Raw genomic sequence first — 72,089 nt, 5'->3', positions numbered from 1 at the left:
AGCTTCTCAGTACATGTTTTCTGAACAAAGCTGAGCTGAGCAGAGCAGACTGGCTGATAATTTATGAAGTCTAGATTATGCCGCCAGCAAAACTGCAAAAGGCAACATTTCCTCTAGCCCCGTGCTCCATGACCATTTCAGGACACAGCTGAACACTCATCTTATTTCTGTACAGTCGCCTGTGTGCCGACACAGCTTGCATTTTTCCTTTTCTTTTGGCTTTCTTCCTGTAAGAATTACACAATCTCCTGTCCTCCTCTTACCTCCTCCTCCTCCTCCTGCACTATACCTCCAGCTATGAAAAGCTATGAATAAAGAAAGACAGCTGGCACTTCAGGATCCTGTTACTGATTCAATACGTGCATACCTTTCCATGAGTCCTGCCGAGTTGCATTTTCTTGACAATGGCAATGCCAAATCAGCCTTGATTCTTTCCCATACAGAAAAATACAGACCTCAGAGGCCTGAAAGGGCTTGTGAGGCTCCATCAGACTTGCTCCATCCTATGGGAACACAGTGGGTCACACATAGACAAACCTGCCTTTGAGAAGCCTCTACCATCGGCTCTCTGTTTGTGATCCCAGGCCAGATACTGCATTTCTTTGCAGCTCTGTTTCTTCATTTCTAAAACAAGATTAATACTCTACATTACACAGCGTTTCGGGGAGGATGAATAAGATAATATTATGCAGACTCTGTCACCTAATGGTAAAAAATGGGTAGAAATAATATTGTTTTTTATTTTGGTCTCCCCCCCGCCCCAAATTCATATGTTGAAGTTCTCACCCCCAGTTCCTTGGAATGTGACCTTATTTGGAGCTAGAATCTTTACAGAGGTAATCAAATTAAAATGAGGTCATTAAGGTGGGCCCTGATCCAACATAACTGATGTCCTTACATAAAGGGGAAACTTAGCCATAGAGCCAGGCGCACAGTGAGAACGCTGTGTGAAGATGCACGGAGAGATCAGATTGGGGCGAGGAGGCTACAAGCCAAGGAACGCCAGATGTGGCCCACAATCCCCCAGGGGCTGGAGGAGCGGCTAGGAACAGGGTCTCCCTATACCTCCAGAAGGAATCGGCCCTATAAACCCTTGATCTTGGACTTCTGGCCTCTAGAACTGCAAGATGACAATGTCTGTTGCTGAAGCCTTCCAGTTTGTGGTAGTTTATATTTGAAGATGTTCAAAGATGGAGATGTTAAACAAAAACCTAAAGCACCAGGACAGGTCCAGGAGTTACAGCCAGGCCGGCAGCGCCTTTCCACTAGAGCCCTTGGTTCAGCCAGTGGCTAAAGTGTCAGCTGCCACAGTCTCTACCCACGCCCCCACATGCCACCTCCTGCCGCAGAGTCCCTTCCTCTTCACATCATCTCCCTGTCCCAAAGGGCCTTGAGCACACCCTCCTCTCCTACCTGGCACTTCAGGGAGAAAGGACAGATGGCTCCTAAGGGAATTCTACTTTAATTGGTCTGGAGTGGGGCTCAGTCATCACTGCTTTAAGAGCTCTTTGGATGACCCTCATGTGCAGCTGGTGAGGATGTCTACATTAGACCACACGGCCCTACAGCAAGGCCATTGCTGCCTTCCTTGTGGGTGTCCACCATGCACCATCCATTGGGTGCTCCTGTGCGTGGGGAACAAGTGAATGGAGTCCCGGGTAACAGATGAAAACCAACGCACCTCCCCTGAGCATATGGCGCCTGCCTAGCAGTCGGGAGCTCAGACCCTTACAAAAGCCGCTCAGCTGCCTGCCTCCATCTTCCCACCTCCCTCCATGCTCTGTGCTGCCTCACGGCCTCCTTCCTGCCTGGAATCCCAAATCACCTAGGCTTCCCACCATGGAGGGCTGAGTCACTACACGGAGGGGTAGTTTCCATCCAGTTGTATTTTTTTAATTAATTTTATAGGTCAGTCACATTCTCATTAAGAGGGGACAACCCTCTGATATGGCCAGGGTTCTTTCTGAAATAATAATACCAAACAATAATAAAGCAATAGAGTAAAAATAAATGAATAAAGAGAACCTCCTTGTTGAAAACAATTGAGTATCTTTCCATTGCCTGTTTCAAGTAATCCACCTCCCTTTGTGAACCATCGTACCCTGCTGCTGTCCTCAGCTGGTAATCATCCTAATTTTTTTTCTTCTGTGCTGCAATAAACTGAGATATGTTGACCTACTTAATTTTCCTTCACCCACAACAGGCTTTCTCCTGCATAGGGGCTGTTGCTCCTGCTGTTCCTTCTGCCTAACTACCTGGGACTCTGCTTTCAACACTTAATTCATGAATATCCTTCTCTGATCCCACTTCTTAAAATCCTCCATCCAGAACTGACCCCCAAGGCAGGGCCCAGTGTCAGGGCTTCCTTCAGTCTCTTGGTTTGCTTTCACATGGCTTTGTCTGTGATGATGAATGTCTATGGTCCCTCTCCCCAATCCTCAAGAATCTTGAGAACTGTGGCTAGGTCCTCCTCATACCTGTATCATCCAGCACCTGGCACACAGAATGTGCTCAGCCTTATACGTGAAATGTTTGTCCAGTGAATGAGTAAATAATATTAATTGATGTTTACTAGCGCTTCCCAGTTTACAAAGTATTGCCAATGACAAAGAGTACGAGTGAAAGAGAAAGAAAGATTATGCAGATTTCCGAGCTGTTCCATGCAGGGCTCTGTCCAGTCCTGACTCCATTTTAAATGAGTTACTGCTCTTTGAGGGCCTGCAATGGAAATACGGCTGTGAGGAGAGTGTGCTGGTTTTGCATTTCGACAAAACAGGGCAGGTTGACACGTCATGGTGCACAGGAGCCAGCTTCATCCCACTGCAATTTGATTGATACCGTGACTTTGGTTAGTCTTCACATCAAGCAGGAACCTTGAATGCTGGCATTTACAAGGGAAGGTCAGCAGAGTTCACAGATGTGCCTACGGCCATGCAGAGAGGCGGGTTGTGATGCTTCCACCAGTGAGTATGGACACCCTCCCAAAGAGGCCATATCCTGAAAGCAAAGGTGGCTCCCTTCCTATTTATTCATGCCCCGATCTCTGAGGGAGTTTTAATCTCCATTTTGAGTTCTAAACCTTTTGCCAAGAATTCTGGTGACGTCATTCGGCAATGGTGAGGCCCACACAGAAGGAGAACTGGCTTGCAGGCAGCCCTGAACAGGACCTCTTACCTTGGGCCCTAGACGGGCTGCTGGATCCATCATGAGTAGATGCATGATGAGTCCTGTCAACTGTTCACTCTGCTTCAGCTCCTTAAAAACACCCAGCATGGCCCTGTACACCAAAGAGTATCTGAGACAGGTCTCAATCAATTCAGAAGTTTATTTTGCCAAGGTAAACGACATAACCAGGAGACAGGTCTGTTCCTTTCTCCAAGGATGATTTTGAAGGCTCCAATATTTAAAGGGGAAAAGAGGGCTGGAGGGGAAACAGGGAGGGTATTGTAACATTACTGAATCCACATGTTACAAGTGAAAAGGAGCAGGGAGGAGAATCATCAGTCATGTATTTGTCTCAGGTTCAGTAAATCAGCACTTTACATAAGATAAGGTGAACATAGAGTAGCAACCTGTGGAGATATTTAACCTTTTATGTGTAGCTACCTGGCATGGTATGACTCTGGAGTTATGTAACTTGCCATCTCTAGTCTGTCTGTGGCCCTCTTGCTTTTGTCCTGCATTCTTTCCAGATTCCACATCCCCCCTTTAGTTCCAATCCTTGGTCAGCTTCTGTGGATCAACCACTTGATTTCAGATTAGCAATCTCAGGTTTTACCTTCAGTAGCCATTACACCACCTCCTACAGCAACCCTGCCGCTACCTCTGCCTGTAACACACCCACAGGCGCATCTGCGGGTCTCTGCCTCATGGCTTCATAGCTGAAATCACAGGTAAGAGGCTGCTGAAGCCTCCTTAAACCCTAGGTCTTCTCTAGTTTATTCCAGCCCAACCAGGTCTCTGTCTGGCAGGGAGATGGCTCTGACTCCAAGGCGTTATCTGCCCACCAGGTAGCATTAAGCCCAGGCTCACCGCCTAGTTCCAGTCATTCCTCTGTGGTAAATTGCCAGGGGAAGGAGATTTAGAGGTTTCCAACCTAACATCTGAATTCTAAAGATAGGAATATAAAACCCAGGGGGAAATTCACCCGAAAGTCATGAGGGAATGTGTGTCAAAGACAACATCCTTTGTTGAATAACCCATTTGTTCATTGAGTACCTACCATATACCCAGAAGGTCAGGTCAGTGTAGAAAAGTGGTTGATAGAATGGACTTTGGATTTAGATAGTCCTGAATGCAAATACCTATTTACATCTCATGCTCTATTAAGTCACTGCAGCAAGCTATGTAATCTGAGACTTAGCTTCCTTTCCATACAATGTGGATAGTAGTACTTACTTCAGAGGGTTGCCTTGACGGCAAAAAGAGGTCCTACATTAAATCCGCATCATGTAGCTAAGCTCAATAAATGTCAGCTACATTTTTTGCAATTACCCAGCTCCAAGCACAGGGTTCTTCCCCCAGCATTATGAAGCAACAGAGTGCAGAGTAATGTCTGTCAAGATATTTGGACTACAGAATCCAGGTTTTTATCTTGACTCTCTCAGCTTCAAACACAGGTATGTCCCAAATGAACTGCAAATTGGATATTATGTAATAGCAATTAACACAGGACAAATTTATTTTAAAGCAACAACAACAACATAAAGCTGGGCCACACAATTCAACTTAGTCCTAGAGAACCAGCGATTCCATTACAGGGAAAAGCCACACAGCAGACTGGGACTAATTGCATTCCACCGGTGCCAGGACAATAGATAAAAATAGATGGTTAAAATGCTCCTATTTGCCTCAGTAATAGCTACATGCGTTTTGAAATACTCACTAAACTATTAAGATGCTTCATAGATAGCCTAGAACTGATTGTCTCACTGTATCTTCAGACAATCTACCACGTTAATTTAACCTACCAAAAAAGCAGCTGATGCAAATGTAAGAGAAAGAAACAGTTCTTTCAATCCTAAAATTAATTTGGAATAACGAAAGATCCCAAATAGCCAAGGCAATGCTGAGAAAAAAGAACAAAGCTGAAGACATCATTATTTGACTTCAAAATGTATTACAAAGCTCTAGTAACCAAAACAGCATGGTAGTGGCATAAAAATGGACACACAGAACAATGGAACAGAAAGCGAGCCTACAGCCAACAGATTTTTGACAAAGATGCTCAATAAATGGTACTGGGAAAATTAGATAACCACATGAAAAAGAATGAAATTAGATCCCTACCTCTCACCATATAAAAAATCAACTCAAAATGGATTAAAGACTTAAATGTAAAACCCAAAACTATAAAACTAGTAGAAGAAAACATTGGGGAAACATTTTATTACATTAGACTGGGCAAAGATTTTTTAAAATAAGAACTCAAAAGCACAAGCAACAAAAGCACTAATAGAAATATAGGATTAAATCAAACTCAAAAGCTTTTGCACAGCAAAAAACAATTAGCAAAGTGAACAGATAATCTATAGAATGGTAAAAATACTTGCAACCTATACATCTGACAAAAAGGTAGTATCCAGATTATATTATATTAGGAACTTAAACAACTCAACAACAACAACAAGAACCCAATTAAATATGGGCAAAAGACCTTAATAGACATTTCTCAAAAGTGAACATACAAATGGCCAACAGGTACTTGAAAACATATTCAGTATTACTAATCATCAGGGAAATGCAAATCAAAACCACAATGAGATACAACCTCACCTCAATTAGAATGGTTATTATCAAAATGACAAAAGAAAAATACAGTGAGAAAAATGAAGAAAAGTGAATACTTAAATATTTTTGGTGGGATTGTAAATTAATACAACCAGTATGGGAAACAGTATGAAGATTACCTCAAAAATTAAAAATAGAACTACCATACAATCTAGCACTCCCACTACAGGGTATATATCTAAAGAAAATGAAATCAGTATGTCAAAGAGATATCTGTGCTTCCCTGTTTATTGCAGTATTATTTACATTATCCCAGATATAGAAACAACCCCAGCATCTAACAATGAATGAATGGATAAAAATGCGTACATACATACAATGGAATACTAGTCAGCTGTAAAAAAGATGAAATCTTGTCATTTTCAAGAACACGGATGGACCTGGAGAACATTATATTAGGTGAAGTAAAACAGATACAAAGACAGTACTGTATGATTTCACTCATTTATAGAATCTAAAAATAAAAATAAAACGTTAGTATGATAGAAGCAGAGAACAGTGGTACCGGCATCTGGGGAATGGACTGGGAAATAGGGACAGGTTGGTCAACAGGTATAAAGTTACAATTAGGTAGGAGAAATAAGTTCTGGTGTTGTATAGGGTGATGATAGTAACAGTAAGGTATGGTATAACACAGAAGAGAGGCTTTTTGGTTTTGCCAGACTGGCCCCTCACCATCCATGAATATGCATGAGCTCTGTGAACTCTGCATTAAAGAGGCTCTGCCTCTTACCAGCCAAATGACTTTGGGTGAGTCTTTTAATCTCAATGTCCTCGTATTTGAAGTGGAGAAAATAATACCCACTTTATTGGGATACTTGAGAGTCAATTATGACAAAACCTACAGCTCACAATACACAGTAGGAGCTTAATAGTGGCTTATTCATCCCAGGCACCATGTGTTTGCCTGTAGTTTGCTCTTCTAGAATGGGTTTCTTTGTACTCTGTCCATTTAAATCCCATCTATCATTCCAGACAAGTTTAAGGCAATAATTCCTCCAGGAAACTTTGCCTACCCTTTCTAGTCCACATAGACCTGGTACTTTTGGTTCATAGCACATTGTTAAGACTGCTCATTTATAATATTGGATTTAAAAACTAGAATCTGATCCCCAAACTATGGCAGTAGCCTGATATTTAGAGTGCTCTCTCAATTCCCTGTTACTCCACAGGCATGCTAGACCAGCCCATTACTGTACTGCTTGTAAATACCAGGATAAGCAGAAGATCAATTTCTTGAGATGATAGACTATGTCTTACTCTTCTAAGTAGCCTTAGAGTCTAGCACTGTTCCAGAATCCTAGCAGATCCCAGATGTATTAGTATCCTAGAGCTGCTATAATAAAGCAACACAACTGGGTGGCTTAAACAAGACATTTATTCTCTCTCAGTTCTGGAGACTAGAAGTCCAAAAGCAAGATGCTAGTAAGGTCACACTTCCTCTAAACCTTCTCAGGGAAGATGTCTCCCTGCCTCTTCCCATTTCTGGTAGGCTCAGGAGTTCCTTGGCTTGTGGCAGCACCACTCCAATCTCTGCCTCTGTTATTACACAGCAATCTCACTGTGTTTGTCTCTGTTCAAACCCTCACCAGAATCACATTTAACACCCATATTTCTATCAAAAGTCTCTTTGAGGAAATCTAGGTTTTTTCTAACACATGGCTCAAAATTCTTCCGATGTCTACTTATTATTCAATTCTGAAGCAAATTCCACATGTATAGGTATTCACTACAGAGCACCCCACTCTTGTTACCAGTATCTGTATCTGTCAGAGGTCTCCAGAGGAACAAAACCAATTGTGTGTGTGGTGTGTGTGTGTCTGTGTGTGTGTGTGTGTGTGCATGCGCACATGTATATAGGGAGAGAAAATGAGAAAGACAGGGAGAGAGATTTATCATTTACCTTAAGGAATTGGCTCGTGCAATTGTGGATATTGGCAACTCTGAATTACGTAGCATAGGCCAGCAGGCTCAACACTCAACAGGATTTTCTCTGCTGCAGTCTGAAGGTAGCATTTCTTCTTTTCCAGAAACCTCAGTTTTAGCTTCTAGGCATTAGGCCTTAAACTGAATGAGGTCCACCCACTTTATCAAGGCAATTTTTGACTTGACTTAAAGTCAGCTGACTGTAGATATCAGTCATATGTACAAAATACCTTCACAGTAACATCTAGACTAGTATTTTACCAAACAACTGAGTGCCATAACCTAGCCAAGTTGACAATTTAACCATTACACAGGGCTAGGAATGGTGGTTAAATTTGACTTTGCCATTCATTAATTCACTTGAATTATTCATAATTCATAATACCTTTTACTTCTTCAACTGTAAAAAGAGAAGTTTGGAGCAGACTCTAGGGTCTCAGCAAGCTCCAAATGCTATAGTTTATACTACGTATGATTCTAGGTTGTCTTGACTTGCTCCTCTTCCTCTGGAGTCCCTCTGCCCTTCAGCAATCTATTTCACGGCCACTCCATCCAAATCTCTATCCTGGAATCCAATTCCTCCTTGAAGCAGAATTCTAAGTTAATATCATTGGTTTCAGAGGCATGGGGTGGGGAGCCTTGATGTGCATTATACCAAACATGCTATTCTCAGTGGAAAGAAAACATATCTAGGAAAGGTATTCAGTTAGTTGAGATGAGAAATAATGTCTGCATGTATGATACATGCAGAATAACAATAAAATGCTTTGTGGGGCATAAGCTGGAAGCAAAAACTGAAGGCCTTCAGAACATAATAGTTCCAACCCCATGAGTCGTTTGAGTTACCTGAGGAACAAATTGGACAGATACAGAATGATGTGGTGTAATGAGCACACACAGATGCCACTTGAATCCTGTACATATGGCAGCATTTTTCCAGACATTTTATTTTCTCTAGCCCCAAAGTCTTCCTGATATTACAAATTCATGCTGTGATTTTTTAGTAGAATGAAATTACACTAGCTCAAAATTATACCAATAATTATATTCTGCTAGATGAGAATGATTACGTGTTCCAAGTTGCTAGCAGGGCCTCTAGCAACAGTCAGGAAATCATTTTCTTAGTGCCAAATAATTAGGTAAAGCATTTTAGCAAAACAGTTAAGAGGAGAGGCTGAGAGGTCATTCACACCTGCGGAATTTTGTCTGTCATCCATTAGCTCTGTGGTCAAGAGTTCAGTTCTCCAAGTTTCACTTTATTTGTAAATTGGAAATAATAACATGCCCATCTCATAGAACTTTGAGGATTAAATGAGAAATATATTTATACATATATTGTAAAGTATATCACAAAAAGATAGTGCATCAGAAAAATCCACAAAATGAAATAGTAAAATTCTTCATTGGGGCTCTCTGAAAATTCCCTATGTAGGAGTTCAAGTTACTGTTCAAAAATATTAACTTTTTTCTCCTATTCTCATCAGTGGACTAACTCTCTACCCCTTGAGTCTAGAATTAGACATGTGCCTCGCTTTGGCCAATGAGATGTTAGATGTAACATAAAATATGACACGGGCTTGAGAAGCAGGTGCAGTTTTGGGCTTGCTCTCTTCTGCTTGCTATTACCTTGAGTAAAACTCACCCAGGCTGGCCTGCTGATCCCAGGAGATGATTAGAGACACACAGATCAGAGCCCATCCATGATGAGTTGACCCCAGGGGACTTGAAATAGCATGTATAAATCCAGCAAAATGAGACCCTCAGTTGACCCACAGAGCCAGGAGAAGGAATGACTGTTGAGTTAGGCCATTGAGTTTTGCAGTGCTTTGTTAAGCAGTGATTTTGTGATATTAACTAACATCTACTCTGTGTATATTGTAATCATGTATCACAGTTTACTCAGTACAGACCTAGTTTAAACCTACTGTTTCGTGTCTCAACTATTTTACGTTGTCCATTATCTGTTTTATTTAGACAGAGTAATAATTATTCGATGCATTGAAATGAATTAAGTTGGATTTGGTAGACCTTCACTTGGCACTTAAAAATTCCTTTATGATCTATCTAGTGAAGTTGGAATGAGTGCAGTCAAGAGACCCCACTTCAACCTATGATTAAATCCGAAAGATGACCAAAAACAACATCTCTTTTCCTGACCCTTTCCTGACACACTGTAACCAACACTTCTCTTTCAAATGAAAGCACGTAGGAGACTTGCAAATAAAATAAAATGTGCTCAAACACTAGCATATAGGGAGAACTAACTCTTCCCAGTCTTGAGTAGTAGTGAGAGAAGTATTTCAGCTGCTGCTGCCAGTCATCTGGTATACTACCCACTGGGCCAGGGCCATAGTGAAGCTTGAAAGTTTCACAAAGTTCCTAGGCCACAAGTTAGATAGCTTGCATAGAAAACAAGTAAAATAGAGGTTAAATGTATACAAAGTATGAAAAAAAAAAGATGCCATTTATTATGTAATGCAAATCTACAGATTTTTTTAAAGATTTTATTTGATAACACTTTTCTTTTGCTATTAATCGTGTTAACATCAAAACCTAAAAAGTATAATTAATGAAAAGTGTAAATTGCTGTTTTTCAAGAAAATGAATCATGACATGGCAAAAAATATTCCTCAATGCTTTATCTTTTACCATGGATGTTGTTGTGATATTACTAACCATAGGGAAACTGAAAGACCAATGGTGCTGAAAAAACATCAGTATCTATTTCAAAATTATTTTAAGGAAGTGCCTGCCAATTATTATTTAATATATGATGTGGCAGAAGGTGAGATTACAGTCATTCTACAGAGCATGACTTTGCAGTTAGATCAAATTATTCTTTAAATTAATTGTACTCACTTTTAAAAGTAAGTATTTTTGAACCTGAACCAAGTGTAAAACTATAATTATTAATATGTCGGTTTTACTAGTAGAATAAATTCATACAGGGTTAAATAATTTCAGTTTTATTTAAAAATCCTAAAAATAGGAAGTCAGATTAATTTCAATAATAAATTTTTGTTTTTCCATTTTATGCAATCAAAGTAAAGCTAATCGCATTTAAAAATGAATTGAAAATTCAATTAAAAGTTCAATATCGGCCAGGCGCGGTGGCTCAAGCCTGTAATCCCAGCACTTTGGGAGGCGGAGACGGGCGGATCATGAGGTCAGGAGATCGAGACCATCCTCGCTAACCTGGTGAAACCCCGTCTCTACTAAAAAATACGAAAAACTAGCCGGGCGAGGTGGCGGGCGCCTGTAGTCCCAGCTACTCGGGAGGCTGAGGCAGGAGAATGGCGTGAACCCCGGAGGCAGAGCTTGCAGTGAGCTGAGATCCGGCCACTGCACTCCAGCCTGGGCGACAGAGCGAGACTCCGTCTCAAAAAAAAAAAAAAAAAAAAAAAAGTTCAATATCAAAGATCAAATTATGTGTTTTTATGATGTAACATAAATACAAAATTAAGAAATCTATGGAACAGTCTGTCCTTGGAATTTCTTGTGAGATAAAACTGACAATAAAATTCAGACAAGCTGAAATAATCTGCCAATCAAAATAAAATCTGTCATTGTCAAAACATACATATATATATATATAGAGAGAGAGAGAGAGACATATAAACATCTTAAGCAACTAAATTACAAAATTTTTGACAAAGCTAATGTTGAATATTTTTATAATCAGTGTGTGTGTATGTGTCTACATTCTTTGTTCTTCTCTGATTAGATTTTAGAAATTTTTGATTTATTCAGAACTACTCTGTAAATCAACCTAAGTGCCCTGCAATGCCATTAAACTTTTTGTAAACAGGTCTCTAAATTTGTTCATATTTTATTCAGAATTGGTTGGGAATCTTTAATCAAGGTATTCAGCAAGTGGAGGGCATCCTTTGCCGAAAAATAAACAATAAAAAACCCTGCAGCTCTTGAAGCTCTTAACAAGTTGTAATTATCAAAACAAAGCTTGCAAATAACAGGATATTCACCTTTGTCCCTGCAAGAGAAAGGGAAGACCTGAATGATGAGAAAAATGTAAGTGATGTACAAATTCTAACAAAAGATTGAAGGAGGAAAGGTGCTATGAATGGAAGCAAAGATAGGAACTGGGACACTATTTGATGTGAAATATGTACACTTTTCAGTATGAAGAAAATTATTAAGAGTATCTTCTGCCAGTAGAATTTGTTCTAATCCTACCAAATACTTCAGCAGCCATAGAGAATGTTTTCACAATTTAAAAAATAGAGTCTATAGAAATTTGTCAGTTGAATGTGTCAAATTTCAAAATTATAACTAATGAAACTTGGAAGAGGATTAGAGATAATTTATTAAAATTAAAGATAAGACCATATTTTTTAAATTTCAGAAAGATACTATGGCATAGTTTTGAAGACACAAATGGCTAAGAAATTGTTCAAAGTAGATACATGTAATCCAAGACTAATTATTCAGGTTAGACTAATTTTTATGGTTCAGATATTCAATATAAGGAAGTGTTGACATTTGCTTTCATATACTCAGACACAGATTTGTTTGAAATGTTTCAAATTTTAAAAAGAATTTTACTTTTGAAAATAGGTTTGAATAGAACTATTTTATAGGTCCACCAATATTATAAAATTAATTTGTCATTCAACAAATACATATTTCTAAAAAAATACATAATGTCAATTCTTTTTATACAAATGTCACTCCCCTCCTCATTTGCCCTTGATCTTCAACTCTTAAAAAGTCCAGTATTTGGGTTAAGAAAGTTCTGAGTAAGTATCTGCCATGGCAACTTGTGACAGTGTAGGGTTTTTATGTGCTTCCTAGGTGCTACTTACATATTGTTAAGTGCTCTTAAAAATCACTATTCACATTTAATTAGAGGAACCTCCTTTAGATTTACTAGCAAAAAATTTCAAAAAGCTAGCTAAAAATGAGTTGCTCTTTTGTGGTCACAAATCAAAAGTAGTTTTAAAAATCTAATTGTAAAGCCATATCATTACCTGTGTGCTAGCTACCAGCTAGCCAGAAAACCGTATCACAAGTCACAACAGTTGTGTCAGGCCTGTTCAAATTCTGTCACCCTGGTCTATGGAAAAGTGACATGTTTCGGGGTCTTTGCTACAGAATGCAGTGATAGAATGTCAGAGCGAAATGGTCACAAAGAGTTTTAGATAATGTTATGATTATTTTCTGGCACAAACACAAGGGATTTCAGTATTTCCTCATTGTTCAAGGTGAATCTGACTAGTCCCCAGCAAGTAAACATGTTACAAAGTCTTTCCCATAAATGGTGAGTCATGTATGGCCAAAGAGAACTTCCCTACTGCATTCTTCTATTAATCATTTGCATCTTTATTGGAGATTCAAGGTTAATACCTTTTAAAAAATACCGCAGATGAGGATGCCGAGGTCAATTTAATGTGGCAATGCATAAGTTATGTGTGTCTTTGGATCCTAAGACATATTTCCTAGTTATAAAACACACATATTCCAAAGGTGTTTTATATTCTATAATCCCAAATATATTGCAACTAAAGAGGGCATTTAAAGATCAAAATCCAGTAACAATTCATTCATGCAACCCTCAAGACTTGACCTTCTAGGTACAATCTCAACAGTTGTGAGCACTGTAATTACAGTTTTCATATGGTTGTGATCCTTTCCATTGGAGAAAACATCTCTACATATGTCACTTCATTGATTTGCTGAGTCACCTGTGAGTAGGACAGACCAATGTCACAATTCTCCTTATATTTATATAGACAAATAAATACAATGAGCTACATTTCAGTTTTTCAAGTTTTAGTCCTGAAAACAACTGAATGGAAAAGTCAAGAGAAACTCACTTCTCTTCTCTACCCAAGGCTGATATGACTGTGAAAAGTTACTAGAATAATGCTGAAAGATTAAATATCTAATTACCCCTGTTACATACTTTCCTTGTGCCAGACACTAGGATCAATATTTTATATGAATTTCCTTATTTTAATGTAGCTAGCAACTCTATGCATAGATATTATTTTCATTTTTGCAAATGAAGAAACTGATTCATTGACTAGGCAAAAATCATAGGCTAAAAAGTTATAAAGTCATTCTTTTAGTTCTGGGCAGTGAACTGCAAACAGTGCTTTTATTTGCTGTGCCATATTGCATTGCATAATCTATAAATATTACCTCAACTTGAAGAGAGAATTTTGAGATATTTATGTAGCTTAACATTTGAGCCCAAAGTTTATCTGGATAGTTAATGTCTAAGAATTATTGAAAAAGATCGAGAATAAAAGGAAGACAAATGTATACACAGTCATGTATACTGTGTTAGTGGCAAGGCAACTGAAAGGTAACTGAAGATTCAAAAAAATTACCCACTCATTATCAATACTTTGTATATGATGAAGTTGATATTTCAAAATGTCAGGGAGGGAATATTCACAAAATGAGGCAGAGATATTAAGTATCCAATTTGGAAAAAAATAATCAGGATGGAGCCATACTTCACACCATCCAAAATTTTACTTTTGAAATTCTGGATGCAATATTGGCATAAATTATTTATTTAATACATATTTATGATACACCACTATTACCTAATGCTACATAAGACGGCACTGACCCATTTCCAAAATGATTCTTAGGTCCAGTTGGTCATTTCGATAAAATATATTCTCCTGAATTACAATTTTTTTTTATTCAGCAAACACTTACAAAGTACTTTCTCTGGGTCATGTACTAGGATTGCAAAGCTAAAAGGCATAGTCTCTGTCCTTAATTACTAACCCTGTAATTATTCTGTATTTCCCATGACACACAGTTAATTCTGTCTGGTCTACGAAGAGTTTTGAATACTCATTGATAGATAAGAACTTTGCTATACCCCAAACTTAAGGAAGAAGAGGAGGATCAGGAGAAGGAGAAGGGGGAGAAAAAGGAGAATGGTAAGGAAGGAAAGAAGGAAGGAAGGAAGCAAGGAAGGAAGGAAGGAAGGAAGGAAGGAAGGAAGGAAGGAAGGAAGGAAGGAAAGAAGGAAGGAAGGAAGGAGACTATTAATTAGTCTCTGCATTTAGAAAAAGTGCATTGTGGCTGGAAAGATATACAGGTAAATAATTTCAACATAACACAAGAGGTCCCCCCAAAGATGTTATGTGTGACTGTTAAGTATGCACAGAGAAAGGATGCTTAGCTGAAAGTGGGTGTCCAGGAAGACTTCCTCAAGGTCATGATGCTAGAGCAGAATTCTAAAAGCTCACAAAAGTCAAGTAGTGGAAAAAAGAATTGGCACACACTGGATAAATACGTATTGAATTAATTGAAAAAATAATGAATGACTGAATGGATGAATAAGTAAATGGATGGAGGAATTCAAAATATCTTAACAAAGTTTCTGGACTCTAGGCTTTTAATGACCTGCTGGAGAGAAGAGTCAGAAACATAAGAACTCAATTATTTCCCCAGAAGAAATCTGAAAATAGGTTTTTAGTTGGCATGCTTTTGGCTGCACGAAATAGAATACATGACTACATGTGGCCTAAACAATCAATGTTTGTAAATGAATCTCTAAACACAAAAATTCTCAAGATACGAATCTGGTATTCTGTAGCTCAATTACACCAGACTTCTGGGCAACAGCTCTTCAGTATTCCTGGCTTCTCTTTGTGGTCTCAAGATGCTGCCGAAAGCTTAGGCATCATATCCTTCCACGATAATATACAGAGCAGGAATGGGGCTTCTCCCTACAAACCCCTCACTTCTACAGGAGAGGAAAATCTTACCCAGATTGAATTTACCAGATTGAAAACATTTCCCAGATTGAATTTCCCTAAGTTTCATTGGCCAGGATTGACTCATATTGCCTTGCTTATTTGCATGGAAGGCCAGAAACATAAGTATCTGGCATTTCAGCTTCTATGGAGAAAATTGGCTTTGACCATTCATAGGTGGGAGAATGGCTGCTGCTTATGCAAACAGCACTGCCTGCCATATGAGCTAGGTGAATACTGAAGAGAAGAATTATTGACATATACATATGGTGCTCCTCCACATGCTAAGGCAACACAAGTGAACATCAGTTCCTACATATGAAACAATGAGAGTTTCGATGTGTTCTATAACTTTCACCATTTCTTGTGCTTCTGTCATGCAGAGATTCTCCTCTAGCAAAAGAAGTGACTGTTTTTACACCCTATATCAATTCTGAGAAAATCAGTGACCCCTTTGTCTTACCCCTTATATAAACTCCAAGAAAATCAATGACCCCTTGGTCTTACACCTTATATCAACTCCAAGAAAAACTCCAACCCCACTAGAAAGATGGAACAAAGAGATGGATATCTATGACATGCCAGGTTCTTTACTAAGAGTGTAATACACATCATCTCATTCAGCCCTTACGTGGATCCTGACACAGGGATTCAAAGGAAACTAAGGTTCACAGGGTCAAGTACTTTTCTCAAGTCAGAGCGCTGAGAGATCCTATAGCTAGATGTGCATTCCTGGCCTGCCTGATGGTAAACAGCATCCCTCTGTTAGTACATCCACATGTCAGAGGTGATTTCATGTATGTCTGAATATGCTGAACATTCTACTTTTGTGAGCACTCCTGCTTGTAAAACTTCTGAACAGTGACAACAGGTAGAAACTGTCTCTTTTAAGTCCCTCCTTGCTTATTTATTACTTAACACTTTAGATCCCATTTTCATAGTCCAAAAAATTTACACATTGTGCAATGACAACTATAAATCATATTCAAAATGACTTCTAGAACTAAAATACCAAGTATCTGTCTGAGGTTTACAGAAGTTTTCATTTGAAAGACTTACATAATTTGTTTTGACTCTTACACATTATTTGTTCAACAGATTTTCACTTCACATGTACCATGCATCATGCTCCATACACATGTAGATGTTTATAAATGTTGATTTGTGATCAGCCTCTAATTCAATAAATATTCCCTGATTATCTATCATAGCACCAACATCATGCTAGATTCTCATGGGTTAAACAAGTAAGCAAAACCTTGTCCTTACACTCAGAAATTCTGTTAGTTGAGAGTCATTCTTCAGCTATTCCAGAAAAAATATTTGTTCTGCTTTTTTCCCTAACTCAGAAATGAAATTTATAAAAGCATAAAACGTGTGCTGGTTTTTCTGTTTTCACCCACTCTAGATCCCACTCTCCACCCTTCTTCTTTGCTCTTCTCTGTGCCACATGAGGCCAACTCCTGTGGACAGCCTACTTCCCTTCCTGAATGGCGTCCAGTTGGATTCATTCAAAGAGCAGCACCAGGGAAATATGATAACCTTCAGGTCACTTCTTCTTGGCTCCGTTCTTGCTTAAGACTGTGTTTCTGGCAGGGGCTTCCTCCTCCCAGGAAGATGGCTCCTTCCGGGGTGGGGGGCGGAGGAAGGCTCTCCTCCAGAGATCTGGTTCTCACTGGGTTCCAGTAACACCATTTTCCCTGGGTGTCTTGACCATGGAGATGTAATAGCAGAAGCTTTTACTCATCTCTGGGTGCCTTACTCTTCCTTGTTTGTTCTCTTAACTAGCATACACATCTGTGGAGTCCCTTTATTAAAATATCTTCATCCAAACCACCCAGGGCAAATTCTGTTTCTTGCTGGGACTTGAAGTAATCAGAATATCAGAGCTGATGAAAAGTTAGAAATCCAATCTCTGTTTTTTATTTTACAGGAATGGAAACTCGGGCTCAGAGAAAGTTTCACTTGCCAGAGGTCACTCAGTCCCTGGGAAGGATGCGAACCAGCTCACCTGGTTCTCCAGCACATGCACCCCAGACCACCCCCAAGGATGTGACCCATTCCTTCTGTGGAATCTGATCTTCCAAACTTTAGACAATGGCTCCTTCTGCAAGCTTTCGAGCCTGCAAGCTAAGGACATGAATGAACTGAGTCATCCCCACAGAGCTTCATTAATTTTAAGGCAATTTAAGATTTCTGAGTCATAGGTTTCAGTCATTTAGATTTTCCCAGCTGGTACTGTACTTGCCCACACACACTTTTCTTTAAAGATTGCATCTGTCTAGATGTGTGGCTCTGCCCACCCTTCCTCAGTTTCTGAGAAGAAACCCGACCTCGTAGAGTGCTACATGCAGGGCTAAGGCATTTCCATTTGCCACGTGCATTAGAGTCTTTGCTTGAGGGATTAACGGGATTAGCAGTCTGCAGCTTGATCCAGACTCTATCCACCAGAGACATGCACAATTCCAAATTCTATATCCAACACAATATTTTACCCAGTCTCCCAAGAAAATTCAGTTATGCCATATGGTGACTCCACTCACTGAATAATATTTAGCAACTTGATGAACAAGGACTGAATCATATCTTAACCACCTTGGCCAAATATTGTTTTATATAGCAACAGTATTAGTAATATATATGTTTTATTTTTTACACTAGTACTTCCTGCTACGCCCACTGAAAATTAAGAGCTAGACCTCACTGGAAGTAGACTACACAATAAAAGAGTTCTTGCTCATTAGCAACCTCCAATTCAATATTGCATTGTATGTATGATACATTCAGAATGTCTGCTTTTTCCTTCCTCCAGAACAGCTGCTGGGATTGAGCAATAGTCTCCCAGGGTAACGCAGCAGGGAATCCTGGGGCATTTCCCAGACACTGAAAACAAAGGACATGTATCCATGGGGAGGATAGGGCTTCGGCTCTCTCCCTCCCACCAAGAAGTTCTCCCTATCCTCAGTATGTGGGGGAGAAAATTAGCAAGCCTCTGAGTGAGGAGCCGCTGTGACCCAGGGATTTTAAGAAAGTCATTTTCCTCCCTGAGCCTCAATTCAATTGTTCAACAGGGATAATAATGAAAACCCTTTATAAACTGTAATACAACATGCAAATGCTAGGTTGGTCATTTACAATGTGCAGATTCTGTTAAAACTGTATATACATGCAACCACGAGGAAGATGCAATCTGTATCTTCAACCATCTTACAAGTGGAAAATAGAAACTTGTGGAGATAATAGAGACAATTTCAACAAAATACAACTTGGCTAAGATAGAGTTATGAAAAGTAGAGAGACTCTCAGGTCAACATGAAAGTTCCTGAGGTTGCTAGTGCCCAAGAGGAACCTTGAATGATCAGCAAGATTTATAGAGGCTATAAGAATATTTATTCCCAGCAGCCAGGGGCATAAGCATTAGTTACTAGTCAGGATAATGCATGGCCCTAAGTGGCAGGAAATAAAGCCATATTTATAGCAATTAAGAAATATTAGGTATTATTACTGTAGGGCTTTCTGAAAATAAAAAACAAAAACAAAAAACAAAAAACAAAAAAGGGACTTCTGAGACAGTCTCATGCTAAGGCTTCAGTAACTCTTCTCACTCCACCCTGTGGGGCCCCTATTGTGCCCATCTTCTGGGAAATTGTTGTAAAATGCTCCCTTGATTTATTACTGAGTATAAAACTAACCCGATACTTACTGATGTAAAACAACCCACTTCTTTATATCATGGTTTTGTGCAGCAGGAACTGGGGCAGATGGCACACCCTGGGGTCACTTAGTGATGTTCTGTTGGTTGCTGGTGCTGCTGGAAGTATTGAGGTGGTTTCATTACCATGCCTGGAGCCTTGTCGGTTGGTTGGAAGCCTGGGCTCTACCAGGCCCATCTCCTTCTTCACATATTCTTGGGGCCTTTCCTGCTCATTTCTCTGGCCAGGTAGCTGGTTAGACTTATATCCTGCCACCTCGAGGCTTCAAGACACTAAGGCAGAAGTTTCTAGGTCTCTCCAAGGCAAAGCCTTGGACTGGCTATATGTCATATCTGCCATTTTCTATGGGTCCAAGCAGTCTCAGGTCAGTGCAGATTCAAGTGGAAGGAAATAGACTTCGCTTTTTAATGGGACAAGTGTCAAGTATGTATGGCTGTCTTTACTCTGGCACATTTATCTCTCCACTTATGGTCACCCTGTGTATGTAAGAAAGTCTTGTTGATTCCTGTGATAGTAAACAAAAGAAAAAAATCTCCAGTAAGAAAAAACAGTGCAGCATAAAAGAGGCTTCTGTCCTTCTTTTGTGAGTTCCTATATGACCCACTGTCCTGTGTCCAGCACCTAGCACAGTGCTTGGCACACAGAAGACAATCAATCCACAGAACTTAGCTGACAGGATTTTGCTACTATATTGTTATGTGAGTGAATTTCTCACACTGAACCTTCCAGGAAAGGTGCCAGGGGAATCTTATTGCAAAACTAGCAGTTTATTGGGTTGACAAAGAGAACATTCAATTAAAAAGATTTTCAGAACACAATGGAATCATTTTAGTTGTGAAATGCGAGCTTAAAAGTTATCATTTTGAAACATCCAACAAGCATTTCAAGACTCCATGGCAAGATCCAGCTCCCTGTACACAGGCACAGATGGAGGGTCCTTGTTGGACACAGAAAAGCAGAGGACCCTGTGTAAATCCCAGGACTCTCTGCCCCAGTAAAAAGCCCAGGCTCTGTCCCTAGTGCCAGGCATCTAAACGAATGCTACATATTGATTTATCTAACAAACAGTGATGACAACCACCATGTGCCTATCACCATCCTAAGCACTGTGAGTATAGAGGGAAATAAGACAGGCTCTACGTCTCAAAGACCTCTCGTCTCCAAATTAGAAAATTTTCTGCCCATTATTAGAGTCCAGGGAAATACTCGGATGTTATGAGGTGGTAGACTAAGATGGTGAGGGGCAGAGAGGCAGAGTCAGCCCACTACCCAGCCACAGAACCACTATGCCAGAGGGAAGAATCTTCACAGTATTAGGGAGATACCAAGTGTCTCAGTGTTATGTCAGTAGCTTTTAGCTTCTGCCTCCTTCCTGTTAAACATAATAATCTCTACCCCAAAAATTAGCCTAGAAGAGGGTGTGGCTTCTATTTTGTTTATACTCTCTCTCTGGGTCTTCTCACATTTGCCCTGGATAAAACAAGCTGCCATGTGTGGGCTGACCTATGGAGAGGCCCATGTGGTCAGGAACTGAGAGTGGTTTTCAGACAACATCCAAGAAGAAAATGAAACCCTCAGTTCAACAACTTTCAAGAATCTGAATTCTGCTAGTAACTACATGAGTGACCTTGGAAGCAGGTCCTTCCCCAGTTGAGCCTTCAGATGAGTGCACAGTCCTGGCCTACATATTGATTACATCCTTTTGAATGATTCTGAGGCAGAAGACTTAGCTAAGCTATGACTGGATCCCTGACCCACAGAGATGATGATTTGTTTTAAGCCACTAAGTTTTGAGGGATAACTTGATATGCAGCAATATATAACTAATACAAGTGTATAAAAGAAGAATACAATTCAACTAGCTCAGTTTCCAGTCTACTGCACTTTCTACCACCCCATGTGACTTCTGGCTCATAAGGATCTTTCATCCAGACACCACGGGAGTATCTGGCTAAAGGAGTGAAGTCCTAGGGTTTTATTTCAAGAACTACACGTTTTCATGGTCTGACTACAGCCTTGTGTTTGTTTTCTGCAGCTTCTGTCTCTACCTCAGACAGACCTAACTGCTGTTTCTTATCTCAGCAGACCTGTGTCTTCCTGCCTCCAGGGCTTGGCACACTGTCTTCTCTTAGAAACGCTCTTCTATCTTGACCTGCTGATAGTCTACTCAAATTTCAAGGCCAGTTCAAAAGTGTTCCTTCCTTGTCTTCCTGGCTGGCAAGATTCTTTTTCTTCTCTGAATTTTCCACATACATATATACACACACACACACACACACACACATATATATACACACACACATACATACACACATATATATATACACACTCACACCCGTACATATATACACACACACATATGATATATATATATGCCCTACTCTGTAACAAGGGGTATTCTCAAGGATAAAATGGCAAATAACATTCCCTGCCTTTGTTTATTTTACATTTGATAATTAATTGTAGTGTCTACTGTTGGCTTTGCAGTAGAATTACTTTATGTAAATTTCATGTACTGCAACTCAATTATAAATTCTGAGGGTAGTGATATGCACAGCCTCTGTGATGTCTATAGTAACAGAGTCCCAAAGCAGAGTAACTGTTTGTTATGGACTGAACTGTGACCCACCACAAATTCGTATCTCAAAGCCCTAACCCCCAAAATGATTATATTTTTGGAGATAGAGCCTATAAGGAGGCAAGTAAGGTTAAAATAGATCATAAGGGTAGTTCCTAATCCAATAGGACTGGTGTCCTCACAACAAGAGGAAGAAATACCAGCGATGCTCAGGCACTGACATAAAGACCCTAGGAGGACCTAGCAAGGAGTCAGCCATCTGTAAGCAAAGGACAGAGGCCTCAGGAGAAACCAAACCTGCTGACACCTTGGCCTTGGACTTCCAGCCCTTAAGAACTGTGAGAAAATACATTTCTCTTTAAACCACCCAGACTATGCCATGTTGTTATGGCAGCAGAAGCAGAATAGTACTGTCATTGACAAGACTGAGCCAAGCAGTGTAGTTGACTAAGTAGATTCACAGTAGCATGACAAAGCTATAGGCCAGAGGTATCCAATCTTTTGGCTTCCCTGGGCCACACTGGGAGAAGAATTGTCTTGGGCCACACATAAAATATACTAACACTAATGATAGCTGATGAACTTTTTAAAAAAAGTTTCATAATGTTTTAAGAAAGTTTACAAATTTGTGTTGGGTTTCATTCAAAGCCATCCTGGGCTGCATGAAGTCCATGGCCACGAGCTGGACAAGTTTGCTATAGGCCATGGGCTCAGACTCATCTGAATTTCGATTCTGTCTCTACCCAACAAAAGTTACTCATTCTTGTTGAACCTCAGTTTTTCTTGTCAAAAAATGGGGTTAATCCTCCCTGTATTTCACTGTTACCACAAGGAAGATATGAGGTAGGGTTTGCAAGTGCTTGTCATAAACTAAATGCAGAAAAATGTATTACCTCTCCCTTCCTTCTTTACTCCTCCCCAGGGAGAGAGATGGAATCAGTAAGATGGCCAGGCCAGACATTTGGAGCCTGTGACAAAAGGAAAATCCATCATACTGATTCACTCTATTTATTTAAAATCTCGATGGGTTTTTCATCAGAGATTTATATTTAATAAATATAAATATTTATTAATATTTATTTTTAATATTTATTTTTAAATATATATTTTTATATATTAATATAAAATATTTATTTATTTTTTAAAATATGGTGTGAAAATATTTGTCTTGATTACTGATGGTTTTTAGCTCTCCCTTTCAATTTTTGTACCTGAAACAAGTGCCTGGCTCTCCATACCCTAGTTGGGATCCTGGATACCTAACTAATCAAGAAAGCCTCTTTTGGTCTGAGTGCAAAGCTAACCAGGATTCTTTTGTAATATCCCTAACTCCAAGAGTCCCTGTATCCCAGATGGTGGCAGACTGTGGATGGAATACTTTGGTCTGCAATGCAGAATGATTTTCTCACCATTTGGGGACTTAGGGCTTTTCTTATAGCATCAGGGTAAAACTTTTTTCTTTTTCATTTTCTTTTTTTTTTTGTCTGAGATGACCTAGCAAGGGACCCTGGCAGGAGGGGAGATGAGCTTCCTACAATGGGATGCTTTCCCAGTCTCATGTGTGCTTTGCCTGTGTTTCCCTGAGGAATTTTAGTGAACTTGGAGAAAAGGAACATGTTAGCAGCACGTGGGGCTGGCCTGGGAGCGGCTCTGCCAGCTCCTGATGAATCTCCATTTTCTGGCTGAGAATCCTTGCCATGCCTTCTGTCTGCCATATCTGTATGTTGAGGTTTCTGCCTCTCCCACCAGGCTGACAGCAGCCAGAAGACACGAGATCATAGCAGATCTTTAACTTTTTTTCCCTTACCCTGGATCAGCGAGGAGAAAGAGGGAAGGGGAGAAAGAGAGAAAAGAGGAGAGGGGAGGTGTTAATTAGGATTCTCCAGAACGACAGAATTATTAATAACAGGATATATGTATATATGAAAGGGAGTTTATTAAGGAGAATTGACTCACACTATCACAAGGTAAAGGAAGTCCCATGACAGGTCATCTGCAAGCTGAGGAGGTAGGAAACCTGTGGTGGCTCAGTCTGAGTCCAAAAGCCTCAGAAGTAGGGAAGCCTTCAGTCTGTGGTCAAAGTCCCGAGAGCCCCTGGCAAACCACTGGTGAAAGTCCAAGAGTCCAAAGGTTGAAGCACCTGCAGTCTGATGTCCAAGGGCAGGAAGCATCTAGCATGAGAGAGTGATGAAGGATGGAAGACTCAGACAGCCAGCTCATTCCACTTTCTTTTGTCTGCTTTGTTCTAGCCATGTGGGGCTGGCAGCCAATCGGACGCTGCCCAACTACATTGAGTGTGGGTCTTCCTCTCCCAGTCCACCGACTCAAATGTTCATCTCCTCTGGAAACACCCTCACAGATATACTCAAAGACAATACTTTACCAGTTATCTAGGCATTCTTCAATCTAATCAAGTTGGCATCTAGTATTAACCATCACAGGAGGAGAAAGAGAAGTTTAACTAATGTGTCTATACTAATATTGGCCGTGGTGGTGGTGAGAGCCGACACTCACTGCCAACCAGACAGAAAGTGAGCACTTTACCTGTGTGCCACCTAAACCTCACAATCACTCTATGAGGTCTGTAGTATTGTTGTGTCATTTCAAAGAAGCCAAAAATAAGATTTAAGGGTATTATATAGTTTACCTAAGGCCATACAACTACTGAACTTCAGAGGAAGTGCTTAGGCAAATGCTGGGCCTATTTAATGATAGTTGGTTGACTTCTGCATTCAGCTTTTTTCTAGATGTGGTTTCCGCAGGGTCTGTCAGAGATCACACCTTGGAGTCACTGAGCAGCTGCGCTATTTAGAAAGCTGTTTACTTCCTGGAGTCAAAATCCTGTCTAACTCACATTTGTTAGTAAGCTCTTTTATTGAATCATGAGAAATTTGAATGACATCAAATTTCATACTGTCCAGAATGTAGCAATTAGATAGTTTTTAATTGCCTAAATGAAAAACAAAATGAAATCTGTTATTTGTCTACATTTTTGTATTTTATTAACCACAAAGGCAGGTGTAAATATTTGTAATGAGAATGTGGGGATATAGGTGAGCCATATTATTTATTCCATCCATAGTCTACTGAGTAGATTACATGGAGCTGAGACTCCACACTACACTTGTTGTACTACAGTCCACGTGAGGATCCAGGACTCATAATCAGAAACCACTATTCTGTAGATGTCACCTTTTTGTTCAGACATGTTTTCCTGTTTTGCAATGGTTAATGTTGTATTCACATGAAATTCCAGGCACAGGGCCCTGGTGCATGATCCAAAAATTGTCTTAGATTTAGAATGCTATTTGGACACAGAAGGTAATAAAAAGTGGAGGAAAGGGGGCAAAAGGAGAAAGTGCAGGGGAAGAGAACAGGGAGTGCCAGGAAAGAGAACTGTATCACACAAAGATTGCAGGATTTTCCACTAGAATGACCAGGTTGGTGTTCATGGGCTAGTAAATTCCTTGAGACTCAGGTTTCTTCTATTGAGGCTAATAACAAAACCTCTTTTAAGGAATTGTTGTTTGGATTAAAAAAGACAAAATGCATAAGGGTGCTTGTTAAATTGGCAAGCCTGGTACACGTATTAATTCTTAACCTTAATCTGAGTTCTCAGGGTCATCCAAAGCCAAGTTGATGATTGATTTGGTGCCCAAATGGGATGGAATCTCAATGCGTTGGTGTTCAGATATTGGTTTACTTGTTACATGCCTGATTTTCCCACACTAAAGGTTATATTGTAAAAGCTGAAGGGAATTTTAAGTGATAATTTGATTTTGCCTGTTTTCTTCATAAGGAAGATATTATTATCTTCATTCCACCCAAGAGCAATGATGGTCAGGGAAGTTAAATACCATTCAAGACCTCTGAAGTTTGTGACACCAGCGGTGATCTGGACCCAGGTCTGTCTGCGCCTTTGAGGTCTGTGTGCTAAGTGTGGGAACATGCACCAGACTTACCAGAACACCCTTCAAATGGAATCATTTACAGTAACCTAGCACTCTATATAATATGTAAATTTGTAGCACTTCCTGGACTAGCTGCTTCATTTTACCTGTTTTTACTTTTCTTGATTAGCTGCTCAGCAATGCTTAACAGGATGGTAGGCAATTTGCAACACTCAGAAAATTCCCATATGTTGGATTTCCCACCCTACTCTAATTTAAGAACAACAACAAAATTTTCTTGTATCTCATTTCACTTGTGAGCACGCAACAGCTATTTTCCTATGTAAGAAGAAGAGTTACGAAACCAGGGCCTAGAAGGAAGTGGTGCTAATATTGCTATTTCTTCTGTATTTATACACTGGTCATTTCCCAGTGGACAATTTATCCAGAGACAAAAACACATCCCCAGCCTAGCCATGGTAAAGTAAGCAAGCAAGCAAACAAACAAGCAAAAAGGCATAGGTCAGTCAAGTGGAAAATCCTGCGATCTTTGTATGATACAGTTCTCCTTCCTGCCACTCTCTGTTGTCTCCCCTGCACTTTCTCCTTGTGTCCCTTTTCCTCCTCTATTGCCTACTGTGTCCAAACAGCATTCTAAATCGAAGACAATTTGTGGATCATGCATTGGGGCCCTGTGCACAGAATTTCATGTAAATACATCAACCACTGCAAAACAGGAAAGTATATCTGCACAAAAAGGTGACATCTAAAAGGTGACCTTTTAACAGGTACTACTAAAAAGCACCTTGTAAATAAGCAGCTGCTTCTCCAACATGAGCTGTTAAAAAAACTGAGAATGGAAATCACCATTATGGAAGGATTTTACGTGGGCCATTCAATCCAAAGGTTCAGTCAACTCTAGAAAGCCTAGTGATAAGCAACGTGATATAGTAAAAAATAATCACATAGTTTCAGAATAAACCTATTCTCCTGCCGCCTTTCTTCTCAATACACACAAACACATACACACACATGCACATACACATGACCTCCAGGGCCACTGAGTAATGGGCTACCATGGAATAAATTAATTAGTCTCTCTGGGTCCTGTTTCCTCAATCCGTAAAGTGGAGTAATAATTCGAAGAGTTGTACAAGAACTAGAGAGAAACAAAGTGGCTGGTCTAGCATTCAAAAGGGATAATTAAAATACAACTATTATTAAAGTTAGTAACAGAGAATATTCTCAAAGTAATGGGGCAATTTATGACAAGCAGTTAATATAGTCAACACGAGTCAAAGCATAGAAGCAAGCCACTGACCCCATCATCACCGAATGCAGCTAGGCAGCATGACTATACGCAAAGGATCATGTGGATCATGTGGACCAGTGGCTGCATCCATGAAGGTGCTCACCTTTTTCCCTGAACCTCTTCCTTCTTCTCTACCTACACAAATGGATGACAGAACCTCTTCATAAGTTAGCAGAACATTCAAGGAAGGCAGCAAGGGAGTATAAAGTTGAATGCAAAGTAATGTACCACTAACAGTAGAACTCAGGCAATGGTGAAGGACTCAGCTTAAGATATGGCACTTCCTAAAACATTACAGAGCAGGATGTATCCTGATTGGGTTTCCCATACATGGATTGGTTAAATCTTGCATGAAGCAGTAAGTGGGAGCACTTATCTTCTTGGTTACCTTTACTGACTCTGATACTAGGCAATCTGTAGATTCCAGCATCAGGAGTATCTAGATGGGAGCTCAGGCATTAACACCACAAACTTCCTCATTATTGGCCAAGCATAACCATGTCACCTGGATTTTGAAGATGTCATTTAAAACCTGAGACATCCACATAGCCAAATAAGAGAACGGGGGAATGTAACCTTGAGCTGAGGGAGTGCAGCAAGGTGAAGGGAATGTCCTGGAAAAGATTCCAGGGAAACATGGAGGCACCAAATATGGAGGAGGAAATGATCCAAGTCATAAGCACAAAAGTAGGAGCCTGGAGTCCATGGGGTGATGAGCAGCTGGCCGGTATTTCACCAGGAGTGAGAGATCAAGTTGTTGGGAAGTTCTTGAATTTCAGGCCAATGGGTTTACGTCTAAGGCTCTAACAGCTGCTTGGTCAGAATGTTTGTGTCCCCCCAAATTCACATGTTGAAACATAATCACCAATGTGATCGTATTAGGACATGAGGTCTTTGTGAGGTGACAAGGTTATGAGTGCAGAGATCTCAAGAATAAGATTAGTGTCCTTATAAAAGATACCCCAGAGAGTTGTCCTGCCCCTTCCACCACATGAGGACAGTATGAAGGTGCCATCTGTGAACCAGGACTCTGGCTCTTACCAGACACAAAATGGGCCGATGCCTTGACTTGGACTTTCTAGCCTCTAGAACTGTGAGAAATACATTCCTGTTGTTTATGTGACACCAACATATATTTTATTATAGTAGCCCAAACAGACCAGGACAACTGCATTTTGCACAACCTCAGGGTTTCATTCACAGAGCTGTCAATGAGAATGGAATGTTCTGGAGTTCAGCAGGACACAGTCTGAATGCACATCAGCATTAGATGGAACTCTCTACAACTTAACCTAGAAGTTTGTCACAGAGTTTTGAGTCTACACATGACTTGCTGCCAGAGTTGAAAGAGGGGAAATGTTGTCACATATGGTAAAGGTCTTAAAGTGACATAATAGTCTTATGGTTTCTTCTCAAAAACCATTTATTATTATTTGATCAACACACACAGCACTTAGTTTAGGGCTTCACATTTAGCAGAGGCCCACTGTGTGTTTGTAAATGAAAGAACTAATGAGCAATGAAGTGAATAAGTGAGTGAAGGAGCAGCTAAATATATTTCAGAATAAAGAATGTTCTAGAAAACATGCACAACATGCTACTGACCCAAGACAACTGGATTTGTCCTACTTCAGAGTAGACTGGTTTAAATATATCACCTTGTAATTATATGATTCTTTTTTAATTGCCACATATTTTATTATTGCTGCATACTGTATAGAACCATTTCTGTAACTATGTTTAACAACTCCCACACACCTTGCCATTACTGTAAACATGTTATCTGTTACTATTATTTCATGCTGGATTGCTTTCTATGAATGCATTCCAACAACAACAATAATAATAACGGCTGCCTTTTTTTTTTTTTTTTTTGAGATGGAGTCTTACTCTGTCACCAGGCTGGAGTACAGTGGTGTGATCTTGGCTCACTGCAACCTCCGCCTCCCAAGTTCAAGAGATTCTCCTGCCTCAGCCTCCCGAGTAAGTGGGACTATAGGCACGCGCCTCCATGCCCAGCTAATTTTTGTACTTTTAGTAGTGACGGGGTTTCACAGTGTTGACCAGGATGGTCTCGATCTCTTGACCTCGTGATCAGCTCACCTTGGCCTCCCAAAGTGCTGGGATTACAGGCGTGAGCCACTGCACCCAGCCTTTAGTTTTTATTATAGGCAAAACATTGTGCCAGCTACTTAATAAACATCTTCCATAATTGCTATGCATTAAGGCAAAATTTCTACTTGTAATTTCACTTTATAGATTAAGATATTCTAAATTTGACCAAAATCATATGGCTAAAAAGTGAATGAATAAAGATCCCCACCCAGATCTTCCTACTACATTTTTTTTTAAATTTTTATTATTTTCCAATTTGCTAAGAATTACTGAGTTAACAGACATAAAAAATATTTAAGGCACTCGGTATAAATTATCTAATTTATCCTGCACTGCAATAGCCCCATGAATTTAATCAACAAACATAGCACTGAGCCATGAATTTGGCCTTCAAGGACAGGCAGGAGAATGGCCACTGTGTAATTTCATCAGAAGTCATAAATTCACTATTAATCATGTACAGCATCACTAGAGGTTTATACTATTTCTGCTCTCTCTTTCCTTGGAAGCCTAGTAGTATCGCTCCCTGTGATCTGCAGCAGGATCTAAATCCCACAACCAACCATGTCACTTTCCAATGTCAGCCTTGCTTTGCCATCTCCTCTACTGGGAAGACCACTGTTGCTAGCTGTGTCTATCAACCCCTTCCTGACCTAATCCCAATCAGTCTACTTTACCAGCCACATGCCTGGCTACTGCTCCCAGCTGCCACTGCTGGAACATGGTGCATTACTAGAAATTTCAGAACATCCCACTCCTTTGCTTTTCCACATTCCTTCCCTCTGCCTGAAATGCCAACAACAATCTCTTATTCATTTTATTTTATGACTCATAGGGCTATTTCAAGGTTCATGAAGACAGGAAATATATTTTTTAAATCACTGTATCTTCATATCCAATGTCTGGCACATAGTAGGTTTCAATAAATATTTGCTCTGGATTAGTTCAAGGTAATAAAAATCACATTTTCTGGGAAAACTCCCTGAGGTTCAGGAAAAGTCATTCCCTCCTCCATACTCCCTTGAGGCCTTGATATTCTAATTGCCACATTGTTACACAATGAAATTATTTGTTTCCCAGTCTTTCTGCGGGGCTAGACCCTGCGCTCTGGGGTGGCAGAGACCAGATCTTACTCATATTGGATCCCTAACACTCAGCACAGAGCCCGGCTTATAGTAAGCCTTCATAGATTTCCTGGAATTGAAAATATAATTCTAAAGCAACCACATGAGGTGAGCAGGGCGGGTACTGTGCTTCTCATCTTACAGATGAAGAAACAGGGACCTAGGGAGAAAAAACAATGTCTTCACCCAATTTCCATTTGAAATCAGAGGCCCAGCCAGGGCTAGCATAAAGGTCTCCCAACCCCTAATTATTACAAAGCTCTCTTGGCCACTGCATAGAGGAGGCTAGGCACCTCTCTTTCTGACTCAACAGCAGAGGTTGCTTCCTAACACAAGCACAGAGTCTGTTCCTAACACAGGCCACATGACTTCCTGGGGTAAGACTGGATTAGGGGACCCTGCTCCGCCAGTGGTCCTGGTGATCGCCTAGGGAAATAAATCTATTCTCCTGGGATCTGGGATTGAATCCTAGGCAGGTTTGTGGAGAGTAGGATAGTGAGATGGGCTGAAAGGCACGGGGGCCACTTCTTAACTTTCCTTTTAACTCTGTGCTGCCGGGTGGCAGCTTGATAGTCAGTGGCCTTTGCATCTCTGGCCACATTCCCAGGACTCCTGATCGTTAGAGTGACTGTTGTCCCAAGTGGACATAATTATAAATAGCTCCCTTCTTTTACTGAAAGTGTCCTACAGTGGGCAATAAATAATGTAGTCCCCTCCTCCAGTGGAAAATATACTACACGCATGCAAAAGCTCAGAGGGCTCTAGGAGTCGTTCCAACTCGCCTTTCTCAGTTCCTTGAGATTTTTTTTTTTTTTTAAGTTTGTCCTCTACTAGATTGCTTCTCATTCACCAGGATATCTTAGATCAAGGCTGGCGTTTGAAGCCTCTGCCTGAGTTCAAGCCCCTTTCCTCCTGTGTTCCTGTCCAAGCCCGCGGACTGGAATCTCCCAAGGAAGTTTAGAATAATTCGGGGGGTGGCGAAGGGGGGTGGTGGTGGCGAGGTGGGGGAGGAGGAACTGCAGCCTTCACCTGGCTAACACAAGAGGACTCAGGATGCCCAGCACCCTGGATGGGACCCAACAGCGCTCCCTGGAGGTGTGGGTGCAAGGTTTTGTCTAGCTTGGCCTCCAAGGCCCTCCAGGCAATCAATGCCTTGGGAAGGGAAGAATTCGTGATTAGATTTGACCTGAGTCAAAAGATGCCTTCAGTTCCTCTTCTGCTGAAAATATTAGAAATACAAGCCCAAGGTGTGGGGATCGGGGGCAAGCGGTGGCACCAACTAAAAGGAAGCAATGGATTTCCTTTTAAATGGAGAGGAGGATGTCGGAGAGATACCATGAAACGAATTCTCGAAACTCCAGGCAGCAATACCGATGCAAGCACATTCCTCCAAAACAAAGCTCCTCGTTCAGGGCCACATCTTAGCCTGGGGGCCGAATGCTCAGAGCGTGCCTGGCTTTCTGGGGAAAAGCGCCAGGAGTATGAACGAGCTACGGAGTCGGCGCTGCGGGAGCAGATTGTGGGGGGACGGCTTCGGAGCCGCTGCTGTTGCGGGGCGCGCAGCCGAGACCCAGCGTGCTGCGCCCGGGGCCCCGGGCCGCGGAAGGATATTTCACTTTGTTTACCTCCCGGGCCGGGTGAGGGAGCTGCGAGGCCGGTGCTGGCGCCCCCGGCACCGAGCTGCAATGGCAGCGGCGCGGGGAGCCGCCCGAGGACTGGCAGCGGCGGGGCTGATTGATGGGCGCCCGGCGCAATGAGGGGGGCCCGGGCGGGGGCGGGGCGGGGCCGGCTCTGGGCTGAGCCAGTCGCGGGGGCGGCGGGGGGGCGGAGGCTCCGTGGAAATGTGTCGGTGACATTGAATGGGGAGACCGAGCGCGAGCGAGGCGCGCGCGCGCACACGCGCACACACGGCCCCGCTCGCTCCGAGATCCCCGGCCACGTAAGTAACTATTAATACCGCCTCGCCGGGGGATGCGGGCGTGCTGAGCGCGGGGATTGGCCTCGGGCACCGTCGGCCGTCCCCTTTAATTTTTAAATACACGGTCCCCTCTTTTCTCTGGGGGGGGGGGCAAGCAAGAAATCAAAGAAGGAGGAGACAAGCCGTCAATTTTCTTCAAAACAAACCCCACCGGGCAATTTGGGCTCGGGGTAGTGGGAGACGGAGTGGTTGCAAATTATTCCAAGACGAGATCCAGTTCTCCAGCGGGAGAGGGGCAAAGGAACGCTGCGCGTTGGAAGGGCCGGGGACGCAGCTCCCATTGCAGCGCCCGCAGGACCCCCGCAAGCTCGTGCCGGCGAAATCGGAGACCGCCGATCTGTGCTTATTCTCTCTTGCACGTCTGGCTGCATTCGGAGGAAGACCCAGGGCGCAAGCGAGCGGCGACAGCATGAGCCTGTGCTGACCTCTGCGCGGCGGGCCGAGCCCAGGGCTTTGTCGCGGTACCTGCGCCCAGCCCGCGCCGCAACTCTGTGCCCGGCTTTTGCAATCTTTTGTTGGCAGCGCTGACCGCTCCAAGTTAAATGCTCCCTTGCTATTTTTCTTTTTTTTGTTTGTTTGTTTAATTTTTGGAGAGCTCGCGATCTTGGAAAAGCCTCAGACGCCATCTACAGTTAAAACGTAGGTAACTGCCCTCTCTCGCACCCCCCCTTCCACGCCCCCCACCCTTTCCACCAAAAAAAGGGGGTGCAGCGCGGATTCTGGCTGCCGTGCGTCGCCAGCCGGTAGACCCGTGCTTGTTTCCTTTCTCTTTTTGTTTGACTTCTAACGCGTTGGGACTGAGCCGCCGCCGTGAGCGCCCGGAAGACTGCACAAACTACCGCGGGCTCCTCCGCCCCGTCTGCGATTCGGAAGCCGGCCTGGGGGTCGCGTCGGGAGCCCTGGCGCTGCAGCTCAGCACCCTAGCAGCCCGGGTACTCATCCAGATCCACGCTGGGGACACACACACAGAGTAACTAAAAGTGCGGCGATTCTGCACATCGCCGACTGCTTTGGGGTAACAAAAGGACCCGAGTTGCCTGCCGACCAAGGACCCCCGGGAGCCGGGCTCGGAGCAGACAAGGTATCCGGCGGCGCCCATTTGGGGGCTTCTAACTCTTTCTCCACGCAGTCCCTCTCCTGTCCCCTCCCCTCTCGCTCCCTTTTAAAATCAGTGGCACCGAGGCGCCTGCAGCCGCACTCGCCAGCGACTCATCTCTCCGGCGGGTTTTTTTTGTTTGTCGTGTGCGATCCTCACACTCATGAACATACACAGGTCTACCCCCATCACAATAGCGAGATATGGGAGATCGCGGAACAAAACCCAGGATTTCGAAGAGTTGTCGTCTATAAGGTCCGCGGAGCCCAGCCAGAGTTTCAGCCCGAACCTCGGCTCCCCGAGCCCGCCCGAGACTCCGAACTTGTCGCATTGCGTTTCTTGCATCGGGAAATACTTATTGTTGGAACCTCTGGAGGGAGACCACGTTTTTCGTGCCGTGCATCTGCACAGCGGAGAGGAGCTGGTGTGCAAGGTAAAGGGCCAGGGGATTGCTTTTTGTCTTTGGAAGGGGCCCGAGGGAGCGGGAGGGCGCCAGGCCCTCGAGTCTGGGAGAGGCAGATTCGCGGGATGATTACCGTGGCCTTATTAAATGGGTTTATTTATTTATTTGCTCAGGTTCGATAAGTTGCGAAGTTTTTAGACCGTTTCAGACAATGGGGCGGGCTGCAGTGGGGGCGTTTCGGGGAGAGCCCGGGGAGGGGAGGGCGGCGGGACTGCGCGGGGGCCACGGACACGCGTGCACCGAAGGCTCCAGGAGCTCTCTGCGCGAGGCCGGGTCCCGCTGCCCGGGGGGATTTCTTCCTGGGTCTAGCACCCTCCCCTTCCAGCAAGGATTAGGGAATCCCCCGGTAGTTTTAAGACTGATGACTCCGTTCCTTTCGCAGCCATTGTTCTTAGCAGCGGGCAGGTGTTAAACCTTTGTTCCGAAGGTGCCCTTTAAAACAGACACACAAAGGTGCCCCCTCCGGCCGAGCCCAGGGGCCCAGCGCAGGGAAGGAGTTTACAGAGACCTTTCTTCTGCCTGGAGCCTTGAGAGGAGGGTTGGGGTGGAAATCAAAGCCGGAGCACTTTCTGGTGAATAGTGAATGCTTTGGGTCTTTCTCTCTGGTCTTGGTCTCTCTCCCCATCTCTAGACTTCCCTGCCTGCTCATCCCCCCTTTTCCGTTCCCCCCTGAACACACACCTTTGCCTGTAAGGTTAAGGAGCTCCCATTTGGAGCCCCCAGGGATCCGCAGTGGTAATACCACTGCGATGGACACTTAGGTTTCCTTTTTTGTCTTTAACCCTCAACAGTGACTGATTTATGTATATGTGTGTCTGTGTATCTTTTTGTGCACCCACCGGGCCCCAGACAAGTGGATGAGGGGCGAAATAGTTTCCAAAAAAGAAAATAACTACAATAGAGCATACTACCACCCAGAATTGGACATAGATCAAGGATTCATTGTTACCTGATTTTAGATTTGCTGGTTTTTTTTTTTTTTTTTTTTTTTGAGGGGTAAGGGGAGAGTGGGGTACCCATTCTGCCTTTGAAATGGTCACTGGGCACGGTTGTGCTGCAAATAACACATCGCACTTTCGCCATTCACCGCAGACTACTTTCCTTATTTCATAGTGGACTGGAGTATTTCATTGCAAAATTTGGGTTTAGTGGAGATCTCCAGTCAGTTTTGCGATTGTTTAGTTCAGACCTTAGGGGGAAATCGGAGACTCTAAATGTTGCCCTTTGCTTGTCCTGAGCTTTGGTATTTTGCATCTTCTCTAAGTTATTGAGACCCAGAGCAACTGTGCCCGGTTAACCAAAATTCAGTAGCTGGATTGAATTCTCAGAAGTCTGCAAGGTTGCACAATAGGATAGTCATCCTTTGAAATGAATGAATTCCACAGAACTGCCACTCTTGTATGAAATATGCACAATCACCCAGCAGTGAATATTTTCATTCCTTTTGCTCAACTTCAGTAGAGCATTTTAATATTTTTCAAAGGCTGGAGATGCTTTTAAGTATAGGGACTCTGCAGCCAAATTCTGCAGGGGCATCTGGCTGTTACTTCTTTGTTTAAAACCAGAGGTGACTCTGGCCTCTGCTCTTTCTTTCTCCAGATTTTTCAAGACATATTTCACTTTGGGCTGACCTTACAGTGTCATTTGCAGACTTGCGCTCTGGCCTCAAATTGGACTTAATCTGCTGGTTTAGTTATTGCAAAGATTGAATCAGCCCCTCACCAATTATAGTGTGGCTGCAAGTGGATTTAAGTGCAGTATCATTGTTCTGCTTGACAGAGGTCATCCCTTTAAGACACAGCAGCTTCTGTTTTCCTGACTTTTTACCAAAGATGATGTGGGTGACTTCTTATGCAAGCATAGTTGTGTATCTCCTAAGAAGCTCCAAGAGAGGTTTATAAGGCTGCTTCTCTGAACTGCGCTGAGAGATATATATGCTGTGGTCTGTTAGCTTACTTTAAGGCTCAGTGAAATCTACACATTGAATCCAGTTCCTTTTGATGTCTTAGAATAGAAGGTTCTTGTTTCCTAGCTGTGTGTTGACCAATGAAAAAATTCTTTGCAAAAACAGATCAAATGTAAAGATGCTATTTATTATAGAGGACTGCATAGAGAATTCCCTAGGACACTCTTTGGAGGAATAGAGATTCCAGAGTCATTTAAACAAAATAATCAAGGCTGCTTATTGTCTCCATGTGCCTACTTTGGCTAGATAAATGAATGAAGGCGTTTTAAGGAGTCTTTAACTGTATGTTTTCATGGAAATACTGGTAGCTACTGTGCAGATTGACATAATTACTATCTTGGCAGAATGGGTACTTTTTTTTTTTGCAAATGTTATTAATGATGGTCTAATCTTACTGCCTTATCTGAACTGTCACATTACATAACCAAGGCTTCAAATTAAACATGTAAAGAGGCTGGCACCAGGCTTGTAGCTTGATTTTGCATGTGAAGATGATGGTTTAAATACCATTCCAAGCCCCTAAATGCCCCTGATAGCTACTAATAAAAGTTTGGCTCCTTCCCATCTGGGAAAACATAAATACTTATTTTATTTTTCATACTCTGTCCACCATCTTGGAATTTGGTCTCTTCTACAAAAGGTATGGCTACATTTGAAGCTGCCACAAATATGTTAGTTTTTAAAAAATTCTGTCTCCATTCAGTTTTTCAGCAGTGGAGCAGGATAATAGGCTAAAAGTGCTGAGCAAAAGTCACCTTTTATGTTTTTGTAAATGCACCTGGAAACAGGAAGTAGATTATAAATAATCATAACTCTGAGCAGTGGCGACAGAAGCTGCAACCCGGTATTTCAGAACACATCATCTTCATTATATAATGCAGTGTTTACGTTAGCCACTGCAAAGCTTATTACTCCTTGAAATTTTTGAGCCTTCCCTGGGTTTCTGTTGCCTGCAGTCAGGGTGTTAAAGTTGATTCAAGCATTGCAGATTCCTAATTGAACAGGCCTCTTAGGTCACCGCTCTTAGGTCATCATTTGACGGTATCAGTGTGTGATTTGTGGTCTCTGGAGATGTTGAAGTATTCTTTCTTAAATTCTAGGTTATAGTGGCAGCAGCTGTGCCGCTTTTCTGAGATGCCTCATTATGGTTCATTCACAACATTACTGTTAACTTTGCTTCCTTGGCTGGGTTAGCACCAACTCTCTTGAGGTTTTACATCCCTGTTTGACTCACAGATTTTGTTTCAATTTTTTGAAGCTTAGAGCAACTTAACTCGTGGATTCTTAAATAGCAGTCTGTGGCCTCGGGTGGGCTTCAGAAAGCCCGTGAATCCCCTTAAAATGAATCCGGTATTGTGCATGCATTTGAGAATGGGCATTGTCAGCTAAGAGGGAACAGAGCTTTTATCAGATTTTATGTGACATCAGGACCCAAAAAAGGTTCACACTGTTCTAAATCAACATCTTCATTTTATGAAGCGGAGGGAGGTCCGGCAACCCTAAGCTCTTTATCCATCTCATCCAGATTACTGGTGGCAGGGCCCGGATTAGTGCCTCAAGGTTGCCGATTTCCAGTCCAGCATTTTTCCCACCACACTGCAAAATGATGATCAAAGAAAGTATGCTCTAACTAGTGAAAAAGCGATTTAGGCAGCTAAATGATTGTGAACTGATAGCATGCAGTGTATTGTTAGGGCGTTCCTGTCTTAGATGCTTTCCAGTGAAGCTCACCCACGCATGCCCCTGGCTCACGCACACACTGAATAGATTCATCTTACCCACATCCCAGGCAGATAGAAAAACCACATTCCAGACCCAGGGACTTGTATTCCTGATTTAGTGGAGGTCTTGAAATGAATGAAAGCGCTTTTTTTTATAACCTCAAAAATTCTCTGTAGTGTTCATTTCTGTTAGGTCTGTTTCAAAAGGTATTGAGGGTGCCTTTTCTTTTTAAGCAACCCCACAATGAGTTGGCATTTCACAGGCTAATTTTGATTCATAGAAAATCATTGCATAACTGGTTCATTGAGTTAGATATCTGTGGAGGGAAGAGAGGAAGAAGCAAGGCTGCTGCCCTATTAAGAAGGATTGGTTTGTATTCCTACCTCTGCCACTGGGGGCTCGAGTTTTGGCTCATTCTCTGAGCCTCAGTTTCCATATCTGTAAAATGAAAGTATTGAATTAGAGACCATTAGGCAACAGCTAGCGATTTAATCTCTTAATTGCTCATGTGTCGTATAACGCGTGTTTATGTGCATTTCTTTTCCTTTTTTTTTTTTGTTTTTTTTTTTTTTTTTGAGACGGAGTCTCGCTCTGCCTCCCAGGCTGGAGTGCAGTGGCCGGATCTCAGCTCACTGCAAGCTCCGCCTCCCGGGTTCACGCCATTCTCCTGCCTCAGCCTCCGGAGTAGCTGGGACTACAGGCGCCGCCACCTCGCCCGGCTAGTTTTTTGTGTTTTTTAGTAGAGACGGGGTTTCACCGTGTTAGCCAGGATGGTCTCGATCTCCTGACCTCGTGATCCGCCCATCTCGGCCTCCCACAGTGCTGGGATTACAGGCTTGAGCCACCGCGCCCGGCCTTTTTTTTTTTGTTTTTGAAGGTAAATAAAGTGTTGTTGATGTCATTTGAGGTGGATCACTTTCCATTTTTGCCTTAGTTCTATAAACACGCAATTGGGCTAGAGACAAAAATAATGAAAATTATTATTTGTGTACTGTATTACATTTTGCAAAGCACTATTACCTTCATTTTCTCATATAATCTTCCTAACACTGTAAGTCAAGTATCAGTTTCCCATGTTATACATAAAGATTTGGAGGCTCAGAGAGGTTAAGTGACTTGTTCAGTGCCACACAGCTGGTAGAAGGCAGGGCCAGTATGGTCTGGGTCCAAGTTCAGCATATTTTCTGTCATCTCAAAAGCCCATGCCTGTGGGAGGTGCAATGTTCTGTGTTTTGGTTGTACAAGAGGCACCTCTGACTCTGGTCTTACTGTTAATCCTGTCGTAGGTGTTTGATATCAGCTGCTACCAGGAATCCCTGGCACCGTGCTTTTGCCTGTCTGCTCATAGTAACATCAACCAAATCACTGAAATTATCCTGGGTGAGACCAAAGCCTATGTGTTCTTTGAGCGAAGCTATGGGGACATGCATTCCTTCGTCCGCACCTGCAAGAAGCTGAGAGAGGAGGAGGCAGCCAGACTCTTCTACCAGATTGCCTCGGCAGTGGCCCACTGCCATGACGGGGGGCTGGTGCTGCGGGACCTCAAGCTGCGGAAATTCATCTTTAAGGACGAAGAGAGGTAGGTCTCATTCCTATCCAGACCTGGGGACTGTGATGGACTGCTTCTAACAACAGCTTCCTAGAAAAGTCTTGAATGGACATTTTTTTTTTTTTTTTTTTTTTACTGTCTGTGGTCCAGATGAGGGGAAGGAATCTTAGGAGGGCAAAAGGAAGTGAATATTGCAATTTTCAAGTGTTTCGGGAAAGCAAATAGCTACTGTTTTAAAGGTGTCATCTGGTGCTTAAAGGACAGGTAACAGGATATTCTGCGACCCAGTGAATACGTATGATTGGTGTCTTGAATTCCGAAGGTGGCTGCAAACCTCTGTGGCATTTTCAATGCCAGTAAAGGCAGGGCCTTGAAAATTCTACCTGCAGAACACTCGGCACCCACAATCAGTCATTTATAATTCATTCATCCATGCACTCATTCAGTAGCTCTTACCTAAGCTTATATTAGCTATTAGTCACAATTCTCAGTACTATTAATATCTAGATGAATTAGATAGTCACCTGACCGATGAAGGAAATGCTACCAGCTCAGAATAGAGGTCCATGCTGGGTGGGGTGGTGGGGACATGTCAGTTCTCCCTAGGACTTGGAGAGTCAAGGAAGGTTTTATAGGAGGGGTGATTTTGGAGCCAAGACTTGAAAGATGACTGTATTTCAGGAAATGTGGGAAAGACCGCATTCCAGGTGAGGAAACTGCTGATGCAAATGCATGGCACTGCAGAGGTCTTGGTTATTTGAGGAGACAGCTGGACAGGATGCAGGCAACTGGGTTATGCCATTAACTCATTACCTTCTATTTAGCAGACACTGCTGGGGCCCTGCTTTCTCTCCCAGCTGATTTTGATTATAAGAACTCCTTCAAGCACTCTTTTTTTCTTTTTAAGAATATGAGTTTGGAGGAACAGAGGTAACAGATCTATATTCATTGCTCACCGTAGTTTGTGAATGAGGCTCCACATAACGTGGAGACCAGCTCATATCTTGATCTTTGCTTGTGAATGCCTTTCCCTTTATTAACAAACTGAGAAGGGGCAGCTGTTGGAAGATCTAGAGTGTGGAACCACACTTACCTTTTCTCTTCCACTCAGATGCCTCTGCCCGTGGAGCCTGGACATGTTTCCCCTGGTTTTGCCTTTGATGCCCTCTGTGATCTTGGACTGGTCCTTCGTCTGTTTCCACCCTCCCTCTGCCAGCGTCATATTTCTCCTTCTGTTACCTTCTGTATGCTATATTGGCTCTAAGGTCTTTTCAATTAATAATAAATTGGCATATGTGCTTCTTTGAATATTCTCATTTAGAAGATGAATATATGTGGACCCTCAACAGAATACTGACAAAGGTATTCTCTTTACCCTTCTATGTTCCACCTTTCTTGGAGATTTAATAACTGCGTCTACAAAAATAAGAGGTCACATTTGTTTACCCCTTACCATAAGGTTAAAGTTTAACTTAATTACCTCTTCCTATTGGAGAAGTGAGTATTATCATGTCCATTGCATAGATGAGAGCTCCAAAGTGCAAGGTGGTGAAGTCCCTTGAGTATTTTCATGTCCATTGCATAGATGAGAGCTCCAAAGTGCAACGTGGTGAAGTCCCTTGAGTATTATCATGTCCATTGCATAGATGAGAGCTCCAAAGTGCAACGTGGTGAAGTCCCAAAGTTACGGACAGGAAAGAGTCGAAGTAAGGCCTCATTCGCTAGTAAGTCAGCTGTCAAGAAATTCATTTGTCTGCCAGAGGGCATGAGGACAGCAAATGCCCTTTCGCAGGGATCTGTGTTTTTAAGTGTCATCTTTGATTGTGTTTCCATAGGAAGGAACTCTCGGGCACCAACGAGTAGAAGGAATGGCCTGTTCAGGAATAGGAGCCCCATAGTGAATACATATTTGTGCAGATGAGTAGAGCAGAGTGGAGGTCCCCAAGTCATAGAACATGGGAACAAAAGTGGACCCGGAGGTTGCAGAGTCTGTGTGGCACTCTCTTGTTTTGCTGCCAGGAGGCAGAACTCCAGAGGTGAAAGCATGCCCCAGTGCGCACAGCTAGCTAGGAGCCAATGAAGCCAGGCCTCACCTGGGCTGTGGAGGGCTTTTACTCCCAGCCTTTGCTTTTCCTTTATGAATGTGTCATGGCACAGCCAAAATCCTTGACGTCCCAGGGCCCAGGGAAGAAGCTTCCAACCTCAGGAGTGTGTACCTCTGACATTCCATCTGGAAGTTATGTTTGACTTTTGTGAAAGAACGTGACCCTGTCCAGAGATAACCAGCAAGGAGTATCCAATGTGAATGGGAAACCAAAACAATTCCCTGGACTAAACATGTCAAAGCAAAAGCCTTTTTTTTCATTTTAAAGAGCATTTTCCAAGGTAAAAAGAAAATGTAAGGGACTGTAGGGAGCTGGCCTATGTAGTCCCTACAGTACGGTGGCATGTGTGATAGCCCCTTTGCCCATGCAGCCCTGTTGCCCCATGGGCCAGCCTTGAGGCTTATGCCCTGTAGGACCATGGAGAAAATGGTAACTCCTCCACCTGATCAGTGAGGTTCCTTGGCCTCATGGCAGGGTCACCTTGCTTGCTCAGTTTCGCACAGCCAGTCTGAGGGTTCAGCCAGCCTAGAAATCCTGTCATTTCATCCAGAGTTCTTCCTCCAGCCCAAGTCACGTGGAGGTCCCAGTGGGCTGGCCTTTCAGGAACATGACAAGTGTCTATCTGGGCAGCTCTGAGAAGGTCGCTTCCGTTTTCAAGGACATTTTGAATGTTCTCAACAGTAGCTGATTGATAAGAGCTTTTTTGTTTTTCTAAAATCCAACTATCAACTAAGGAATCATGCCTAGTCACCTTTTTCTTCTTGTTGTTCTGTATTTTAACCTCTTGATTCCAGAATGTGAAACTTCTGCTTTTTGTCCCACAGTGTATTTCTCCTTCTCTGCCTCCTGGCAGCATTGAGTGTCATGGCAGATTCTCTTATTTGGCCTGCATGGTGGCCTACATGGAGCCCGTCGCCAGCACTTCCTGAGGGAAGAGTGTGAGGCTAAGTGTCAAGGGCCCAGAACCTCATTGGCTCCATGCTTGCTGCTGGGAACTCTCATCTTCCATCCTAATTGCATCACTTAGTGGAGCTAAAGCTTCCTTCTCCCTCAAGAACACTGAAAGTGTAAGGAAGCAATGGGTTACATTTTAAAGGCTTTTGGAAAGCTAAACCGTGGAGTCAATGTCTGTTTCTAACCTTTCGGGCATTGGTCCCACGGTGAAAAAGCACAGAAGCGAATTTGGAAAGTGCTGCTTTATTCATCTTCTGACCATTGCACACCTCTTTTGTGCATCAGTCTTCTCCCTCCCAGTGATGTGCTTCTTGAACTCTGGTGATCTGGAAAGCGATTGAAAGTGCACGCTTTACGTATGAAACTGGCTGAGGCCCACCTGGTGCAGAACAAGACCTGCCTATGGGCTGACTCCTTGTGCCTAAAGTTTCGATTGTGTGCCGTCTGGGACTCTGCATCCATGGCCATCCATGGAAACGTTCTTAGTGGAACTGCCAGCGCCTTCACTCCCGTCCCCCACTGGTAGCTTTGCAGGCAGACACGGATGACTCCTAGTGTGTTTGGACCTGATGCCAGCGTGCCTTGTGCTGCTAGGTAGAAAGGCAGCAGCTCAGGGTCTTCTATTTCCATGTTACTTTGATTTGAGTTTTAGGTTTAACTTCTGGCTCTTCTTAGCTACCTGATCTTGGATAAGTCATTGAATGTTTCTAAGCTGCGGTTTCCTCAAAGCAGAAATAATAATGGCATTCCTGTCGGGCAGTTGTGAGGGTTAAATGAGATGATTCTGTGACTCACTGGGCAGGGCAGGCACTCATGATGGGACATCTGTTCCTAGAGTCATTGATGAAATAGTACCATTATAGGAGAGCAGTTCCCAGGACTCAGTGGGTTCTTGAAGAATTAAGTCGGTCTCTTGGGCAGCGTATTCTGAGAAGAGTGGCATAGGGGTTCTGATTTAGGCCACATCCTCCTCTCTGTTTGGCTTAATTATAATCATTAAATTAATGCCAAAGGTCAAGTGCATCTGGTCTGGAACCTGAGGCTCAGAAAGGCCAGATTGACCATATGTGTGCTGGAGTACGCGGCCACAGGCACATGTAGGGGTTGAAGGATCGTACCCCACCATGCCTGGATCAGCGTCTGTGTTACCGGCATTGGACTGCTGCTTCTCTGTCGTTCCCAGAGATGTTTGTGCAGGGCAGAGCTTGGTTCTTTTTGTTTATACTGCTGAAAAGGAAAACCTCAGGGCCCAGAGGCATTGAGCAGCATTTTAAGGAAGTTAATCTCCAACTCCAGTTGAACTCGCCTGGCCACACCCTGTGCATCCACAGTTCCTGTAGTAAAATCTCAGACGGTCTGTGTGTAGTAGTGACCACCCTGCTGGTTGGGGCTCAGAATCTGATAGAAGGCAGTACCCACATCCCCAAAGTGCATGCCCGGTGCACTCTGCCTCCCCCTCTCTGCTGTGGCATTGGGGTGACCTGCTTGATCGGTCTGTACTTAGAAGCCCCATGTTTCAAGCCCCTCCAATTCCATTTTAATTCACGGGAAGGCCTAAGCTTGGGAGAAGTCCTGTTACTTCTATGTAGAGTCAGAGCTGCTGTCTGGATTCCAGTCCCTGCTCTTGCACTTATTAGGAAAGGACCTTGAGAAGTTACCTAAGCTTTGTGCCCAGACTGCCTCATCTGCAAAGTGGAAATAACAACAAGACTTCCCTCATGGAATTAAATGTATTAACACAAGAGAACCCAATGGCTAGCACACGGTCAGCCATCAGCGGACGGGAGCTCCTGCCTAGCGCACAGTCAGCCATCAGTGGGTGGGAGCTCCTGCCTAGCGCACAGTCAGCCATCAGTGGGTGGGAGCTCCTGCCTAGCGCACAGTCAGCCATCAGTGGGTGGGAGCTCCTGCTGACGGAAGCCTCGTCTGCACTCAGTGTCACTCTGTGCTCACAGGGCCAGTTCCCTGGCTCCCTCAGGATGCGAAGAGCCCTTTGAGCAGGTGCACTCTTATGCTGCTCAAGGAAGGTGGCTGGGGCCTTGTTCCCACAGCACTTCCTGTTTGCTTTTGCCCATTGGATTTCTCTCTGGGTTCAAGGCTTCCTGCCATCCGCCTGCCACTCTCTGCCTCCAGTCTCAGTTCAGTGTTGACATTTCCTTGCACAGAAGGACCCCATGTGAACTGAGAAACATGCTTCTTTACGTGTTTCTTCTTTGGGTAGAAGATCTTTATCTCTTGATGTGACAGGTTTCATTTCCTCTGCTTTGTGGAAGCCAATCAGTGCTTGCTTCTGCAGGGTGGAAGCTGCGACTCTTTGCAGGAACTCAGTGGCCCGGGGGCTTTCGGTATAATAAACGCCACCTGCCCAGATCCACAGACCTGTGCCTCCCCGTGGGGTGGAGGCCTTTCTCCTTCCCCCACCAACAGAGGTCAAGGCATGCTTTCTCAGCTCTTAGTATCTTTATTGGCTCTTCCTTTAGATCTTCAAGTTGCGCCCGCCTCCATTGAGGTCTCAATATCTAACAAAGTACAGAGGGCAGGCATCAGAGCCCTGGAGACCAGACTCAGCTTTTCTTTCATTAAAAGCTGTGTACATTTTTTCAAGTTGTGGGCACTTTGTGTTTTGGGAAAATACCTTTCGTTTTTGCTTTGAAGGAAACAGAGCTCCTGGAATTCCCTTATTTATAAGGAACCCCTTTATGTACTTGAGGTATTGCCAACTTTTGGGGAGGGCTGGCGAGCCCTCCTGTTCCCCAGGGAGGATCAGTGATCTCTTTCCCATAGCACTCCCTTTCCTCATCAGAGCTCATCTCCTACTGTATTGTGATGGTCCGTATGTGCATCTGTAGACGGTCCTTGTGCCCTGCTGGGAGCTTCCTGGGGACATAGGCTGTCTCATGTTCACTGCTTCTGGAACAGGTTGGGCCTCGCTATTTGTTGACGGAATGTCTCCTTTTCTGAGTGGGAGCAGCTCAGGTTGGATGCCAATGACAGAGAGAGAGAGGCAGGGGTAAGTAGAGCCTTGGTGTCCAAGTCATTGCCTGGAATCAATGGGAGCCCAGGAAACTTACACATCCCCTATGGAGATACCTTTTCATAGAGAGCTATTTTCAAAGTTTCCCATCAAGTGAGAAATTTACCCATCATTTCCCTTTTAATGATTTATGCAAAAGTGACATTTATTTAAGACATTGTTTTCAGTGTCTATGGCAGGCTGTAATTTTATTCATGAAGGGCTTTTCTAATCACAGTGAGAGAGGGGAGAGCTTCCTCCAGGTTCCACGCTTATAAGTAGACTAAATAGTAGATATTATTCAGCAGGATTTCTTGCTGGGATGCTGACTACTTGTCCTTTGTAACTAGTTGATGGGCTAGTGTGTGTCCCCAAGCAAACCAAGCAGACCACTGACTAAAACAGTGGTCAGATTTTTTTATTACTCCATTTAGCCCTATGGTCTTAGGCTGCCTTCTCTGAAATCATGAGAAGAGACAATGTATTCACAATGTATTAACATGTTAAGTGTCCGGCACAGTGTCTGGTGCCCTGCAGCTACTTGAATACATAGCCGTCATTATTGCTCTTGGGCATCCTCTGATGTCGTTGAGCCTCATAACCCAACAACCTGGAGATTCAATTATTTATTTAACAAATACTTATTGAGCACCTATTATGTGCCAGGCACTATTCTTGGTGTTGGGGATACTACAGAGCCCAGTGAGACAGAAACCCTGTTCTCAGGAGACCTACATTTCGATGAAATTATATCCAGGGTCCACCATATGTTTTACCCATAATGTGATTCACAAATTTAATTCTAATTACCTACCATATTTAATCAATTTAAACCCAATGAGTAAGATACTCTTATTTTCACCGTTTTACAGATAAGAAAATTGATTCTCAGAGTCTACTGGCCAACCAGTGGCAGACCTGGGGTTGGTACCCAGGTCCCTGGCTCCAGAGCCCAGGCTCTCAAATACTAGGTTGTCTCCAGGAAATAGACAACAGGTAAACTACCGTCTCTTATGCCCAACCCTGAGAAAGAATTTTCTCATGCAGTTAGGCAACAGGTGTGCACCAGGAGGACCTGACTAGCCAGGGTCAAAACTAGGCTTACGACTCGGTTTTCCTGAGCAGTCATGGACTGGGCCACCAATGAGCCAAGCCCGCGGGCAGTCCTAGGTCCTGTTTTCCCATTCTGTGGGTGTTGTTGTTTTTTTTTTTAATCCCAGGGAACTATACAGTGGGCTTCATTTCTTTTTCTATCCCCCATGCCTAGCACTGGACTTAGCAGTACTTAGGAAAGTATAACTGTTGATGCCGTGGATATACAAATAGCCCCTTCGGTCCCAGTGGCATGAATATCATAAGAAAAATCCACTAGCCATATTGACAGTGGAAGGCAGTGGATGGAAACTCATTTTCGATGTTTTTTTTTTTACTCAATACTCTTGGGAGTTTCTCGAAATCATGGAACAGAGTCCAGTCTATTTGAAATTTCTTTGGACTCTAGCCATTGCACTGCTTGAGCAGAGTCTTGCCTAGATGCCCTGAACTCCAGACAGAATGTTGGAGTCGGGGGATCTTAGATATGGGGGTCATTCTATCTCGCGGACATTTATTAAGCACCTACTCTGTCCTCCAGTGCTAGGTGTTGATGGTACAGGAATCAGTACAAGAGAGTCCTTGCCTAATGATCGTAATCATGACTCAGTAGTTACTTAGCTGTAGGCAGTATTTAGCAGTTCCAACAGTGGAGTACGGTGTGGAGAATGGTCACCTCTGGGAGGTGACGAGCTCCTGCGCGAGGTTGGCCTGAGTGCTGTAGTACGGATGGGGAGGTCCCGGAAGGCATGAGTCAAGCCAGAGGCACAAAGAACCATGTGTAGGGAGGAGGGCTGTGCTGCTGGAGGGTCACCTGTGCTAGGACAGAGATGAGGCTGAGTCCAGGGCCTGAAAGACACACCCCTCACCTCCAGCTTGCCCAGAAGGAACCATTGAAAGGTTTTTCTGGAATGCAGGGACAGGTTTGTGATTCTGGAAGTATGTGTGAAGGATGGACTGGGTAATAGCAGCCGGGCATGGGTTCCAGGAAGAAGTGGCTCAAACCGAGACTGTGGCAGTGGGATTGAAGAGGTGGGGGCAACAAGTGGGGCTTTAAAACCGACCCTTTTATCTCCAAAAAAAGGAGGAGAAGAGTGTGCGTACCCAAGGTCCCAGATGTGTTAGTGGCACAGCCAAGAGCAGGACCCAGGTTTTTCGACCCGATCTCATTCATTACGTGCCTGAGCGCACAGCTCCACAAGCCTGCGTGGGGCTCCCTGTCGAGGGCAGCGTCCCCATCTGGCCCTGCGAGTGGGTGCAGAGATGCACTTGCAGTCCTCGCCGAGCTCTGTGAGCTCCCACCCCACACCTGGAACAAGACTGGGAAAATTCTGGACCCTGAAGCACTCCTAAGCCACCGGGCAGGGCAGCAGCACCACCGCTGGGTGTCCCTGGCCAGCACTGAGCCTGCAGAAGCTCTGTGGAGAGGTCAATCCATTACACAGGGGAGGAGGGATTCTTCAGGAGCCGTGGCTGAATGTCTCAATGCAGGGAGTGAATGGAGTATTGATGAGGAATTCCTGTCAGCGTGGCATCCTCTTTCTTGGGTTTCCCTTTCTGTTCCTATGGCGACAGGATGGACTTCCTCTGTGAAGCCCCAGCGGCCTGCAGGCTGTGCTGTGTGGTGTCTGCGTGGGGGCGTGGGAAGGTGTTCAGGTACAGTGAGACTCCCCTGTTCATCCAGGTACCACGGATGGGAGTCAGGGGCAGGAACATGCCCCTGCATGCGGACAGGGCAGGGGTTCTGTCGTGGCTGGGTAGATGGCACTGCAGAAAACACCTGAGTATTTGAGTCAGATTGGGTTTCTTATCCCCACTGTGCTATTTCCAAGCAAGTTCCTTCATCTGTCTAAGCTGCTGTCGTCTCCTGCATCAAATCGGTGTGGGCACACCCACCTTCCAGATTGTGTGGTGTTGTAAGGTAACGAAGCATATTCTCTCCCTGTAGACATCTCTCCCTCCACCGCGACGCCCTGAGATGCTTCCCCTGTGGCTTACCTGTTGCTCTCCTGCCCTGAGATGCTTCCCCTGTGGCTTACCTGTTGCTCTCCTGCCCTGAGATGCTTCCCCTGTGGCTTACCTGTTGCTCTCCTGCCCTGAGATGCTTCCCCTGTGGCTCACCTGTTGCTCTCCCTGCTAATTTATGGGCCACTTGAGGTAGGAGTTGGGGTGGTTCACTGACTCTACAAGACCTGGTGCAGAGGTGGCTCTCAGAGGTGACTGTTGGAAAAGTCTGTGCGTACAGGAACCAGAATTAAATGCACGACAATTTATTTGGAATCGTTTAGCGGCCTGTGAAGTTCTAATGAGGCTGCCAGGCCGGCATAATGGTGCCTACGGTGCCAGGTGGTCCTTCCCAGGCCGTTGGTAGCAGTCGTCCCGGGCGGGACCCTGGCTTTCACAACTGGACTGGCTGCCCAGAGTAGTGTTTCAGTAACAGTCAGGGCAAGGTCAGATCTGGCAGCAGCTGACCTTTTCACTTGACCCTTAAGCCTATCTGGACCGCCTGACCGGACGGCCTTCAGTGATTTCTCTGGATTTCACTGACCTTAGGCCACCGGACTTCCCATCCCTGCCAGGCCCACTTTGTCTGGCTGAACTCCCAGCTCAGCCCCACCCTGGCCCACCCTGTCCTGATCTCTTCCTGCCAAGAGCCCAGGGTGCTGTTTAAAGATTTAAAAGCACAGCATGATTTGCTCGTGGAGACTATTTTTTGATCTTGTGGATCAAGCACTAAACTTGGAGTTAAAAACCGGGGTTTGAATCCCAGCTCTACCACTGGCTTGCGAGGTGGCCTTGGATAAGTCAGATCTGCTTTCTGTTCCCTCAGTTTCTTCATCCAGTAAATGGGCAGGTCTAACCACCTGTATCAACCTCATGAGCTATAGCAGTTAGCTGTGAATGGGATGGTTTTGTACCAGATCTAGTGCTGAATAAACTGGGCCACCAATGAGGCAACAGATGGAGACAGATTTGTCTCCATCATCTCAGGGTCTCCCTTTAAAAGTTTTTCTTTCTTTGGCCCTAAGTAAATCAGTGATTTTAGTACCAGAATGTATTTTGGAAAGAGCAATGGCAGTAGAGTACAGATGTAGATTTCAGAGCTCAGCTTCTTCAGCTTCTTTGTGTACAGCCTGGGGCATTTAATTCCCTGTGCCTCAGCTTCCTTATTTATTAGGAAACATGCGTATATCATACTTGTCTTTTACTTTTGAGAAATAAGGATGCAGGCTGTTAATAATCTTAGCATCTTGTAGATGCTTCACACATAGTTTCTATTATTGTTACTATAATTATTATTAGGATATTATACGGTGTGTTGTAATCACTAGAGCTTAAGAATTAAAGGAAACTTTAAAATCTGGAATTCTGAAGCTAGAAGAGCCCTTTTCAGGCCTTGCAGCTATTTGTTCTTATTTTACAGAAGGGAAATTGAGGCCAAAAGAACCAGGGGCCACACTGGTAGTTCAACTTACTGGCCCAAGGGAGCTCTGGAGCCTGTGCTGAGAGTGGATGGGGGTGCGGGGAGAATTGGGGCTTTCAGGGCCGATCTGTGCTGCTCCACAGATGCTGGGAGAGGAACCACACCCTGCTGGTTTTGGCTTCCTCACCTGGCACCGGGATCCGGTGACACAAGGCCTGGCACTGGGCTGGGCCGTCATTGAGTACACAGGCTGCCCACGTGTAAGCCTTGTTCATTCAGCAGGTTGAGAGCAAAGCAGGCTGTTCTCTTCCCATGCCAGGCACAGTTTGCAAAAAGGCCTGCGGGGATCCAGCTTCTCTGGCCAAACCAATCCTACCCCAAGCTGGTGGCTGGCAGGGAGCTGTCTCTTCCCCTGAGAAGTTACTGGAGATAACCATTGTCATTTACAGCGTTTTAGTCACAAAAATTACCACACCCCCCCCCCCACACACACACACCCCTTGTCACTTTGGGGAATGTTTATTCTTCTCGGACTATCTCTGGTACCACCACTTCCAGGAAGCATATCCTGATCACCGTAGTCGTAACTGAATAAAGTGAGGGGACTGGGCTGGGCACGGAGCTGGGGAGAAGCATTCCAGCCCGCGGGAGGAACAAGAGCAAAAGACTCAGGAAGGAACGAGAATTCACATCTACTGCCGTGTGCTGGGGACTTGCATTTCACGCTTCCTCACCTGCTTCTCCACGAGGCTTTCGGGTTGAGGGTAGGTGCGAAGGTTCATCTTAATAATAAGATCAGTAATCATGGCTGCCGCTAGTTTTTTGCAGATCTACCACGCTGGGCTCCTCGGTAGATACCGTACTTGCATTATGACAGTTAATTCTCACAAAAACTGAGAAGATGGGTGTTCCTTGTCATGTCTGTCTCCGCGGTGTCTCCCCAGTGCCTTGAGTTGCCTGGTTGGGCAACTCAAGCAGAGTAAAATGCTTGGTAAATGTCTTTTAAATGCCTGCATGACTAGTGGGACATTTGAATTACTAGGTCCACAGATGCTTCTGTTGGTTTTTATGGAAATCAACTCCTCTGCCTGGAAAATTCATAATGCCCAGACTGTGAGGGGACGTGAGCCATTGCAAGACTGTTCATTCATTTCTGCTCCCATTTCTGACATGTGCTAGAGCCCCACCAGGGACTCCCCATACACATTCTTGAGACTCGTGACTGGCAGCCCTGTTTCCCAGAGGAGGGAGCCAAGGTCCAAAGACCTTCAGCAGCCTCCCTGCAGTTCCACAGCAAGTCCACAGTGACCAGAGCTGACACTCACCCCCGCCTGTCGGACCTCCCTCCATTCCTCTCACGTGGTATACATCCTGAAAGGTCCTTGTCGAAAGACGTAATCCAGACCAGTTGCCTCAACCCTTGCCTAGAAGTGATGTAAACAAGTTCACAGTGTTCTGAGAAGGAAGCAAGGTCAAAAGAATGACCTACCAAGGACAGCAAGGCTGCATCTCCTCCCCATCCTTTCTCCCAGCTTCTCTTTTCTTTTGCCCCTGTCCTGCCTGGGATGCAGATTCTCCCCTAGAGAAAGAGCAGGCTCCTGTCCCAAGGACTGGCTGTCCTCTTGACACTGGGGAGGCACATGTGCTGCGCGCCTTGATGGAACCTAGTGAACTGAGCAACCCTGGTGTGGTTTCCTCTGCCAGCTTCTTGAGTAGGTGGGGTCAGGCCTAAGAAAGGTGAGCACCCAGCCACTGCCTTGCCTTGCCAGCCATAGGAGCCTATTCAGACTCTGAGCATTAGGCTCATTGTCCGTGAGAAAAGGAATCGTAGTACCTGCCTTGGAAATGGAGCTCCTCAACTTTGAAGAGACGGTATGTGTAAGTGCCTTGCACGCATTGGGTACATAGATGATATCTGACATTTGGTACTTTGTAATTTTCAAGGCCTGATCTTGAACCCAGGTGTCTGTGCCTTAGGACACTGCTTTGCTCTCTGACCTGGGCTGGTTTCTGTGGTTGTCCTTCTGCAGCATGTGCTGCAGAACCAAATGTGACAAGCAGACCTGGGCCCTCCGCACTAAAATTGCATCCTCTGAGGGAAAGGAGCGTGAAGTGTTGGCTAGATGAGCTTGGGGGCAGCTGGTATTTGGCAGCATGTGGGATGGTCTTTTCATTTTATTCTCAAATTCATGAAGTATCGGGCCTAGATTCCGTGTGCTCATCTTGAGATAGGAAAGGTGAAAGGTAAACTCCAGCTTGGGGAGGGTCAGTGTTAGTGGACGGAGTGGAGGCCTTAACCATTTTCTGAGGCTTCCACAAAGGGGTTAGGATGCTTTGAATGTGGGGACACCTGGCAGGAGGAGGTGAAGGAGAAAGTCAGAATCTAAAATGGTGACCTGGAAGGGGATAGGAATGGAAAAGGGCCTCAGATTTGGTCAGAGACGGGACAAAAGTGAGCTGACACAGTCGGGGAAGCATAATCCGGGCGGGGGGACACTGTGGCAAAGGCCTCAGAAGGACTGGGGTCAAGCAGGGCATGTGAGGAACAGCAAACAGGCTGGGAGGGAGTGAGAGAGCGTGTGGCCCAAGAGATGGTCGAGAGTCCCTTGCATAAAAAGCTTGAGGTGGTGAGCTCTGCACCCTGCCAAGGCTGAGCCAGGAGAAGTTCAAGTCCCTGTAGTCATATCTCCCTCCCACCTTTACTGACAGATGCCTGATATCCCCACCCCCTTATCACCATGGGAGATGCCTCAATGCTGTCATTTACAAAGCCCATCTTCTGTAGAGCTCTCACTGACTGCCACTAAACCCTGGCCAGGTAGGCAGATCATCGGCCCTTGTTCCTTTCCCGGTGAGCACACTGAAGCTCCCCCTGGGGTCGACAGCAGGACTGTCCCTGTCATTGATGGATTGCGTATCTGCTGTGTGCCAAGTACTCATCTAGGTGCTCAAGGTACAGCAGCAAACTTAAGTGTTGTTCTCTACGTACAAAATGACATCAGCTGCATGCCCATGGGCTCTCGGAGGTGGGAAGTGAGGTGATCATCTGGAAATGATGACCATAATGATACATAGTAAATCTTGAAATGTAAATGTACAATATATCCCATGCTGAAAAGAGGAGGAGGGCTACGTAATGTAGGATGGACAGGATGAAGTTTAATAAACTTCATTCGAGCAGAGACAAGACAAAAGTGAGCTGTCACACAGTTGGGGAAGCATAATTAGGGCAAGGGGACACTGTGGCAAAGGCCTCAGAAGGACTGGGGCCAAGCAGGGCATGTGAGGAACAGCAAACAGGCTGGGATGGAGAGAGAAGGGAGTGTGGTCCAAGAGATGGTCGAGAGTCCCTGGGGGTCACCCTGCAGCCGTGGCCAAAGATGAGCTGCATCACCACTGCAGGTTTGGGGCAGGGGAACCTGGGCAAAACCTGGGCCCTTTGATACCAAGATCCATGCTTGTTCCACCGGACCGCCCCTTGTCCCACAGATGGAAGAGCTTGTTTTTCTTCTTACTATTATTTCCACAGTTGTAATTCTTTCCATAGCTATTCTGCTGCTAGAACAGTGAAATTGGAGGTGAGGGGTCTGGCTTGCGCTGGGTGAGAATGGGGTGGAGGAAGCTGTGGGGAAAACTCACCGTGCCTGTGGTTCGAGATCCCGGCCTTCCTCCTCCTTTCCTCTGCCCCTTGGGTTTCACCTTTTCACCTCCGTCGCATCTCGACAGCTAGTAAGTCTCATGGGCCAGCTCCACCTGCCACCTTAGATTAGGAAAAACAAAAGGACAAAAGATGCTGGTTTTTAATCAGCTCCATTCCGGATTAGCACATGTAGATCCTTCCTGTTTTTGTAGAACATTAGCTATAGGTGCAGAAGAGTATGTATTCTATAGATTATAATAGAATGTAAGTGAGCACATAAAAAAGGGAGAGATGGGTATTACAGAATCCCAGAATGATAAAACTGACAGACTTTAAGACCGCCTTGTCCAGATGTTTGCATGACAGTGTAAATGTACTTAATGCCAATGAAGTACACTTAAAAATGGTTTAAGTGTACTTCATTGGTCTTATGTTGTGTCTATTTCACCACATAACTTTTTTAAAAGACTTCCTTGTCCAGTGCTCCTCTTTAGGTCTGAAAAACAGAGAGGTTGAGTGACTCAGCCATAGCCACACAGCAAGTGAGAGACAAAGCCTTGCCTGGAAACTGCCTTCCTAGCTCTTATCCCCGTGCCTTTTCCCATGACCACAACTATTGTTTGTTTGTTGGTGGAAATTAATACGGGAAGTAGTTACTCCTTGAGCTTTGAACTCCTGTAATCCAAATATGAGGTCTTAGAGTCAACCCAGGATTTCACCAAACCTTTTGCTATAGAGAACTCCTAGCAGCAATCTTTTGGTTAATTTGAACCTTGCCCCCACTTCTATGACTCTTAGTGGCTGTGGTGATCACGCTGAAAGGCTAAGACCTTCAGGCAGATGGAGGAAGAGAAACAGCAGGAGATGGACGTGAGTCACAAGCTCTGACTTATGACCCAATGTGGTTTTTCCAAGCTCTTTCTTATTCTCTGCTTATTTGAGCTTTTTTTGCACTTCGGGGCAAACAGGGCAGATGCTTGCATGTGTGCCTGCATGTGCGCTTTTGAGATGAAGGAAATACGAGATGCGAGTGAGACAGCCCTTGTAGATGCTGTCTTAATCCTAACTCCAACACCTCCCCATCCCTCCTCACCTTCTCTGCAAGCCCCCAGGGGTTTGATAATGGGATAGATTAACTAAGTTTATGAGACCCAAGGACTACCTACAACTCTGTGAGGCAGTGCCCCAGCCAGGAGAGTCGGAGGAAGATTTCAATTTCAAGTATGGGAAGGTAGCAATTCCTAGCTTTCCACTCAAAGAACAGTGGGGCAGGAAAACAGGAATTCCTAGGAGGCCCCTGAGCTAAGGAGAGGAGGCTGGTTTAGGACTTGGGGCGCTGGGTGGAGGAAGCTCTCAGTGACTTTCACCGTAGCCTTGAACAAGTCACTGCCATCCCGGCCCTCACAGTAGATTAGGTATAGTTAATGATAAGAATTCAACTCACTTCCGAAAGTATTTCCTGAGCACTTATGTCATACACAACAATGACATCAGATCTTACTGTGTAAGGATGCGTGCTGGATTCCAGGGTCTTTAATACAGGATTTCTTTACCTCTATTCTTGAGCATACGCTGGAGAGTCCCACTTTCCTGTCAGCAACCACGATGGACCTTAAATGGCAGGGAAAGACTGGGGGTAGGATGCCTAGTTTGAGTTGGATCTTGGGCTCATGGTTCTGTTCACACACACCCCACGCACACAGACATGTGGGAAATTGGAATCACAGATGTGCACAGGCAGAAGATGTGGGTGACCTTAGTCAGATGTTAGAACCTGGTCAAGGACAAGGTCTTGGGAGTATGAGGGGCAGGACCGAAGATAAAGGCAGCAGGAAATCTGGGAAAGAAGACAGTTTTGTTTTTCCTTTTTGAGACAGATTCTCACTCTGTCACCCAGGCTGGAATGCAGTAGTACGATCTCAGCTCACTGCAATCTCTGCCTCCCGGCTTCAAATGATTCTCCTGCCTCCGCCTCCTGAGTAGCTGGGATTACAGGTGTGCACCACCACGCCTGGCTAATTTTTGTGTTTTTAGTAGAGACGAGGTTTCACCATGTTGGCCAGGCTGGTCTCAAACTCCCAACCTCAGGTGATCCGCCTGCCTTGGCCTCCCAAAGTGCTGGGATTACAGGTTTGAGACACTGGGCCTGGCCAGCGAAAGAAGGTGGTCTTGATATGAGGGTGTCAGCCTCAGAAGGACCAGGTGATGGGAGTCCACTCCTGCTTGAACATTCCCCTGCTTCCTTTCTGGTCCTAAAGAGAGGCAGCTGGTATAGAAGAAAGAGCAGCAGCATCAACTTAGGAAGATGTGAGATCAAGTCTTCTCCATTTCCCAGCTAACAGGTTTGGGGAAGTTACTCAAACTCTCTGAGTGTCGATATTCTCATCTGTAAAATGGGATATTAATATCCTGCATGTCGAATACAAAGGGCTGTAGTGAGGCCAAAATGCAAGTAAGGTGAAAGCTCGTTGTGGACTGTGTTCTGTCACGTTAGTTACAAGTCTGCTAAAAGTTGTAGACGAAGCTGTGGGCTTCCTGGTTGGTTAGATCTCGGTTTGAATTCTGTGGTGCCCTAGCATTATGCAAATGTGACATTGAGAAAGCTACTTAATCTCTTGTTCTGTCTTCACAAGGGTGATGATAATGTGATTCATGGTTCGCTAAGGTGCTCAAGGTTTGAGCTCCCCAGTGGATTGTCAGCGGCATGAAAAGACCTTGTCAGTCTTGTTCACCCATGTGGGTGTCGTCAGCCCTGGAATAGGAGCTGGCAGCTAGAGGGTGCTCAGTGAGTAATGTTTGGCTGGTCAGATGAATGAATGAATGTGAATGAGGAGTCTTCGGAAACACTATAGTCGGGTATGTTATGATGCTGGTGGTAATGTGTCTCCGAGCACCCTCAGGAGCTTATGTTTTCCTCCTTTCTTGCAGGACTCGGGTCAAGCTGGAAAGCCTGGAAGACGCCTACATTCTGCGGGGAGACGATGATTCCCTCTCCGACAAGCATGGCTGCCCGGCTTACGTAAGCCCAGAGATCTTGAACACCAGCGGCAGCTACTCGGGCAAAGCAGCCGACGTGTGGAGCCTGGGGGTGATGCTGTACACCATGTTGGTGGGGCGGTACCCTTTCCATGACATTGAACCCAGCTCCCTCTTCAGCAAGATCCGGCGTGGCCAGTTCAACATTCCAGAGACTCTGTCACCCAAGGCCAAGTGCCTCATCCGAAGCATTCTGCGGCGGGAGCCCTCGGAGCGGCTGACCTCGCAGGAAATTCTGGACCATCCTTGGTTTTCTACAGATTTTAGCGTCTCGAATTCAGGATATGGTGCTAAGGAAGTGTCTGACCAGTTGGTGCCGGACGTCAACATGGAAGAGAACTTGGACCCTTTCTTTAACTGAGCTCATGCCCCACAGAGACTTAGCAGGTACCAGGAGTGAGCGAGGGCAGCGGAAAGGAGTTCTTCCAGGGGACACGAATTGCCTGGCTGAGTAGCAAAAAAGACATTCACACTCTTAAGTTTCTTGGTTCAGAGAAGGATAACCTTCAAGGAGCTGACTGACCATGTAGCAAGGGGGCAAGAGGCGTGGGATGGGGGTTGGGGTGAGATGGATGGGAGCCCCCCGGAGCTTGTCTTCCCTAACATAGCCTGGGAGACCACCCCTTGCCACTTGGGTCACTTCCGCCTACCCCACTTTTCATTTTGTTCCAAAATAGTTGCAGATCCTCACAGAATGAAAACTCTCTGCCTCAAACACACATCCTGGCATCGCACTGTTAGCATTTAACTTCTTGTTAGGATTCAGGGAAGGAACAGTTGGCCAAGAATTTGTTTTTCTTTGAAACAAGCCAACCACCTAGCTGGTAATTAATGAGGTTCACTTAAAAAAAAAAAATTCGGTGCACACAGACTGACATGAAACCTGGGTGCTACACTAAAAGAAAACAAAAGTCCAGTTTGTGTCTCTTAATCGCTCACTTCAACTCATTTCTTCTAAATAAACTATTTAATATCCTGGTCAGGAAATGACATGTTAATGCTTTGCTCCCTGAAGGGGAAAAAAAATCTGTCCTTTAACAAGCTATTCTGTTTTGTGTCAATTGGTTCGTGGCAGGAAGCTATTAGAAGTCAAACGTCCAGATGCATTACTGCTATCTTAGTTTAAAGGGGGAAAGAAAAGGGAAGAAGAAAGGAAAAGAGAAATCCAACTCCTTTTTCATGTTTTGCTTTTGAACGATGAGGGTTTGTGTGACAGGCATTCCTCTTTGCTGAGGTGATAGCAATGGCCTGAGATTTTAGCAAGCTCCTGGAGTCTGACGCTTTTGCAGCACTCTGATCGCAACTAAACATTTGTCTTTGTTTTATTAGAAGCTAGTGAAACAAAGCAGGTTGTCCCACGTGTATAAAATACAGGGCAGCTATTTCGTTTTCTTTACGGAGAATGATCCTTTTGGCTTGTAAGGCCCTCTGGTTTGGACAAAAAACCCCAGTAGAGACGAGCGGGAAGGATAATTAGCTGGAAGCTATGATGATATAAATAAAAACAGCTCTCTATCCCAATACGCACCTTTGTATTTTCAAGAACTCTTCTATTTATTAAGGAAAATGTCACATTGTGATGTATTAAGCCAGTACTTCAATTACGGGTTGACTTGGGATGACATATTACATGCTGTAGTTAACATTTACGATTTTTTTTCCTTGTTTGAGTATTTCTGTCTCTGAAATAACCTTTTACTTGGCTTTTCTAGATAGCTTTATTTGATTTCGAGTGGCAAAATGTTTTTTATTATGGCTTTTCTATTGCTGTATGATACAGAACTCTTTTGGCATAAATATTTGTGTTCCCAGTACCTCACTTGTTTGGATTTGACTGCCTGTATATGTTTTGTGAAATGGTCCTGTTTTCGGGTAGGTGACACGTGGACTCTAGTATGTAAATGTTACTTGAATCTGTGCTTCATTATAGTGTGTGGCATGTATGTGCGGCCTCTTGGATGCTTTATGCCTGCGCAGCAGGAGCCCTGTCCTCACGTTCCCAGGAGGGCGGCTTCACCCTTCGTAACCAGGAGACAAGGCGGCCATGGATTTGCCCTTGATTCTATTTTGCTAATGGAAGATATAAAGGAGAGAAGGTTTTTTTTTTTTTAACATTCTGAAGATGGTGCTGTGTCAAGAAGGACGTTTTTTTCTTCCCTCTCCCCTATTTTTTAAGTACCTTGGAGGAGGAGAGATTGGTGACATGCATGGTGGGGATCTATGGCCTCTGGTGCTTTGTCCTGTATTTGGTTTAATGTTTTTGTCCTAATCTCTTCAATCAATAAAATTGTGCGTATTTAACTAAAATGTTAGAGTCTGGAAAATGATGATTTTTTTTTTTTTTTTTTTTTTTTTTTTGCCACCTGTGCTTTGTGATCACCACACACCAAGCAGAAGCTCACATCTTCTTCCAGGCATTTGCTCTTTCAGGGTGAGCCACTGCTACTAATTTAAGACACGGAATCTCCCTTTCATCATATCGGGGCATATGCTGTCCAATCTGGATGCAATAGCTCACACTGAATCGTTACAACAACTGTAGGTGACCTGACTTACGTTCCTAATACAGATTAGGAAATAAACCCAGAAATGTGCATGCCTTGTCCAAGGTTAAACAACTTGTAAGTGATAGGCCCAAGACTGGACCCCATGTCTGGTTAGCCACCAAGCTTGTTTACTCTTGCTACAATGTTAAGAGTCCCTATGTTCTTAGGGAGAGAGTAACAATAGCTCTGGAGTAATCAGGATTACATAGGGCACAAGTAATCCAGGCTTACACATGGTTTCCCTAGGAAAAGCCGTGTGCTGCAAATTTGATTGGAACCCTCCTAGGAGACCACCCAACTCCCAGCAACAACATCTGCCCGGCAGCCCTTACTCGAGTCTGAGATCCGTGAATATCAAGGTTGCTGGGGCTTGATAGACAGTCGCATCTATAGTGTACCTTACTTAACAGAAGTAACTACAGCCCAGAGAAGCTCATTTCTCTCCTGAAATGTTTGCTAAGCACCTCTGTTATTTCAGTGTGTGCTGTGAAGAGACATGAAAACAGACAAATGCAATGAGTAGAATGGAGGGGTGGGGTACACTCGGGATTGATGGCAGCCCATCAGATGGGCAACTCCTGTCTAGGTCTGTCAGGAGGTGTCCTGGAATGGGTAGCACCTGAAGCAGAGTCCAGAAAGAAAATAATTTAGATAATAAGAGAGACAGTAGCAGCACTCTATGCAGAGGATGGTGTGAGAAGTATTTAGAGACTTGTCCAAGTTAACACCATGAATGCCAAGCCCTGGATGGAGTTCATAAAAGATCTTGCAAAGACTGGATTTTGTGGTGTACAAGAGGAAGTGGCCGAAGCAGAGGCTTCCTGGCCAATTGGACCAGTCTTCTAAATTCACAAAGTGCTTATTATTCAGTGACATCCCCTCTGTGTACTTAGCACCTGGCTCAGCAGCAGGCACCTGACCCATTGCCTGGCACATGGAGGTGTTTAGTAAATAACTTCATGGATATAATTTGTGCCAGGGGAGGTGTCCTCTATATGCTCCAAAATTTCCTTCCAACCCCAGGTGTCTTAAGATGCACATTATTATAATAAGAGCAGCCTTTTGCAAGTATTGATGCCTATCATTGACTTTTGCTAGGGCACATATAGGCTGATCCAATTTTTTTGCTCTTCTCCCTGCCTGTGATTAAGCTGACATGGGTCTGTTGCCTAATGAATGCCCGTCTGAATTGCGCACTGTCAAACATTCACCTGTGTGGTTGCTGGGGGCGGGGGGTGGTGGGTTGCTGGCACGCACACCCCAAGCCACTATATAATGAGCTTCCACCTCGGTGGAAACCCGGACCCAGGAAGCTCCTGCCCCCTTTCCCTCTGAAGACTTAGCCAGTAGAAACCTTTCATTTTCTAATCCCTTTGGGGATAGACACTTTATCCTTTTTCTACCAATCTGGACCTGGGACCAGGGCAAGGGGCCTAGGCCACAGGAGTGAGGACAGAGGCGTGGGGAAGTAGCAGGCCTGGGCTCTGAGTTTCTACGCTGCTGTGAAATACTTACCTATTGTGAGGACCAAGGCTGTTGGGAGGGTTGACTGAGCTAAAGTGTGTGAAGGGCTTAGCCCTGCCTAGGCTGGAATAGTGACTGTTACTATTGTCAGCCACAAGGATTCTAAGGCAGAGTTCTTTTGACTGGACAGTGGTACCGGAATGGAGACTCTATTAGGATCCATTAAACAGAGGTTACAGAGACCCTCCCCTGCTGCAACCGAAGCAGCTCCACTTTTATCAGTTTTTACTTATCAGTTGTTATGTAGACTTCTAGGGAGGAAAATGAAAAGTTCCGCTTGTATATATGTGCTATGATCTGAATGTTTGTGTCCCTCCAAAGTTCATATGCTGGAAACTAATACCAAATGTGATAGCATTAAAAGGCAGGGCCTTTTGGAAGTAAGTCATGAGAGTTCTGTCCTCATGATTAAGATTAGTGGCCTTATAAAGGAAGTTGAGGGGAGCTGCCTTGTCCCTTCCACCGTGTGAGGACACAGCAAGAAGGCACTATCTTGAAGCAGAGAGTAACCCTCAACAGACTGAACCTGCTGCCACCTTGATCTTGGACTTCGCAGCCTCCAGAACTGGGAGAAATACATTTCTATTATTTATAAATTACATAGTCTAAGGTACTTTGTTATAACAGTCTGAATGGACTGAGATGATATGTTTGAAAACCACTATCAGGTCCAAGTCTTACAACTTTTGATAAAGCAACTAAGGTCTAGAGAGGAAACAAAGGCCGAGAGTCACCCAGATAATGGAGTGTGACCTGAAGGACCAAAGTGAGCAAGAGCTTTGTAAACAATGGCCCTGTACAAACTCTAGGGGTTCTTATTAACCCAACTCTTTTCACTGTAATCCTAGGTCCCTTTCACTGTGGCCTTCTTCCCTGACCCAGCCCACCCTCTTCAGTGATTAGCTCAGTGACCAATACCTTACAGATGTGATCTTTCACAGGTATCAGATAATATCTGTAATAATTACGAATTATCAGTTACACATCAGATGTCTTAAAAAGTGTGCCTATTCATCATCTGTGGCTCTTAGATGTATACAAATTGGATAATTGTCCAGTGTCCTAACAGCAAACAAAGGCCAAAAAATTCAACTTTGGAGCCTGCATCCCTCACTGAGCCCATAAATGCCCCTTGTCAGGTAGGTGTCATTTCTGTGCACTTGAATCCTCAGCCATATATATGACCCCACTGTAGGAACCAAACTCTGAAACAAAGACCTTTCCTAAGAAATGAAGGGAAAGACGAAATAGGAACCAACATTCATTTAATCCACAGATCAGTCTTTCAAGAAAGGTAGCAAGCTTCACAAATGAGTAAAGTGAGCCTGAGAGAGGTTAAATGAATTCAACGAAGCCATACAGCTAATAAATGGTGAATCCTTTATTTAAACCCAGTTGTCACCATCCCCAAAGCTGTTCCATGCTGATACCTCTCGGCAAAGAGACACAAACACTAAAACCTGGGAGCTATTAACAGAACCCCTCCTCTCTCTTCTTCCCACCCATTCTGGGAATGCTATCTGGAGCTCCCAGACCCAAGGGAATAGAGAGGAGATGAAAATATCGTTGAAACTGAATGAATTTTTCACCTTTCCCTGAACTTAATCACAATTCAACCAGATTTGGACAGAGAAGCCTTTGAGCACCTAAATCTTCTTCCTTCTTCAAGGAGAAACTTCTCTTCACCAGACTGTTATCATTTTTATAGGATGAGCATGATTTTAATCTGCTCGGGTGGTGTAACAAAATATCGTAGATGGGGTGGCTTAAACAACAGGCATTGGTTTCTCCCAGTTCGGGAGCCACAAAGTCCAAGATCAGAAGGAGGGCAGATTTGGTGTTTTTTGAGGACCGGCTTCCTGGGGGGCAGACAGCCATTTTCCCGCTGTGTCGTCACATGGAAGAGAGAGGAGAGGGGAAGCAATCTCTCTCCTGTGTCTTCCTGAGAGACACTAATCCCATTCATGAGGGTTACACTTTCTTGACCAATTACCCCCCAAGGCCCCACTTCCAAATCCCATCATCTTGGGGATTAGGGTTTCAACATACGAATTTTGAGGGGACACACAGATTCATTCCATAGCAAGCATCTGATGTAGGGAAAAGAGAACAGGATTTGGAATTGGAAGACCTTAGCTCCATTTCCTGTTCTGCCCATTTATTTACTATGAGATCCCCCAGCAAGTCACTTCACTTGTTGAATCTCTGTTTTCTCATATGTGAAATAGAAACAAAGGGTTGTTGCGAACATAACTAACTTCTTGTAAATTACCATGCTGCATAAACTGTAAAGTGGTCTACACATGTAATTACAAGGACAGATGGCCTCAGCAATATGGCAGCTTTTAGGTATTAAAATTAAAAATCTAAGTTGGATTTAAGGGTGAAGGTAAACCAAGACTTGACTGGAAGTGAGTCAACAGCAGCAGGAGATGACCCCTGGGGTTTCCCATCCAGCGAGCATAGGTATCCCCACAGCCCCTAATCTGCAAACCCAGGCTCTGAAGACCCACATGAGATTGATAGGTAGAGGTTGAGGAAGGGCCTCACAGAAAGGAGCCTGATCCATCATGCTACTCCTCCCAGACTGTACTGTCCATGATATTAACCTCAGAGACCTCTAGCCCAGACCATGCCTACAAGAACCTCCAAGAAACCTCCCAGCCCTTCATTCATTCTTGTGTTCTAGGCACTACTATCTGCATGTAGACAGACAAAAGGTGGAGCACCTTTAACTTTTATTCTCTGTTTTTTAGTTAACTCATAATATTTCCTGGTATTATGGGTTGAAGTGTTTCTACCCAAAATATATGCTCAAATCTTAACCCTGATACCTATAAATGTGACCTTATTTGAAAACAGGGTCTTTGCAATTATGATCAAGTTACAATGAGGTCATAATTAGGGTGAGCTTTAATCCAATATGACTGGTGTCCTTATAAGAAAGGGTGAAGAAATAGAGATACATCTAGAGAGGAAATAGCCACGCGAATATGGAAACAGGGATTGAAGTGATGCTGCCATAAGCCAAGGAAGGCCTGGGACTACCAGAAGCTTGAAGATGCAAGGAAGCATCCTCCCCTAGAGGCTCTGGATGGAGCACAGCCCTGTCAATACCTTGGTTTCAAACTTCCAGCCTCCAATACTGTGAGTGGACAAATTTCTGTTGTTTTAGCTGCTCCATGTGTGATACACTAAGAACAAACACACTGGAGATTCTCCTGGAATTCCAGAATATTGCTGAACTATAGGGCTACAAAGAAAAATACAACATGATTCCTCCTGTAAAAACTTGCATTTCATACTAGTTATAGTATTCACAAGCAGCATAGCCTTGACAGGTCTAGTGCTCCTGTGGGATAATGGAGAGTGTTCTAAATATCAGGTTGCTACCATTGCTTGGGGATCAACCTGGAAGACACAGACCATGAGGAAAGTAAACGTCTTCATTTTTCAGTCAGATAATATTTACAGAAAGTGATACTGGCAGGTAAAAACGTAGCCGCTACGTGGCTATGCAGCTATGGGTGCATACCAACGTCCCAGGTATGTTTCACATCCAGAAGTGCAGTGAACACAAGTTAGCCCATTTATAAGAATTCTTTTCCTCAAGACCTCACCCCTTGTTTCTGGCAGAAAACTCTCCTGTACTCTCATACGTTTTCCCAAGACCATGTGGGGCTCTACCCTTAATTACTATTTACTAAATATTCATGAAGTGTTTCTCATTATGATATTTTCAGAGTAGAGGTCCCATTTTATAGGCATGTGTGTGTGCATACTTGAACTTCAATTATCGCATTCTCTGCTGCATTCGTTCAATCTTCAACTGATTTCTTGGTATACCTCATTTTGTAATTTAAAAGTCTAACTCACTCCACAGTTCTGCCAGCTATTCCTCCCTTTCGTATTTGCCTCTTCTTAACGTCTTTCAAAAACATTTTTTGAGGTACCATTGACACATGGTAAAGTGTACGTACTTGTATACAACTTGATAAGTCTGGCATATGTCTAGACTCACAAGACCATTAAATTTTGTATTTGACGTGGTATTCTGCAGTTTTTGTTAAACAAACTTGTATTAGTTGCTTTGGGGCAGTTTTCTACACAGATGATCATGTTGTCTGCAAATGGATAGTTTTATTTCTTTCCAATCTTGATGCTTTTAATTAATTATTATTACTATTTTTGCCTGTTGCACTGGCTCAAGCTGCCAGAACAATGTTGAATAGACATAATGAGAGCAGAGATCATTTATATATTTCCTAAATTTCAGTCCACTTGTTATACCAATTATCGAGAAGTGAAGTATTAAAATCCCTGACTATAGTTGTTGGTTTTGCTCTTTCTCTTCTCAATTCTATCGGTATTTGCTTTATGTGTTTTGTAGCACTGTTATTAGGTGCAAAAATGTTTTGTACTGTTATTTTAATGAATTGACCACTTTATAATTATGAAATCACCTCATTGAATTTTGATAACACTCTTTGCTCTGAAATTTATATTGTTTTATATCAGTATAGCCACTCCAGCTTTTTTTTTTAATTATTATTTTTATTTTTCTTTTATTTTTTGAGACAGAGTCTTGCTCTGTCACCCAGGCTGAAGAGCAGTGGTGTGATTTTGGCTCACGGCAAGCTCCGCCTTCTGGGTTCACGCCATTCTTCTGCCTCAGCCTCCTTAGTGGCTGGGACTACAGGCACCCACCACCGTGCCCCACTAATTTTTTGTATTTTGTTTGTTTGTTTTTAGCAGAGGCGGGGTTTTACCATGTTAGCCAGGATGGTCTCAATTTCCTGACCTCATGATCCACCCGCCTCAGCCTCCCAAAGTGCTGGGATTATAGGTGTGAGCCACCGTGCCCAGCCGCCACTCTAGCTTTCTTTTGGTTAGTATCATCATGATATATCTTGTTTTCCATTTACTTACTTTTAACCTATTTATATATTCATATTTATGGTAATTTTCTTATCAGCAGTTTATAGTTTTCTCTTGCATTTTTGTCCAGTCTGACAATCTCTGCCTTTTCATAACATTTAATGCAATTATTGGTATGATTGGTCTTGAATCAACCAATTTGCTATTTGTCTGCTATTTGTGCCATTTATTCTTTCGTTTTCCTCTTCTCTTTCTTATTACATTTTTAAAAAAATTAATTGAGCACATAATTCCATTGTCTCTCCTTTGTTGGTTTATTAGCTGTAGCTGTGTTTTGTTATTTCAGTGGTTGCTGTCAGATTTTCACTATACTTCCTTAACTTGCAACAGCCTACACTCAAGTGATACTGTGCCACTTTACATATTGTATAAGAACCTTATAACAATAAGAAGTAGACTTCTAATGTTTCTTTTCGTATCTTGGGCTCTTTTTGACATGCATTTTATTTCTTCAGGTTATAAAACCCACAATACGTTGTTATTGTTTTTACTTAAAACCAACGATTAGTGTGTTTAAAATAATATAAACAAACATCTTTATATTTACCTGTGCCATTACCATTTTTTATTTCTTTGTGTACCTAAAGAGGACTGGTAGACCTTGTGCTTCCTTTTGAAGTAGGAGATGAAAGATGCACCCATTTATATTTTATTCTGAAAAGAACATCCTTGATGATTGGATCTTTAAAACTTTGCTGAAGTGGCAGGCCCTGAATTGTCTTAAGGTTTATCTCCCACCCTCTGAATGATAGGTATCTTAATAAGGCTAGCCCATCCATCTTGATCAGCATAATGTCATCAATGTAATGGAATAATGTGATGATCTGTGAGATGTTCAGATGGTTTTATCTTTTCAGACTACATTGTGAAAGAAAGCAGCAGACTTAACACAGTCCTGGGAAAATTGGTGACTATATATTGTTGTCCGTTCCATGTCAGTGCAAACTGTTTTTGATCTTCTTTTGTGAGTTTGATAGAAAATAATGCAGTTACGAAATCAGTGGCCTCTTAGCCTGTGCCCGAGGCCATTTAATCTTCTCTAGCAATGACATTACATCTGGCAAAACATTTTTGATTGAGGCTAATGATTGGTTGAGCTTGTGGTCATCTACAGCCATCGCCCAGGATCTATCTGGTTTCTGCAGGAAGCCAATTACTCTATCAAATGGAAATGTGACAGAGGCCATCGCTCCTTCATTCTTTAGACACTTTCGGGTAGCATTGATTACCATCATCTGTCTGAAAATGCAATGTTATTTTTTATTTGCTTTATTGACTCAGGGAGGAGTGGGTGGGTAACCAATTTCAGAACCCTTTATTTGGCCATCTCTACTATGCTGGCCACAGGCCAAAGAGCCAGTTTGGGGCTTATTACAACTGCTTAATATGTCAAATCCAATTATACATTTTGGTAATGGAGAAATGACCATCAAGTATGTCTGCAGAGCTGGTGGCTCCAATTTGAGCTGGACTTTGGCAAGGACTCATGATTCTTTGGCTCCAATATGTCTCCACTTTAATAAGGACTCATGATCGCACTTTGGGTTTCTGAGTATCCTGCCCTGAGTTCAGAGGTCCTTGAAGTGTTTCAATATTCCTCTTTCCTCAGTGATAGTCACCCAAATGAATGGCTTTAGTTCCATTTGGAAAGAGACTTAGGAATCATTATAGTATTTACAGTATATAGGAATAATTTATAGTATTATACAAGACGTATAGTATATATTTCTTGTGGTGTTCATGGCCCTTTCTCCTGAGGATCCAGCTGCCTTTAACGGTAATGGGTCTGGGTCTAAAACTTTACTGAAATATGGAAGCTCAGCAAAATTTTGTGACATTCTATTGAAGTCATTTTATTGCCCTCAGTCTCTCCTGCTCATCATTCTTATTTTCTTTGTAATGTCTTACAGACATCATGGTAACTGTGGCCTCTTAGGTTTTGGCAATTCATTGTCAACAACTTACCTCTACTGATTCAGGCGCCATCCTCCCTATCACTATCTGAAAGTTAGCTCCATAGCAGCCTCTCTTCCACCCTCAGCTGAGACCTCTAAAAAAATGCTACCAAGGATCTCCTTAGTAATGCCTCTCATCAGCACATTTCAGTACCAAATAGCCCTATCACAATACAGTACACTCTTGATAATCTTGATGGACTTTTGAGCCACCATAAATCATAATCCTCTGGTGAATTTTCTGGCCTCACATAATACATCCACTCCAGCAGCCTCTCTTCCCTGAGGCTTTAGCCCCTTTTCTATTGTGCCGTAATTCAGGCATTTTAACATGGCTCATTCTTGGCCATTACCTTCTCCAGGTTTCCAGGAACCTCCCTCTCAGCATATTTTCACCATCCCCAAGGATCCTTGCTGGGCGTGTTTTAACTTTCTACTGCTGCTATGCCGAATGATCACAAACTTAGGTAGATTACAAGTCAAACACAGGTCTCACTGCGTTACAATCAGGGTGTTGGAAAGGCTGTCTTTTTTACTGTAGGTTCTACAGGGGAATCCAAAATCAAGTTGTTGGTAGGGCTGTCTTTTTTTCTTAGGCTCTACGGGACAGTTCATTTCCTTTTCTTTTCCAGCTTTTAGAGGTCAACTGCATTCATTTGCTCTCCTTCTCCAGAAACGCAGCATCTTTGACCCTGCTTTCATAATCACATCTCTTTCTCTGACCCTTCTTTTGCCTCTCTCTTCAACTTTTAAGGACCTTTGTGATTAGATTGGGCCCACCTGGATAATTCAGGCCAATCTCCCTATTTTAAGGTCAGCTGATTAGCAACATTAATTCCGTCTGCAACTTTGATTTTTTTAGTATATAACCAAACATATTTACAGATGCTGGGGATTAGCACTTAGACATCTTTGAGGGGTCATTGCTTTTTCATTCACAGGTAGCAAATTCTGTATTCAAAGGAAGTGTCACCAAATCAGTAAACTCTTCCTTATCAACTTTTATATCCTAATCACCTTGATCCAAGAATCTTTAAAATCCAGGATCAAAAATATTTGCTTGTCTTCACTAACATACGGTGGCTAATTATTGTACCTGGTTTTGGATTGTACAGACAACCTTCAACTTACATATTTCAACTTACAATTTTCCAACTTTATGATGGTGCATTCAGTGGAAATCATACTTTGAGTACCTGTACAACCATTCTATTTTTCACTTTCAGTATAGAATTTAATACATTTAATAAATTACACAATATATGCAATACTTTATTATAAAATAGGCTTTGCGTTAGATGATTCTGCCCAACTGTACACTAATGTAAGTGTTCCAAGCACAGTTAAGGTAGGCTAGGTTAATCTATGATGTTTGGGAGGTTAGGTGTGTTAGATACATTTTTGACTTATGATATTTTCAACTTACAATGGGTAGTAAGTAAGGATATCACTCCCCATAATGCAAGAAAAAAGGAAGTCCCTTTCCTCCCTGATCAGATGCTGTAAGGAGCCATTATGGCACTCTGGGTTTCTTGGTATCAGTGTCAGTCCTACCTTGTGTCCAAAGGTCCTTGAAATGTGTAGATATTCCTCTTTCCCTAGTGTACAATTGCCCACATAAATGACTGGAGTTCTCTGGGTGGAAGGAGTGAGAAGTCATTAAAGTGTATATGTATATAGATTATATATTTGGGTTATGCAGCTAGTAACATAAACTATTGACCTGACATCCAAAAGAGGAGGTTTTGAAAGGAGACATGTTGTCTTGCAAGGGAAACGCCTTTGCAAATGTCTGTTAGGTTGGGACAAAAGTAATTGCGGTTTTTGCCATCAAAACTACACATGAAGAATGCTGGTTCTTAATGGGCAGGGGAGAAGCACTTGTTTGGGCTTTGAGGCTCCAGGATTCCTGGGAGCTAAAATCATCAGGGAAAATGCACCAAGATGTATCAGGAATGCAGATTTTCCCCAGCAGGGCGAGGAGTTTGGCAAAATAGACCTGCATTGGCTGAATGTTCAGTTGCCACTGAAGCCCTGCACTAAGTATTAAAGCCTGAGTTTGAACGCCCGCATTTTGTGTTTTCCCACCACAAAAAAATGAACACTGATGTCATTCCAAAATGCACATGTTGAAATCTTAACCCCTAAGGTGATGGTATTAGGAGGTGAGGCCTTTGGGTTACGATTAGGTCATGGGCGCAGAGCTCTCATGCCCTTATAAGAGGAGGCCAGAGAGCTAGTTTGTCTTCTCTTCCTCAGGTGAGGATACCCTTAGACATCTGTCTGCAAACAAGAAGAGAGGCCTCGCCAGAACCTGAACATTCTGACACTCCAATTTTAGACAACCTCTGTTGTTTATAAGCCATTCAGTTAAAGGTATTTTTATTATAGCACCCTGAATGGACTAAGATACTCACTAAACCATTTGAAGAACTTTTCTGTAAGCTACCCAAGAGATCCTCTTAACTTCACACTTTGCTAATGGTCCTCGATTTTTCATTTTCCTTTGGTACTGCAATGCAATCCCGTTGTCCTTCTACACATTGTTTTTTCCCACACTTTTAAAATGCTTGAATCAATGTGTTGGTCATATCTCTTCACCAGAACGTTTTTCTAAAGTTACCAATAGTGGAAATGTTAGCAACTGAGTCACCCCTTTATGCTAGGGATTATCTGTACCCCACATACTACCTGGTGTGGGGTCTTCACTGCCCACAGACTGGCAAGTGATCCAGTCTCCAAAACCCATCTAACCACGTGCTTTCTTGGACCATCCCACTTTGGTGTCACTGTGTCAGTTGGGTCTTCTCCAGGTAGAAGCTAAGCTGCAATCGTATGTGCAGGTGCTCTACTGGGGAGGAATACCTGTGAATGAAAGCCAGAGGAAGCAAGGCTGGGCAGGAGTCATCAGACATTGATGCAGACCTGAAAAAGTCTCTACCATCCCAGAAGGGAGCTCCACAGCAAATATTGCCCATTAGAGACAGGGCGGGTCTTTGTAACATCATCCCTCGCTTGGTCATTGTTGGGGCCACTCTGAGAACAGCACAACTTTAGCTCCAGTGCTGAGATGGACCTGAAAGAATTAACTACTAGACATTGCTAACTAGTTAAACTCAACCTATCCTTTCTTGAAGTAGAATCTGAGCTTCACCTTCCTGGGTCTGCTGCTTTGATCCACACTATTGGTGGAATATGTCAATGCAGATAATTCTTAGGAAAATGTAATTTCCACCCTGAAGATTTGGTTTTCCAGTTTAAATACGTCCTGCTCATTTCTGTGTGAGGCTGGTGTGAGGGATAGCTCAGGTTCTGAAGGGGCCTAAAAGCTAGTTGGAGAGACACACGTTCAAGGCATTATGTATTCAGAGCCAATAGGATTCCAAGGTCTGCGATCATTTCTCATTAAAAAATAATCATAATAAATTCAGACTTCAAAGGGAAGTTGAAGCTCCTTCCTGGAACAACCCAGCCCATAGGAAGGAGAAACAATGGAGTTACATCCTGAGGCTATAGCTTTTCCTCTTCTGGGAAGGAAGTGTGAGGTCTACAGGCCTGGCAGTAATCTGAGGCTCCAGGTCCTCCCTCTGCCCTGTCTGCAGAGGCAGAGGCTATAAAGGTGGCCTATGGAGACTCTCCTGGGGATGACCCCGGAAGAGGTGTGGAGGGAGAATACCCACCCATGCATGACAATTGCTGAAGTGTATCCTTTTCTGCTAGCACCGCTCCTATCCCCACAGTGCCCTGAAAAGCAGAGACAGGGAGATGAAGAAATTTGCCCTGTGAGGCCAGCATACCTGAGATGTTCTCTGTTTCTCATCCCTCCGCAGAAGTCACAGAGCCAGGGTCAGGGGCCAGGTCTTTTGACTTCAAGTATATTGCTCATCTAACAAAACCAGACTAAGGGCATAACAAGAAATTTAAAAATATAATATCCTTAATAACCATAAAAACTACCATTGAACTTGAGTCTTCTCTGTGTATTACCACCCAGGTGCTGGCTTTAAATAGTCCTCATCTGGCAAAGGAACTTAAGAGTTATCTAGTTTGGAGCCCCATTTATAAAGATGAGAACACTGAGGGCCGAGGAAGGGAAGAGACATAGTGACTTGTTCTCACATCATTCTTCCAGACAGCTGTGGAGCTGCCTCCAGAAAATCAGGCTTGCCTTCATTTCTGTCTACCCAGAAGTCCACATGGGTCCTCGCACAGCAGCACTTATCAAAAATATGTCAAATGCATGAAAAAAAACCAGAGATATCCTTAGTGTCAAACCAGAGAAACAAGTCTAACAGTTAGTTGGAGCATGGGAGCCTGATAAGTATCTCATGGCCAAGCTGGTTATGGCAAGGGCCGGAAGGCAGCAATGAAGGAGGAAAGCAAGAAGCAACCGGTGAGTTGGAGATTGCACACAGCTTTCTTCATTATCTAGGAGACTTTGTCATTTTTAATATATTGGATTCTGCTGGCTGCTGGGATGGTATACAAAGCTGTAAATACTATAAAGTACAGTCATGATCTGATTGAATGTCTAAGCTCTTTATACCAGTTAAAAGACTGAAATCTAGAATATATGAGCTTCCTAAACAACCACCTGTAACTTTTGTTTCTGAGCTTTCACATAGGTCTGGTCAATGGCTGGCCATCTACAAGTATATGTAGAAAGAGCGAATATTAAGTTTAACAGATTGCTGTACCTTCACAAAACTGTTGTGGCTTGATACCTTTTGCCAGGAACAATTTTCAGGAGAATAGTTTAGAAGTTGTCTCAATGTGAGTAAGAAGGGTCTTTTGTATGGTTTTTATGTTGTTAACCAGGGTCAGATTGAAATTTCTAGAGACTTAGAGACTTAGAGGACTGGTTCAGGGATGTCCAGCCCAGTGGCTATACGCAA

The 72,089-nt window shown here is 43.6% G+C and overlaps 1 protein-coding gene across 4 annotated transcripts; it reads left to right on the top strand.

Moving 5' to 3' along the window:
• The first annotated feature begins 31,707 nt into the window (after positions 1-31,707).
• On the top strand, positions 31,708-58,538 carry TRIB2 (tribbles pseudokinase 2). 4 transcript variants are annotated; one of them, XM_074012308.1, is made up of 4 exons: positions 32,048-33,252; positions 33,445-33,700; positions 38,705-38,997; positions 56,124-58,538. In XM_074012308.1, the coding sequence occupies exons 3-4, from the start codon at positions 38,843-38,845 to the stop codon at positions 56,590-56,592; spliced, it is 624 nt and encodes a 207-aa protein (XP_073868409.1). In that variant the 5' UTR covers positions 32,048-33,252; positions 33,445-33,700; positions 38,705-38,842; the 3' UTR covers positions 56,593-58,538. The 4 variants fall into 4 exon arrangements, with proteins under 4 accessions (XP_065383470.1, XP_073868409.1, XP_005576573.1 ...); XM_065527398.2 differs by lacking the exon at positions 33,445-33,700 and having other exon boundaries at positions 31,708-32,132; XM_005576516.3 differs by having other exon boundaries at positions 32,048-33,700.
• Positions 58,539-72,089: the final 13,551 nt, after the last annotated feature.

The sequence above is a fragment of the Macaca fascicularis genome, chromosome 13 (assembly GCF_037993035.2).
Source record: "Macaca fascicularis isolate 582-1 chromosome 13, T2T-MFA8v1.1".
In the NCBI taxonomy this organism is placed as follows: Eukaryota; Metazoa; Chordata; class Mammalia; order Primates; family Cercopithecidae; genus Macaca; species Macaca fascicularis.
The sequence above is the reverse complement of the archived record's forward strand: the minus strand, read 5'-3'. Positions and strand labels throughout refer to the sequence as shown.

Bases quoted from the DNA above. Each gene is read 5' to 3' on its own strand.
- TRIB2 (XM_005576516.3), top strand. From the start codon at position 33,431: ATGAACATACACAGGTCTACCCCCATCACAATAGCGAGATATGGGAGA. The intron at 33,701-38,704 runs GTAAAGGGCCAG...ATCCTGTCGTAG, and splicing joins GAGAGGAGCTGGTGTGCAAG to GTGTTTGATATCAGCTGCTA. The intron at 38,998-56,123 runs GTAGGTCTCATT...CCTTTCTTGCAG, and splicing joins ATCTTTAAGGACGAAGAGAG to GACTCGGGTCAAGCTGGAAA.